The following is a 61619-nucleotide window of genomic DNA, read 5'->3' as shown; positions in this document are numbered from 1 at the left end:
TTGTGCAAAATTCGCTGATATGTTGGGTGCTAGGCGCCTGCCTGAGAAAAACCTCAGGTACGTAGTACTTGGGTTCCAACTTCTTTTACGACTTATGTGTCCGAGTTGCTAACGACCTTGACTCTCACTCAAAAGACCAGGGGTTTAGTCCCGATTAGAGTCAGAAATTTATCTTTGTGAATCACATTCCAGTGTGTTCATTTCAATATATATATATATATATATATATATATATATATATATATATATATATATATATATATATATATATATATATATATATATATATATATATTGAAATATATATATATGTGATATATATATATACTTATATATAAACATATTTGTATGTATGCATTATAGCAACCGGATAATTTTCTTGGAACTCTACCTACCAAGTTTTTTGGAGCTTCTTGCTTTTGTCCAACATATCAAAATTTTGCAGAATTATATTCGTTTGATTCTGACATTTCCTTTATAATTCCCTATTTCTCTTGGCATTATTGGTGTGACTAGACTGAGACGATGTTTATATTGGATGACAGGATATATATCAGTAAACCACATGACTAGACATCTATCTATATATATATTTTCCCAACCCCAACCCTCATCTGTGTGTATATATATATACCGGGTGTTTATAAATTAGATATATATATATCCATAGAACAAATATATATATAGTTATATATCTATATTTTCTGCTATAGCCTATATCATATACATTATTTTAAGTTTCTATATATAGATATATATATTTTCATTTTATATTTCTTGTATTTTCAGACTGAGTGGAGAAGTTGGACATGCCAGGAGAAGAACTTGTGAGGAAATGCTGCATTGATCCAAATCCGGGCTAATAAAACCCCATATAAAGATGGGAAAAGCTGAAGATAAAGAAGAAGAAGATATATATATACATCCTTATACTTACGTTATATATATATATATATAAATACATTAAAAGAGATGAATCCTATGTTATAAAAAACTGGAACAAAAATCCATATGACTGTCATATATATATATAAAATATATATATAATCTTATAAGATATATATAGTCCTTTCTCAGTAGTGCATTAAAGACATCATAATTTTCTGACTCTCCTGCCAAGTTTTGGAGCTTCTTGCTTTTTGTCCATCAAAAGGCAGTCTTTATTGTTTGATTGAGTCCTTTTCAACTAGAAACTTGGCATTTTTGGTGTGACTAGACTGAGACGATGTTTGCTTGGATGACAGGATAAGTCAGTAAACCACATGACTGACATCTTTCATTTTTCCCAACCCCAACCCTCATCTGTGTGAAGATATATACCGGGTGTTTTGAAATTAGAGGGTTCTTCCAAAGAACAAATTGAAATTAAAGTTTTCTGACTTTCTCCAAGTTACATTGCAGTTTCAGATGCTATTTTTCATTTTCATTTCTTTATTTTCAGACTGAGTGGAAGTTGGCCAAATCATATAAAATGACATCATTTATATATATAATATATTGGATGATATATAGTATATATATATATATATATATATATATTATATAAACATATATGTATGTAAATTTGGCAACTGATAATTTTCTGACTCTCCTGCCAAGTTTTGCTTCTTGCTTTTTGTCCATCAAAACGAATTATATTCGTTTGGAGTCCTTTTCATGGCATTTTTGGTGTGACTAGACTGAGACGATGTTTGTGGATGACAGGAATCAGTAAACCACATGACTAGACATCTCTCTCCCGCCTTTTCCCAACCCCAACCCTCATCTGTGTGTGTGTATTACCGGGTGTTTCTTTAGAGGCCCCGATCACAGAACAAATGTGAAGTTATCTGTTGAAGCCTAAGTTACATTTTTTAAGTTTGATTGAGCTATTTTTTCATTTTCATTTCTTGTATTTTCAGACTGAGTGACAGTAGCTGACTTGGAGGAAATCAGATGGATTGACCAAATCAATTTCTAACCTTCAGAGAGGCCAGGAAAACACTGGTAGTATCTTAAACGTTCTGGATGGCTAAATACATTAAAAGAGATGAATCCTTTGTTAAATGAAACTGGAACAAAAATCCATATGACTGTCCTGCGAAAAGAGTGAGAATCTTGGAAGACCAAAGTCCTTTCTCAGTCAAAAGACATCAATGGAGTTTAGACCAAGAAAGTCTTTATGTAAATTGGCGCTTGAACTAGAAACAAAAGGGGAAACAGAGAAGTTATAGGCTGTGGTATCATGCTGATGGCATGATTTCACACAAGCCCAACATTAACTCAGCTCAGAGAAGACCGTAAATGGTTACCTGTTCTTAAAGATTGGGATTACTTTTGTTTTTGCTGCATCAGATGACTTCTTCATTTACACAGTCAGGGGGCCAAATCATAAAAATGACATCATTTGGGAAGCAAAGTTGGATGATATCAGTGATATGCACTATCACCAAGTTGTGAAATTTCCTGAATGTTTGGGAATTTTTCTTTGTTTCACAGCAAAACGTTAATGTGGATCATCAAAGAAAAAGGACAGTCATGGAATGGAAAATACTTCAGAGAAACTGTGCTTACTGGTGGAGTATTTCCTTTCTTTAACGATCCTGAAAATGTGTTATCTGTTGAAGAAGTTACATTTTTATGATGAGGCACCATGTTTATAGGCTCTTCAGACACAGTAGCTGCTTCGAAACAATGGTATCAATTTCTTCTCGTCAATGAATTTCATAGCTCCCCTGACTTTAATGTGTGTGAAAACACTGGTAGTATCTTAAAGGATATAGCACATACAGTGAACTATGATATATAGCCTCGATGACCTATAAGAGGTGATGTATATCAGAGAAATGGAGTTTGAGTCTCAGCTTTTTGCGATTTGCTGAAATCATACCCCTCAAGAATGCAGGCTATGGTATATAGATGGAGGCCACACAAAATATTAAATACTCAGAGAAACTTAAATAAATACCTGTTCTGAATTACTTTTGTTTTTGTCCATATCAATTTTATTTATATATATATATATATATATTAAATATATATATATATATATATATATATATATATATATATATATATATATATATATATATATATATATATATATATTTATATATATATATATATATATATATATATATATATATATATATATATATATATATATATATATAAATATATACACATTTTCCATGATCAGTTATTACCGCAGTATTTTTCCATACCCTTGACAACTCTTCCCTTTTAGGTTACTGCCTTCCACAAAATTATATTAACCCTGTAAATGCTTCTAATCAGGGTGAATACTGAGATTAAATTCTATAGTTTATGCTATAGAGAGATAAAAAATTTTATTTGGTTTCTGCAGATATACGCAGGGAATAATATAGTGCAACAAAAAATAGTCAATAATACTCAATAAAAGCTATCGTTCTTAATCTAAATGACAAAAAATAATCAGAAACATTTCTGTACCTTGGCCATGATCTCCATAGTTCCCGGTTTTCCATGAATTCGCAGGTGTGATATTTCATATTTCTGTTACTTTTTGGATCACTATGGTGACAAATTCGCACATTCAGGCTTTCAAAGGAGAATTTTTAATGAATATACAAGCCTAAATTTAATAAGAGGTTACTGACATACAGGTTTCGTACGAAATGAAAATAAAAAGCAATTATCCTTCAGGAAATTACCTTAAGTTCACTGTCTTATAAAAGCGCAAAGTAACTATCGAGCTGGTTCTAACTCATCGCCTAAATGGTACTAATAATGAACTGAGATGCTCGGGGAAAAATTTAAATTCAACTGGACACTAACTATAACTATGAGAAACATATATCTTAAAACTCACTGTATTCCATAATGTAAGATAATACATACGGCAATATGAAGACAAGGCGTAAATGCAATTAAAAATTGTATTTTTTTATGTTTTTTCCTGTTTAGAGGGTTTTTTTTTTTTTGAAGCCCCATTTGCATTCTGAATGCCTCATGCATACAATAATTTGTCAGCATTATGAAGGCAAATTTGTGACCACGGTTTAAAGTGCCGTTCATTACAGGACGCGTGTAGCCTCTCTCTCTCTCTCTCTCTCTCTCTCTCTCTCTCTCTCTCTCTCTCTTTTTATGAAAACTATTCATATCTTTTCGGTGTTTTGCGAATACAGAGAATATTACGACCGCCAGTGCTCCTTGGATGACAAACTCTTGTCACATCGTGCTGTTCACAATTTTACTCGACTATTTTCAAAGGAAATTTGATTTCGATATTTTACCTTTGGCATTTTGTTTCCATTATGTAATTTGGATGTCATTCCACTTAAGAATTTGATATTTAAGACAGGTTCAGAAATCATATTCTTATAATTCATGCACAAAAAAATGGATATGAATAAAAAAAAGCCACTCTTTTAGGCAATTCCTGTTTATAACTACTGTGTAGGCTAGAACTTACAGGTTCTTGCATACTTGTTATCATCGAATTAGAAATGAGCACATACATGTTCATGCCAAAATATTACATGTAAATTAAAATCAAACGCAAATGTATATCCTCAGTTCTATATGTGAGTACACACATTCACACACATGCACACACACACACGCATGAACACACACACATATATATAATATATGTATGTATGTATGTATGTATGTATGTATGTATGTATGTATGTATGTATGTATATATATATATATATATATATATATATATATATATATATATATATATATATATATATATATATATATATATATATATATATATATATATATATATATATATGACATACACACACTTTTTACCAAACTTGACTCATTTGTAAATATGTACATTACTTAATGTTAATAAACTAGTATTAAGGTTATTTTGCTGGTTTTGTTGTTCCTCTGTCCCCATTGTTGTCTCAGTTTCTATATATATATTTATATATATCCATTTCTATATATATATATGATATGGAATATATATATATAGATAGATAGATATAGACAATATATATATATATATATATATATATATATATATACATATATATATATATATATATATATATATATATATATATATATATATATATATATATATATATATATATATATATTGTCATGAATCAAACCTCTGTTCATCAGGTTCCATCATCAATTACAGAGAAATGGACTGGAAAGACTGGCAGAAGGCGAGACAACAATGGGGAAAGGGGAACAACAAAACCAGTAAAATAACCTTAATACTAGTTCATTAACATTAAGTAATGTACATATTTACAAAATGAGTCAAGTTTAGTAAAAAGTAATTGAGTAAATCATATCAAACATCATACATAATCCATGAGTCAGTCAAAATATACCATAGATGTAGCAAAATTAAAGTTATTTCAAATAAACATTACCATCACAGCAAAAAGTAACAAAATTTCATATAAAAGTGAACAACATTTCAACTATATTCAGACAATAATAAACAATACAGACAGCATAAATAATATCAGACAATCAACGGTAAAACCAGTTATCATAGTATTATACAAATCCCTGAAAAATCAATAAAGCACCAAATATCAAATCAACAATAATCATAATCTAAAGTATCATGAATAATACCAATATAATAATAATCATAATCCTAATACAGTACAAAAACAGAACATCCACCAAGGGACGTCAAGACCAGCATCAAAGGTCACCGAGGATGACTATCAAACTACAGCAGTGAAATCATCGAAACCACTGTTTGGCGGCAAACAGAAATATCTCCACAAAGCACAGATGATCACGACGGAGTCGATACAACAGCCACACTGCTGTCTCAGAGGAATGCCCCCTCTCCACTGGCGACTAAGGTTGAGCCACCAACTCATCCTCGATAACTTGGCTGAAGTTCTCATCATAGAAAACAGTCGAAGACAACAGGTAACTACTACCTGCTATTAAACAAGTCCGAGCTGATATGCTGTCTAGACCCTGACTCGATGGCTACCGAAACTTGACTGACGATCTGAAGCCAAAAGCGACAGATGTCAAAAAAAAAAAAACAAAAATAAGCACTACCCGGTATAGGAGCAGACTCCCTCAACAAGGGAACAACTGATAAACAATTGTTTAAAAAAAAACAAGCATTAAACCTTACACCTCCTCACCTGGAAAAAAAAAAATGTACAAAAAAATTTTTTTTTTACTCTTCCCCCCAACCCCTGGTCCGAAGATTGCAGGTTCGAATCGTGTCACAGTCGCCAATGTAATGAACCTGACTTGGTTCAGCAAGTTCTAAAATTCAAAAAAAAGAATGGGACTGGGATGACTGACAGCAGTTGTGATAAACAAAGGAGGAAGGAGCAGAACAAAACCACAAAATATAGCCTTAAGATTAATTTATTATATACAAATGTACAAGTGAGTCAGGTCCACTTACAAACAAATCAAATAAACATTATATATATAATGAATTAACAATAACAAAGGCAGCAACAGTAAAAACCCAATTAAATAGTTTAAACTCAATAAACAATTCATAAGCAGCATAAACATAACACAATAAAAGCGGCATCATAAATACTACAAAAATAAACAGTATAAATACAAAAGAAGTAACATACATGTTATAGTAAACACAAAACCAGTCAGCATAATACACACAAAACACAGCATCATAAATAATGAAAAAGTCATAAAATATAGGTTACAATAAATGCAAAAACAGGCAGCATAATACACAATACAGTAACAGTAAAATGAATACAAAAAACAGACATCACAGTCACAAACAGACAAACTCTTAAGAGTTGTTGAAAAAGACACAACTGTCACTAAGGATGCGGAAAAAACAACAGACAAACAAGGTCGAGGCATTGAAACAACCAAGGTTGCGGAATCAGGAATACATCCACAGATGACCCCAATCATGTTGTTGAGGCATCCAACTTCTGCCATTAACGAAGAAGTCTCACCAACAGGCTAAGAGGTCTTCCTCCTCCCGCCGAAGGTAACAGGTAGGTACAACCTGTTGTTCATCCAGTCAACTCCTACAGCTCAGCTGCCGAAATACTGCTATTCTCTGCTGCTATTCTGATATTCATACCTGCTGCTGCCCTGGACCTGGCTGACTCTGCTAAAGGGCTGGCGGCAAACGTCGCCTCACACCGGCAAAACAAAAACACAGGAGTGCAGGTAAAGCAAATAAATAAGCCACACAAGGCTGTTACAAAATTAAATAACAGAAATACTGCAATACAATATACAATATATATATATATATATATATATATATATATATATATATATATATATATATATATATATATATATATATATATATATATATATATATATATATATATATATATATTATATATATATATATATATATATTTATATATATATATATATATATATATATATACATGTACATGTATGTATGTATGTATATTTCTCAGTTGTTTCAGAGTTTCAGATGCAAGTGTTTTCTAAGTCCAGTCCTCTTTGCAAAGCTCTTGCGTTAGACCTTACTTCAAACAGATAAGGTTGAAAAGTTATAACAATGATCTCGTAGTTCACAGAATGCTGATTCTTTTTCGCAGTATTTCAAGACCGTAACTCTCCAATATAATTTCCTTTCTTGCTCCCCAATTTCATAATCTATTTTTTCTTACTTTTTCTCACAGAAAATTATAACAAATTTATTGTTTTTCTTCTTCTTGGGTTACTGTGGTTTATATCAATATCAATATATATATATATATATATATATATATATATATATATATATATATATATATATATATATATATATATATATATTATTTATTTATTTATTTATTTATGAAATATTTTATACACTCCCACTTTTCCATATTAAAAAAATCAGCGCAATTTGTATTCTGTTTGAATGCCATTTATTATCTGACGGAAAACTAATGTTAATACAGGTTCAATACGAGACCACGGCCTTATTAAAAGCCTATTATTATGCAAAATGAACTAATCTCTCATTCGCTTGCGTCAGTAAACAACTCGCTCTGCAGGAAATAATACCAATTTACTGGTTATTATTTCGTCATTATATAACGGAAATTCGGTCACGCATCCATGAAGTCAATTCAGTATTACAATACTATTTTTCTTAAGATTTAATACTCATAAATACATGCCCTGACAAAAAAACACCTCTTGATTATCATTATTATTATTATTATTATTATTATTATTATTATTATTATTATTATTATTATTATTATTATTATTATTATTATTATTATTATTCTTTTACATTCATGTAATCAGCCAAAGCGGCAAATGACTTGCATAGCGCTGTTCAAAGAGTACAGTATCCATTGAGGCTCTTTCTTTTCCACATTTGTATGTTGTTGAATTTAAATAAAAAAAAAACTCTTTCAAATGAGAAATTTTTGCTCTGTGTAAAGTTCAAAGGCCTCTAACAGGCCTTTTCACATTTTATCCTCTTTATATAAGAAGTAAGCTTCAATACCACGTTCAACAGTACACTAAGTCCTACGCAAGAACTTGCAATTGTATTCTTACAAAGTGCAACTCATACAGGAACTCGACCCAATGTAAACCAAGAAGAATTTCTGAAGATGAAACGTTCCTCAACCAGGTTTTTTTTACTGATGAGGCAACCTTTCATGTTTCAGGGAATCTGAACACGCATAATGTGAGAATCTGGGGAAGAAAACATCCCCATGTGACTAGGGACCTTCACCGAGACAGTTCTAAGGTGAATGTGTGGTGTGGGATCATGTTCAGTCGAATCATTGGTCCATTTTTCTTCAACGAGACATCAATTAACCTTTTGACTGAATATGTGACACCACAACTAGGTGACCTTCAACCACCCATCATTTTCCAGCAAGATGGTGCACCACCACATTGGCGACTGCATGTGCGTAGGTTCTTAAATCAAATGTTTCCAGACCGGTGAATTGGAAGGGATGGCCCAATTCCCTGGCCACTTCGTTCACAAGATATCACTCACCTGGATTTTATTCTGTGGGTTATGTTAAAGATATTGTGTATCAAACAAAGATACGGGACATCACTGATATCAAGCAAAAGATCATTGATACCATTGCCACCATTGATGAAGCTATGCTACAGCGAACATGGGAAGAAATTGAATTCTGCCTTGATGTGCTCCATGCAACTAATGGTGCCCATATAGAGGTGTGTTAAATAAGGCAAAAACCTTCAATGTCTACTCCTCATCCTGTTAAAATTTCCACGTTTTTGTCATTTGCCTCTGTAATATATTTTTTTTTATTTTAAAGAGACTTTATGGACACCCTGTTATATATTACAGTATATATATATATATATATATATATATATATATATATATATATATATATATATATATATATATATATATATATATATAATATATATATATATATATACATATATATATATATATATATATATATATATATATATATATATATATATATATATATATATATATATATATATATATATATATATATATATATATATATATATATATATATATATAATATATATATATATATATATATATATATATATATATATATATATATATATATACATATATGTAAGTATATATATATATATATACACATATATATATATATATATATATATATATATATATATATATATATATATATATATATATATATTTTTAACTGTCAAGAGACTTTATATATATATATATATATATATATATATATATATATATATATATATATATATATATATATATATATATATATATATATATATGTGTGTGTGTGTGTATATGTATATATAGTATATATATATATATATATATATATATATATATATATATATATATATATATATATATATATATATATATATATATATATATATACATATAACGTGTTTTTCATGTGTGTGTGTGTGTTTTTCTGTGTTTGTGTGTATGGCGTGTGTATGTGTGTATGTCTAATAAGTAAATACAAATTCAGCTTTAAAGTCTTTTTATTTTAACTCAATTGCAGTCAGAACAGAAAATGGCTGATTTGATTTAACTTATTACTTGACAGAGAAAACGGTTTCATCCGGAAAGAATGCACTTTAAAAGTATACCAAAAGGTAACGTTCTCTGACTGGTATATTTAATATGCAAATGAGAAAAATACCAAGAAAGAGAGAGAGAGAGAGAGAGAGAGAGAGAGAGAGAGAGAGAGAGAGAGAGAGGTAAAAAAAATGGAGGAGACATCAGTCTTATCATACCCAAATTTGATATTACATACAAGGCTAGTCTTTAATAACATATTTACTGATTCGCATAAAAATAATATCTTATCAGATTATCTTGGAAAGGATACGGCACATCAAATACATAAATAATTCTGAAAAGAAAAGGTTAATAATTGTAGTCAGATTGGCTGTTGTATTGAAAAGTAAATTAATCTGCCATTCTGTTCGTTCATTGCCACTGAAATTACTGGATGAATCGCCATTTGCGTTATTATATCTTTAAATTGGTTTCTGTAAATGACAACAATTTGTTGGTAAAGAATGAGTTGGTATGAACCCGGTACGTATCCACCTTTGTCAAAGTTCAGGGTAAATCCATGATAAATAAAGAAGACGGCCTCACGAAGATATCGTTTATTAACATAATTTGTCGACCATACAATCTAGAAAAAGTAAGTATAGCTTAGTTTTACCAGACCACTGAGCTGATTAACAGCTCTCCTAGGGCTGGCCCGAAGGATTAGACTTATTTTACGTGGCTAAAACCAATTGGCTTAGCAACGGGACCTACAGCTATTGTGGAATCCGAACCCATTATAGCGAGAAATTAATTTCTATAGAAATAAATTCCTCTAACTCTTCATCAGCCGGCGGCGGGAATCGAACTCCGGCCCATCGAATGACGGTCTGAAGCTCAACCAACTCGGCCAACAAAGGGCTCATACAATCTAGAAATGTGTGTATGTAATACTTTGGTCCCCGAGGGGCTAGTACTAAACATGGCGTCCTAAGGAGCTTCCGCCATGTTTAGTACTAGCACCTCGGAGTAGGTGGATACATACCGGGTTTATACCGAATGAGTGACCCTTATATCACGTTTAAAAAGATGTCTGGTAAATATGATGTCTAGGAAACGTATAGAAAAGGTGACTGGACGTATAAATAAAGCATCGGATAAAAGATACATTTTGTGCCTTGTGAAATTGAAGCGTGGAAATATTTCGGTGAAAATGATTGATATGAAAGGATTTTAAGAGGGATATAATTCGAGCATTTCAAACTCAGGTGTTGGAAATAAAAGTAAATACTTCAGATCTTTTCAAGAATATTTTTTATTGTACATGATACCATTATTAACTATCGATACTAAAGGGAAACTATCGTATTTTACTTCACTATTAGCTCGTGTTCTTGGTATAGCAAACAGGCTAAAGATTAAACACTAGAACATTTGGCATTTTTACTGGAATTTATGAATGACAGCATTCGTTAGTGATTACATTCCATAATTTCTACTTTGAATCATAAAAAAGGAAAAACACAGAACTGGCTTCATCAGGTGTTATAACGTTGCCTATTAACAATATCGCTAAGTTCTCAAATTGATGTGTATAAGCTAAGAATAGGGAGGAATTACTGTACTGAATAAACATATGTAAATTAGATATTAACTGTATGCAATTACGACGTTGAGTGAATTAAACATTAAACGATATTTGTAGCTTAATGCTTGTGATAAACAGGGTGTCCATAAAGTCTCTTTACAATTTAAAAATATATTACAAAAGACATTGATGAGATAACTTAATCAGATTTGTTCCCTGTACTCAGCAGTTATCAAAGTTTTTAATCACATTGCATTTGCGTATTTCAGGTAACCTGTTGATGAAAAGGGTACTGTTAAATGAACCCCCTAAAAAATACCTACGCCTCAGTAAAAGGCTCAATGTGTGTCATGGTTTATTGAAACAAAATCGGATATGCAAACTCAGGGAAACTACAGAACTACTGTAAGTATGGAAGAGATCCAATGTCACGTCCGCCAATTTGTGCATGGCACAAGAAATTTATGGAGACAGGGACAGTGTTGGATAAAGGGTGGAGTGGACGTTCAAGAACATCTGAGGAACACATCGATCGTGTAAGACAAGCCTTTCATCGTTCTCTTACAGAGTCCATCCGTACTGCTGCCAGACACTTACAGCTATCACGTTCAACAATGCACAAAGTCCTGCACAAGAACTTGTTATTATGCGCTTACAAAGTGCAATTCATACAGGCACTCGAGCTAAATGATAAACCAAGACGAAAAGAGTTTGCAGTTAACATGCTGGAACGAATTTACTGATGAGGCAACCTTTCATGTTTCAGGGAAATTGAACACACATAAGGTGAGAATCTGGGGAACAAAACATCCCCATGTGACTAGGGAACTTCACCAAAATAGTCCAAAGGTGAATGTGTGGTGTGGGATCATGTGCAATCGATTCATTGGTCCATATTTCTTCAACGAGACATCAGTTACTGCAGATGTTAACCTTGACCTTTTGACTGAATATATGGCAACACAACTAGATGACCTTATAGCAACCATCATTTTCCAGCAAGATGATGCACCACCACATTGGGGACTGCAAGTTCATGGGTTCTTAAATCAAACATTTCCAGACCGGTGAATTGGAATGGATAATCCAATTCCTTGGCCACCTTGTTCACCAAATATCACTCTCCTGGACTTCTTTCGATGGGGTTATGTTATAAGATATCGTGTATTGAATAAAGATACAGGACATCACTGATCTCAAGCAAAAGATCACTGATGCCATTGCCACCATTGATGAAGCTATGCTACAGCGAACATGGCAAGAAATCGAGTACCGTCTTGATGTGCTTTGTGCAACTAATGATGCCCATATAGAGGCGTATTAAATGAGGCAAAAAAAAAAAATTCAATATCTGTTCCTCATTTTGTAATAATTTCCACATATTTGTCTGTTCATTTGCTTTTTGTAATATATTTTTAAATGGTAAAGAGACCTTATGGACACCCTGTACAGTATATGTATATATATATATATATATATATATATATATATATATATATATATATATATATATATATATATATATATATATATATATATATATATATTTATATATATATATCATAGACAGATAGACAGCTATATACACATAACTTCGGGTGTAAGCATTTATTTGTATTCAAGCAAGAGTATTTCATAAGCTATTGCGCTACGATGAAAAATAACTTATTGTTCCTGAAATAAGTAAATAAACCTACTACTCTAATCCTCTTGGTTCCGCTTTCCTCTTCCCGTTTTCTTTCTTTTCTTTTTTTGCATATTTGTTTTCATTCCAGCTATTTCATATTTCTGCAGTTTAACAGATCTATCCTATCTTGATCCATTTTACCTTTCCGATGTTAGCCAACAGCCTACCCAGTGCGCCCCCATTTAAATCTTCCTTTTTATTGACGATGCCCATTTTTTATCAAGTACAGCACTGCAACGAATTCGAAAATATACCCCAAAAAGATTTCGTCACTCCCGTGTGAGAAGCCACCAGGTGCAATTAGAGAAAATACTTTCGTCGACAGCTGGGCGCTTTGTCAAAATCTTTCACAAGCACTGATGATATCGCTTTTTCTTCCTTCTTTCTTGACAGTCCGTGTTGCCACCAGTTCAGTGTGTCTGTGACGGCGTCGTCAAAAGTGCAAGGATATTTCTATGTACTTAAAAAAAAAAAAAAAAAAAAAAAGAAGGCACCAGATAATAAGCCCGTGCGTATCGATATGTATAAGTTTACTTGCCTTAAAAGGAACACGAGGATATTTCCTTCCCTGGTATGTATGTACGTATATACAGTATATATATATATATATATATATATATATATATATATATATATATATATATATATATATATATATATATATATATATATATATATATATATATATATATATATACATATATATATATAATATATATATAATTATATATATTTTGTTTTACCTTGATATATATATATATATATATATATATATATATATATATATATATATATATATATATATACACATATATATTTATATATACATATACACATATATATATATTTATACATACATGTATATATATATATATATATATATATATATATATATATATATATATATATATATGTATATACACACACACACACACACACACACACACACACATATATATATATATATATATATATATATATATATATATATATATATATATATATATATATATACATACACGTGTGTGATGAAAGTGCAAATTTTGCTTGTGAAAACTATCACACACGTACAGCTGAGTATCTAGTATGAGTTAAAAATGACGCAATAACTCGGAAATAGCTACAGTAGGTGTAGATAACAACAAAAACTGAATGAAAAAACATCGGACTTTATCTTGACCACTGTGATGCTTATATAAACACAACGCGAAGGACGCCCCAGTCTGTTTTGAGGTTCTCTCCTTATCAGCAGGACGCTCTCCGTTATCTACAAGACTTCGACCAGTAACTCCAGTTTTTCAAGATGCATCGTCCCTTGCTTTTACTGCTTGTTGTTGGTGTAGTTTTCGGTAGGTTACTCTTTTTAAAAGTGTTTTCCTTCACTGTCTCAATGATTATTCTTATTATTCCATTATACTTAGGTTCATATGACCAGAGACAAATTTGATGAAAGATGCTTCTTATCCAGATGTATCATTTCGGTTTTATTTGAAATATAGCTTGCATAAAGTCAATTGCACAAACCGTTGGGCCAGAAGATGAATTCTGATGTCAGATATTTACCATAACCTGCGTGAAAACAAATGAAATGTTGCTAAAGACAAACGTAATTAAAGAAACGATATTAATTTCCTGCACTCTGGCAGTTTTCTCGCTGAATAAGTCATTGCTCTGACAATTATTTTCCAGTGCATTAAGGCGACCTTTTTCATGGCAAGAAGTTACAGGGATTAAGAGACTTGGTATGAACCTTCCGACTTAAGTCAAAGCACCGAGATGATGCAAAACCACTAGCGGATCCGGGGGGGTCACCTGGGCACGTCCCCCCCATGAAAAATAATAAAATAATAATATTGAAGATTTAGATAATAATAACATAAATAAATAAAAAGAAAAATAAAAAATCATTTAAAGAAATATAAAAATGTGGAAAATATATAAAAATCATTTATAAGAAATATATATATATATATATATATATATATATATATATATATATATATATATATATATATATATATATATATATATATATATATATATATATATATATATATATATATATATATAATATATATATATATATATACAGTATATATATATAGGTATAATATGAAAATTGGTGGCCCACTGGAATTTTTCTGGATCCGCCAGTGTGCAAAACAAACAATTGTTATGTTACTAGTTAATGAAATATGGACGGAAAAGTAACATTATTTATAGCACGTTACCTCTTTGGTCGACAGATCACATCAGGTCTCTGTCACTGTACTGATAGTGATTTAGGAAAATCACTAACAGTTTTTCTTTAATGCTAACACCTTATGAGAGGCGGCCCCCCCCCCTTTTTTTTTGGATAATTTTTATACTACACCGGCACTGGTTGCTAGGATGTGCTCAGCGAACAGTTTTCAAAGTTCATAACTGATTAAACGTATTTGCCATCCTTCTGCGCAGGGAACCATCCCAGAACTAACTTCTGTAACTACATCGAGGAGGTAGTTCTTCAAGAGAGGTAGCCATTATTAAGGTGTTTTTGTTTTTATCCATTTCATCTTTTCTACTTATCTCACTTGATCGATTTATTAATTTATTGTTTTCTCTTTTTTAATTAGTGAGATCTCTTCTTTCTGTATTTCCCTTTACTTCCTCTTACTTCTTCCTAATGGACACCATATTCTTCGGAAGCTTGAATTTCAAGTCAGTGGGCCCCGTGGGCTTGTTCCACATGAACAGGGTTCAACTACTGAATAATAATAATAATTAACCAAAAAAGTACATGGAGATAATTTACATAAATCGTGGAATAAATAATGAATAGTTATCAAAATTCAAAGAATAGCTGTTCCTGAAAATTTAGTAAAAAAAAAAAACAGAAAACTGGGTTTTTATGATTACGAAAAAGAAAAGTAAAGATGGGAGACTTTTACGCACGGTGTTTTTTATGTCAACAAACTGGTACAAGTTCCAAACCTTATTACGTAAATGCTTCATGCGGACACAGATCGATCGCACTTATTCTGAAATCGGAATGAAACTGTTCTTTCAAAGTCATGATTTTAGGCTCTTCTCAACGCGAGGTTAGTGACATTAAGGTTAGAACTGAACGGAATATAGAATTTACGCCAAAGTCCAAGCACTGAGACCTATGAGGTCACTCAGCGCTGAAATGGAAATTGACAGTAAGTAGGTTTGAAAGGTGTAACAGGAGGAAAATCTCGCAGTTGCACTATAAATCAATTGTTAGGAGAGGGTGGAAAGTAAGATGGAAGAAAGAGAATAAGAAAAGAGGCACAGTAAAAAGAACGATAGGAGTTGCAGCTAGGGGCCGAAGGCACGCTGGATAAAAGTTTAAGTAATGTGCCCAGAGTGCACCGCATGAGGTGCAGTTACGGCACTAGCCCCTACGGGTAGACGTTAAGGTTGGGTTTTCAAATTAGTTTTTGTTTTCAGTTTTTATGTGGTAATTATACAATTACAAATATTGTCTACTTCAGATTTATATACATTAAAAAGGCAATGAAATAATAAGTTTTGTTACTCTGTTGATGGACATTGATTTTCATACTCTTGACACAATATTCAGCAATATCTCACTGTTTTTTCTTATATTCTTTGAGTTTAGACTTATTTCTTCTTCATGTAAATGGCCATAAATCGAGCTTTATGATTTACTTACCTATAAAGGAGCATTGATTGAATACCTTAATGTAATTGTACTAAGAAGAGCAAATATTTTTGTTCATTACATAGCTGTCTTACAAAGACTTTGTTGCTTTAAAAATAACATAGTGGTTAGTGTCGTACCATGCCACTCAGATGTCACTGGTTCGCGTCTCTCCCAGGGCGATTAAAAATCACTGGCTCTGTATCATGATCAGTTACTGCTGCATCATGGGGTTTGTGGTAGGAGGTTGAAACCAATATTCCTTGGAAGCCTGTACTTCAAGTCAATGGCCCCTTTGTTCTTGTTCCATGTGAATGTGTTTTATCTACTAAAATAATAATAATAATAATAATAATAATAATAATAATAATAATAATAATAATAATAATAATAATAAATGGGCACCGTGGCAGAGTGGTTTAGCTCATCGATGGACTGGTTAAGCAACATTGGGGCTGGTCAGTCGTTGGATGGGTGACTGCTCTCCTCGGCGTTGATTCCTTCAGAAAGGATCTTTACCACAATTTCCTCAGTTTACTCAGCTGTAAATGAGTACCTATTCCCGTTGGGGTAGGGTCCAGCTATGGGTTAAACAGCAAAACTCAGCAATGATGGAAAGAAATTAAAGCTTAAATGACAACGACATAAATGGAACCTCTGGCAACAGAGGAGCTTCGTCCGGCAGCCAGGTATGCCACCCAATTGACGGGGAGGACGGTCAGGTACTTGAAGGTCACCATCCAGCAACTGACCATCACAACAGCAGTAACCAGCAACCAGAGACTGGAGTTACAGAGACAAACCAGAAGAAGTGGACTAGAGATGAAAATAAGGAAATATGGAGATGCTACATCAGAAGTAACCCGACAGAAAGAGGATACAAAAGAAGATTGGTCATCATCTGGAATGAGAGAATAACACCCCTCAGACAGAACAGAGGCTGGCAAACCAAGTAAGGAACATAAAGAAAAACAATTGGCTCTCTGCAACAGAAAGAGAGGAACTGGACAGAGAAACAATGTCCAGCAATGAAGGACGAGAAGACGAACTAAGAGATGGTGCCACAGAAGACGACAGGAATGATGAGCTACCAAACAACTGCACACGTGGAAACACTGAAGATGTAACAGAGAGGTCGGAATGGGTGGAAAAGATCAGACAATGGATGAAGCCAGATACAGAAAGAACAAAGATCCCCTCCATGAAAGCCTACAACACATAGAAACTAAACATGAAAACAAGTGAAGTTAATGAAATAATAAGACTAATACACACCACCAGCATCACAGAGACAAATAACCTGGCATATGCAGGAGCAAGACTAGTAGTAGAACTCATGGGGATACAAACACCAACACCACCATCACAACCAACCCAAAGGAAACCAAAACAGCGACTGTCTTGGAAAAGACACCTGGAAAAACAAATTATGGCAATGAGATCTGACTTGAGTAAACTGAAAGAGATGGCAGAAAAGAGGCTGAGAAGCAAGAAAACAAGAGAGGAACTGAATGAGAAATACAAAGTACAGGAGAAGGGACTAAAGAATACAATAGAAGATATAAAACAGAGGCTTAAAGCCAAAGCACATAAGATCCAAAGGTAAATGAACATGGATTAAAGGATACCAACAGAACAAACTCTTCAGAACCAACCAGAAAAGACTATACAGCCAAACCAAGTAAGAGACTCTGGGAAAACATATGGAGCAATCCGGTATCACACAACAAACATGCAACATGGCTCCAGAAAGTCAAGGCAGAAGAAATGGGGAGAATAAAATAAAGATTCACCGAGATCACGACAGACACAGTCAGACACCAACTAAAGAAAATTCCCAACCAGAAAGCCCCAGGTCCCCGGAGAAGTCCATGGATACTGGATGTCAAGCTCTCCACGGGTGTTGGAGGGCCTGGCTGCCCACTGGCATAGCCACAGGTAAATAATTATCAACAATTTTCTTTATTTTTAACTTCTTTGTGTTTACAAATTGTTGGTTATGCCCTTCAGAACACTTGCAAATATACACAATGGAATGTTTTTCTGTGTTTGTTTTGTTTTCTACTTTATACAAAGTGAACAACACCAAAATGGCGTGGGGAGAAAAGGTTGAAAACCCTGCCCTACACCCATGAATAGCAGAACAACACCAGCATTGTCTCACAAATCACTGTCTGCCCAAATGGATGACCACTGGGAGAACATCCTTAGTACAGAAAGACAAAAACAAGGGAAATTATAGCAAGTAACTACAGGCCTATCACCTGCCTACCAGTAATGTGGAAGTTACTGACAGGTATCATCAGTGAAAGGCTATACAGCTACCTAGAGGATACAAACACCATCCCCTACCAACAGAAAGGCTGCAGAAGGAAGTGTAGGGGCACAAAAGACCAGCTCTTGATAGACAAAATGGCAATGAACAATAGTAAGAAAAGGAGAACCAACCTAAGCATGGCATGGATTGACTACATAGAATGCCTGAAAGTATATGGGGCAGAGGAAAAATACAATGTGCAACTGGAATACAGTACTTACAATCTCTGGGATAAGACTATCAGAGGTTAACATCAGAAGAGGGATCTTTCAAGGTGACTCACTGTCCCCACTACTCTTCGTAGTAGCCATGATTCCCACAACAAAAGTACTGCAGAAGATGGATGCTGGGTACCAACTCAAGAAAGGAGGGAACAGAATTAACCATCTGATGTTCATTGACGACATCAAGCTGTATGGAGTTTGGAATAGAAAATGCACCTTGGTCAAAATACAAAAAGGCAAAGTGACAAGGACTGAAGGGATAAAGCTACCAGATGGGAATAGCATCAAACATACTGTAGATGAGACAGGATACAAATACCTGGGAATAATAGGAGAGGATATAAAACACCAAGAGATGAAGGACATGATCAGAAAAGAATATATGCAGAGACTTAAGATGATACTCAAGTCGAAACTCAACGCCAGAAACATGATGAAAGCCATAAACACATAGGCAGTACCAATGGAGAGGAGTGGACAAAGGCTGAACTCTGCAGCATAGACCAGAAAACTAGGAAAAACATGACAATACACAAGCACTACATCCAAGAGCAAATACAGACAGATTATACATAACACAAAAGGAAGGGGGGAGAGGGCTACTAAGCATATAGGACTATGTCAATATCAAGAGCAGAGCACTGGGGCAATATCTGAAAACCAGTGAAGACAAATGGCTAAGGAGTGCATGGGAAGGACTGATAAAAGCAGACAAAGATCCAGAAATATACAGAGACAGGAGAATGAAAAACAGAACAGAGGAATGGCACAGCAAACCAATGCACAGACTAAAGAACTGGCCAACAGTGAAACATGGCAATGGCTACAGAGGGGAGAACTCAAGAAGGAAACAGAAGAAATGCTAACAGTGGCACAAGATCATGTCCTAAGAACCAGATATGTCCAAAGAACAGTAGATGGAAATAACATTTCATCCATATGCAGAAAGTGCAATATGAAAGACAAGACCATAAACCACATAGCAAGCGAATGTCCGGCACTTGCACAGAACCAGTACAAAAAGAGGCATGATTCAGTAGCAAAAGTCCTCCACTGGAGCCTGTGCAAGAAACACCAGCTAGCTTGCAGTAACAAGTGGTACGAACACCAACCTGAGGGAGTGATAGAAAATGATCAGGCAAAGATCTGACGTGACATTGATTGACAAAATCAAGAAGAAAGTATCACTCACAGAGTAGATGAGAAAGAAAGAGAAAAACTGATAAGTATCAAGACCTGAAAATAGAAATAAGAAGGATATGGGATATGCCAGTGGAAATTGTACCCATAATCATAGGAACACTAGGCACAATCCCAAGATCCCTGAAAAGGAATCTGGAAAAACTAGATGTCGAAGTAGCTCCAGGACTCATGCAGAAGAGTGTGCAACTAGAAACAGTGCACATAGTGAGCAAAGTGGACTCCTAGGAGGCAGGGTGCAACCCAGAACCCCACACTATAAAAACCACCCAGTCGAATACGATGGAAAAAATAAAATAATAATAATAATAATAATAATAAAAATAATAATAATTCCCTAATTATAGACAAGTTTACGTTCATGCGCTGCATGAATTATCCAAGAATTAACAAGTACGATTTTAAGCTCACGGACGGGGACAGAGTAATACTACCCCTCGTTTCCTCCTCCCAGAGGAGAGCAGTCAAAACCGCCACAGTTACTGAGTTATTTCCTGAAAACTCATTCTTGTTTCGTTGGATTCTCTAATCACTTTTTTCAGAAATATTAAATTTATAGAAATATTAAATTTGACTAGATTAGGATCTGAATAATTTTGATAAAAAGCAGGCTTTTAGTGATCTGAAGTTGAGGAGTGATATTGGGCTAAAAGTTTTATCTAATTTAAATAAAATGTCCCATTTTTAACTTCATAGAAGTGGAAAAATTAACTTAAGGATGAAAGTGATTTCAGTTTTTACAGAGTAAAAAGTTATGACGATAAAAAGCAGGCTTTCGTAGTTTTGATGAAGTTAATTTGGGCTAAAGTTTTATCTAATTTAAAAATGTCAATGTCCCAATTTTCAACTAAGCATAGAAGTGGAAAAATTAACTTAAGGCCACGGAAAGCATATGCCAGATTTCAGTTTTTACAGAGTAAAAAATTACCTTATATATATATATATATATATATATATATATATATATATATATATATATATATATATATATATATATATATATATATATATATATATATATATATATATATATATATATATATATATATATATATATATATATATATATATATATATATATGTATATATATGTATATATGTATATATATATATATATATATATATATATATATATATATATATATATATATATATATATATATATATATATATATATATATATATATATATATATACATATATAAACTATATATATATATATATATATATTATATATATATATATATACCAGCTGAGCAACCTGGCTCTGCCTAGAAAACTCTGAATGACAAACTCTCTTAACTCTCTCTCTCTCTCTCTCTCTCTTGTACCTCCTCTCCCTCTCACTCCCTCTTTCTCTCACTCTCCCTTTCCTGTTAAGATAGTTGCTTCAATTACATTGTCCATTATTTTTGACATTTTATATTTCACCCCCTTCTCACTCCCTGTTCCTACTGGGGCTGAAATTGGACTTATAGGGCATTGGGAGTGTCACAATTCATCTCAGCAACCTCGAAAACTATGGATTAGACCCTAATATCTGTTATTTTTAACATTTTATTTTTCACCCGTTCTCACCCCCCTTCCTATCAGGGTTGAACTTGGACTTAAAGGGTGTTGGGAGTTTCAATATTCATCTCAATGACCCCAAAAACTGTGGATTAGACACTAACATCTGTCTTTTCATTTATTTTTATGTATCACCCCCTTCCCACCCTTTCTCAGCCCCCCTTCCTATTGGGGCTGAGTTTGGACTTGAAGGGCATCAGAGTTCTCACTATTCATCTCAATGACATCAAAAACTATGGATTAGACACTAATATCTGTTGTTTTCAGTTATTTTTACATGTCACCCCCTTCTCACCCCTTCTCACCACCCCCTTCCTATTGGGGCTGATCTTGGACTTGAAGAGAATTGGGAGTATCACTATTCATCTCAGTGACCTCGAAAACTATGGATTAGACACTAATATCTGTCGTTTTCGGTTATTTTTTTATGTCACCCCCATCCCATCCCCACCTGCTTTGGTGCTAGTGATGTCTTACCCCATGGCATTCTTTCCCAGATAGTAAATCATATGTAAATCAGGTTTTGTTGAAATTGCTCAATGTGCTTCAGAGTTATGCTCAAAATACACACACATTCATATGCTACCTTTGCTCGTCTGCACTTTTTTCTATTCGCACTTTTTCTGTCTGCCCTCAGATCTTAAAAACTACTAAGGCTAGAGGGCTGCAAATTGGTATGTTGATCATCCACCGTCCGATCATCAAACATACCAAATTGTAGGCCTCTAGCCGCATTAGTTTTTACTTTATTTAAGGTTAAATTTAGCCATAATTGTGCTTCTGGCTACGGTATAGGATAGGACACCGCTGGCCCGTGGTTAAAGTTGCATCGGCCGCGTCTCATACAGCATTATACTGAGACCACCGAAAGATAGATGTATTTTCGGTGACTTTGATTATACACTGTAGCGGCTGTACAGAAAACTCGATTGCGTTGAAGAAACTTCGACGCATGTTTTACTTGTTTTTTCTAAACAACAATCAGACGTCTCCTTAAACGGAGAATTCTTTTGTGGAATTCCTGGAATCTTTAGCGATCTGTTGGTAAAATTCAAAATAAGGATAAGCAAAAGAATTCTTATATCAGTATCACTGACTTTAGCTCAAGCTCAAAAGCCGCAGATTATAACTGGGACTCTTCTGAGAGAAATGTGGCATTTCTAAAATACTTGTATTGAGTTAAAAAGATACGAAAACTGAAAATTTTCAAAACAGATGGTGTATTTATATCATAAGAGATCAACAACTTGAAAGCAATATCATAGAAATTTATATATATATATATATATATATATATATATATATATATATATATATATATATATATATATATATATATATATATATATACATATATATAATATATATATATATACATATACATATACACATATATATGCATATATACTGTATATACAGATATATAAATATATATATATATATATATATATATATATATATATATATATATATATATATATATATATATATATATATGTATATATATATATCTTTAGCGATCTGTTGGTAAAATTCAAAATAAGGATAAGCAAAAGAATTCTTATATCAGTATCACTGACTTTAGCTCAAGCTCAAAAGCCGCAGATTATAACTGGGACTCTTCTGAGAGAAATGTGGCATTTCTAAAATACTTGTATTGAGTTAAAAAAGATACGAAAACTGAAAATTTTCAAAACAGATGGTGTATTTATATCATAAGAGATCAACAACTTGAAAGCAATATCATAGAAATTATATATATATATATATATATATATATATATATATATATATATATATATATATATATATATATATATATATATATATATATATATACATATATATAATATATATATATATATACATATACATATACACATATATATGCATATATACTGTATATACAGATATATAAATATATATATATATATATATATATATATATATATATATATATATATATATATATATGTATATATATATACATATGTATACATATATACACATATATATAACATATACATATATATTCATATATATATATAATATATATATATATAATAATAATATATACATATATATTCATATATATATATATATATATATATATATATATATTTACGAGCGTGGACGAGGAACGTATATCTAGCTCTAATCACAATTTGAATGACATCTGACCAATTTGGCCACACACATAAAAAGAAGTAAGTTAACAGTAAATGTAAATGGAATTTAAGGAAAAAGCAGGTTTTCACTAATTAGCTTATAATTACATAGATCAGGATATTACACAGGAGCTCCTCACCAGTTCCTTGGCACTGCTCTTACGTCAGTTCACAAATCAACTAGTGCCAATAGCAAAATAAGTTACAATCAATGATGAAACTTCTCAGATACAGAATTAATCTTACTTTGAAAATAATCACACCAAGGTGTAGAACCTCTAAAATTAATCAAATATACAGGAACTCTTGCTGTGGCAGCATATAAATCTTCAGATATTAATCTTGAAGGAATCTTCCACATCGGAAGATCAGGAATTGGCACTGTGGAAAAGCAGGTAGGCACACAGCATCACAATCGCCAATTCTGCAAGACAAACTCACTGTCACTTGGTTCACAAGGAAAACACTTTCACTTTGGGAACGCTGAAAGCTGAGAGGGAAGCAATTAAGAATAGTAAACTGCATGAGTATGCTTATGTTACTTGAATGAAAACATTAACCACTTCACTTATTTGTCTCAGGAATCCAAGGGGCATGCATATTAGAGAGCATGAAAATTATAGTGGAAGATTGGGCGTCGTAACAAACTCCAAATCCAATTGTACCTTTTCCCGCAGGATGTGTTGTCTTGATGTGTAGACAAGACTTTGTAATTAAGCAAAGGGATTTTTGGTGGGACTATGTTAGCACAACAAAGATGGACTACACAGTGGGGGTTAGTCGGGGACCGACCTACCAACGATTCTGCTCTGAGTCTGGCTGGTAATGAACTAACAACTGCATGACCCCTGACCTGTCATTTATATAGTTTTTCATTCCTGCCTTCCAGTCTTAGTCCCATGTGGATGAATGTCCATTAATGTGCCGACTTTTCACCCCACGTCTTGTTGACATCCACAAATGCAGGCGCTGTAGATGGAACGACAGTACCCAAGGGAAATTAAAGGCAGACAAAAGCGGGATAATAGGCAAATTGAGAGGAGGTGAAGTTTCTTCATCGAGACTGCGAGGATTTAGCTAGCGTTAATGTCTAGGGGTGTTTTTACTGCTTCCCTGTTCCTCAATCTGGGTGGTCTTGTTTTGTCTCACCGTATTTTATATTATGTTTTAATTTAGAGTTAGTTTTAAGCACATGGAGCTTTCACGTGCTGTTGTAAATAACAATGACATGTTACAATATATATACATGCACACACACATACACACACACACACACACACACATATATATATATATATATATATATATATATATATATATATATATATATATATATATATATATATATATATATATATATATATATATATATATATATATATATATATATATATATATATATATATATATATATATATATATATATATATATATATATATATATATATATATATATATATATATATATATATATATATATATATATATATATATATATATATATATATATATATATATATATATATATATATATATATATATATATATATATATATATATATATATATATATATATATATATATATATGACTATTTATCACATCACCATGATTCATATACAATCAGAAAGCTACAAACGTCCCTTTAATATCCAATTCACTCTACACTCTTGAAATAATATATTTTCATATATGTTAACGAAGAATTTTAGTTGATAATAAGTCCACCGTCCCGTGGGTCGAACCAGCGACAGACAGGAATCAGGACTACAGTGACGCACTACGAAATCGGCCACAAAGAGGTATAAGTGAATAACATCTCCCATCAACCCACCCGTCGAACTCAGGTGTTTTGCGTTTGGAGCGATATTCACCCACCTCTGCCATGTTGACGTGTAGTGCGTTTGTCGCACGTAGCCATATTATGACTATTTATCACATCACCGTGATTCATATACAATCAGAAAGCTACAAACGTCCTTTAATATCCAATTCACTCTACCACGGGACGGTGGACTTATTATCAACTAAAAATTCCCCTTCGGTAACATATATGAAAATATATTATTTCCGAGGTAGAGTGAATTGGATATTAAAGGCGTTTGTAGCTTTCTAATTGTATATGAATCACGGTGATGTGATAAATAGTCATAATATGGCTACGTGCGACAAACGCACTACACGGTCAACATGGCAGAGGTGGGTGGATATCGTCTCCAAACCAAACACCTGAGTTCGACGGGTGGGTTGATGGGAGATGTTATTCACTTATACCTCTCTTGTGGCCGATTTCGTTAGTGCGTCACTGTAGTCCTGATTCCTCGTCTGTCGCTGGTTCGACCCCACGGGACGGTGGACTTATTATCAACTAAAAATTCCCCTTCGTTAACATATATATGAAAATATATTATTTCCGAGGTAGAGTGAATTGGATATTAAAGGACGTTTGTAGCTTTATGATTGTATATGAATCACGGTGATGTCATAAATAGTCATAATATGGCTACGCGACAAACGCACTGCACGGTCAACATGGCAGAGGTGGGTGGATATCGTCTCCAAAACGCAAAACACCTGAGTTCGACGGGTGGGTTGATGGGAGATGTTATTCACTTATACCTCTCTTGTGGCCGATTTCGTTAGTGCGTCACTGTAGTCCTGATTCCTCGTCTGTCGCTGGTTCGACCCCACGGGACGGTGGACTTATTATCAACTAAAAATTCCCCTTCGTTAACATATATGAAAATATATTATTTCCGAGGTAGAGTGAATTGGATATTAAAGGACGTTTGTAGCTTTCTGATTGTATATGAATCACGGTGATGTGATAAATAGTCATAATATGGCTACGTGCGACAAACGCACTACACGGTCAACATGGCAGAGGTGGGTGGATATCGTCTCCAAACGCAAAACACCTGAGTTCGACGGGTGGGTTGATGGGAGATGTTATTCACTTATACCTCTCTTGTGGCCGATTTAGTTAGTGCGTCACTGTAGTCCTGATTCCTCGTCTGTCGCTGGTTCGACCCCACGGGACGGTGGACTTGTTATCAACTAAAAATTCCCCTTCGTTAACATATATGAAAATATATTATTTCCGAGGTAGAGTGAATTGGATATTAAAGGACGTTTGTAGCTTTCTGATTGTATATGAATCACGGTGATGTGATAAATAGTCATAATATGGCTACGTCGACAAACGCACTACACGGTCAACATGGCAGAGGTGGGTGGATATCGTCTCCAAACGCAAAACACCTGAGTTCGACGGGTGGGTTGATGGGAGATGTTATTCACTTATACTCTCTTGTGGCCGATTTCGTTAGTGCGTCACTGTAGTCCTGATTCCTCGTCTGTCGCTGGTTCGACCCCACGGGACGGTGGACTTATTATCAACTAAAATTCCCCTTCGTTAACATATATGAAAATATATTATTTCCGAGGTAGAGTGAATTGATATTAAAGGACGTTTGTAGCTTTCTGATTGTATATGAATCACGGTGATGTGATAAATAGTCATAATATGGCTATAAAAACAAACGCACTACACGGTCAACATGGCAGAGGTGGGTGGATATCGTCTCCAAACGCAAAACACCTGAGTTCGACGGGTGGATTGATGGGAGATGTTATTCACTTATACCTCTTGTGGCCGATTTCGTTAGTGCGTCACTGTAGTCCTGATTCCTCGTCTGTCGCTGGTTCGACCCCACGGGACGGTGGACTTATTATCAACTAAAAATTCCCCTTCGTTAACATATATGAAAATATATTATTTCCGAGGTAGAGTGAATTGGATATTAAAGGACGTTTGTAGCTTTCTGATTGTATATGAATCACGGTGATGTGATAAATAGTCATAATATGGCTACGTGCGACAAACGCACTACACGGTCAACATGGCAGAGGTGGGTGGATATCGCCTCCAAACGCAAAACACCTGAGTTCGACGGGTGGGTTGATGGGAGATGTTATTCACTTATACCTCTCTTGTGGCCGATTTCGTTAGTGCGTCACTGTAGTCCTGATTCCTCGTCTGTCGCTGGTTCGACCCCACGGGACGGTGGACTTATTATCAACTAAAAATTCCCCTTCGTTAACATATATGAAAATATATTATTTCCGAGGTAGAGTGAATTGGATATTAAAGGACGTTTGTAGCTTTCTGATTATATATATATATATATATATATATATATATATATATATATATATATATATATATATATATATATATATATATACATACATACATATGAATTCAAATCCGGCTTGGAAGCTGAAGTTATATTACACTATTTAATATAAACACACACACACACACACACATATATATATATATATATATATATATATATATATATATATATATATATATATATATATATATATATATATACTGTATATATATGCATTGTCCATGTGGTCTCTGGTGTTTTTGCATGTCCCCTTTTCTATTATTGTGTACATGGTTTTTCTGGAAAGGCTATCCTCAAATCCACTTCCAGTATTGCCTACCATTACTGTACATTGTTTGTGCATGTTATGAAGGCATTTCCTACAATCAGTCTGGCCGTTTTGTTTGTGTTCTTGTATAGGAAGTTCATATTCTGCCATTTTATTGTGTAATCTTTTTCCCAACAGTGCTTGGCAACTGCTGACAACTGATTGTAGTGCCTAATGTTTTGTTTGTGTTGTTTTCCTCGTCTTTGCAGGATTTGCCACTTTCACCGAAGTAACGCTCTTCACAATCTAGACACGCTGCCATGTATAAACCCCCTTCTTACCTCTTCCCCCTCTGCCGACTTTTTGTTTCTAACTATTTAATTCCTAATCGTGTTTTTGTAGCTGCCAAAATTCAGTCCACGAAGAATGCGTTTTCGTACTTCGGGCTTGCGACGAAAGGACTTGTTTAATGCTCGCCAATTCTGTTGTTTAGAGCCCATAAACTTTCCATTCATCCTGAGGCCAGTAATGTTAACTTTTGCGTTGGTGTTTCTTTGCAGCTCGACCTTGGCCTCAAGTTCTGAGTCTAATTACTTGATCCTTCCTGACAGTGAAGACAGAGATGTAGAGTCGTCGGTATAAAGACATAAAAACTTAATCAACAACACTAATTCTCTGAATAATTTTCGCGTCTCCTTGAAAATAATTTCCTGGATATTTTTCTGTTTTTGAACTAGTATTTTCACATTATAAAAATCTTCCAGACCTTTTGCTATTGATTACATTGTATTCTATTCCTTTTATGTTGGTAATTTTTTTTAAAGGATTGTGGCGCTTAAAAGTATTTGAATTATTTTTGTAAACGCTATTTATACAAAACTTGTTAGAACTGTACCAGAAAGTTGACCAACAAAAGTGTCTGAAAATTAACGTTTGGGAGAAGAAGCGATATTAATTGTCCTGAAGTAATCAAGGTCTGACATACAAGAAAGCCCGCTGTCGACCTGTTATGTCGCTTAAATTAGTCATTAACTTATTCACCGGTCCGGACAACATCGCAACTAATTAGCCTGACGCTTGCTTCCTAGCAACGGTGGATCACGCGGTAAATGAGCCATGAGTTAGCTTGATGTATCACATAATAGTTGAGGGTTTAAGAATATGTTTAATAATTTATTCTTTGTGGCTCTAAGGCATAACGGCTGCAGATCCCACCAACCCTTTATGATATTCTCTCATCCGGAGAAGTCCGTTTCGTGTTTTCAGTTTTCATAATGACATCCATGTTTGCTGAGTTAAACAAATTATAGTCTTCAAGATAAATGTTGTTAACAATGCCAGTTGGAGTTTTAGGGTCAAATAATTAGGATCATATTTTTCGGTTTTCTGTTTTTAACGTAAATGTTGGTGCAACGCCAGGCACTATGTCCTTATCTAACACGGGTAGACGATTATATTGATAGGGTATGGAAGGGGGAAGGTATGGATTAACTCTGTGAAGGCACAGAGATACGGTGTCGCCGGAAGAAAGATATGCGAGTGGCAAGATTAGTTCCCTGAACATTTTCTGCATAAATACATTTCTGGATTTTTTAGTTTTCTGTGAAAGAAAACTATTGTGCCGGCTTTGTCTGTCCGTCCGTCCTCAGATCTAAAGTTACCGAGGCTAGAGAGCTGCAAATTGGTTTGATGATCATCCACCCTCCAATCATCAAACATACCAAATTGCAGTCTCTAGCCTCAGTAGTTTTTATTTTATTTAAGGTTAAAGTTAGCCATAATCGTGCATCTGGCAACGATATAGGATAAGCCACTACCGGACTGTGATTAAAGTTTCATGGGCCGGGGCTTATACAGTATTGTACCGAGACCACCGAAAGATAGATCTATTTTCGGTGGCCTTAATTATACGCTGTAGCCGCTGCACAGAGAACTTGACTGCGCCGAAGAAACTTCGGCGCATTTTTTACTTGTTATATATAGATATATAATCGTGTGTGTACGTGTATGATTTTAGTCATTTTAACACGTGATTCGTTTATCACGCATTAACACAGGTGAAAATTTAAGAGATGGGTATAGGTCCCGACTGTTAGACTTTATTTCCAAGCCACTGACGAAAGACTGTTACATGGTGTTAGAAATCACAATATACTGTATGTACTACAGAGACAGTACTGATGAACATACAAAATCATTTGAGACTTCAGATCTACCAATGACAAGTGCAAGGAGGGAGGGGCGAAAAAACTGATTAGTACTACTGGCCCCATACTGTGTTTACAAATATGATAATCATTTTTCCATGCAACTTTACTGCCTCCCTTAAAATTAAAATATTTTACACATTTCTTCTGAAATTTTAGGATCAAAGTTAAACATGCCTTGACTGATATTCATATCATGGCCTTAACTTTCTTCTATAAAGCTAGGATCAGTGGAGTGGCAAAAGAATATAGCGTATTCTAATAACACACTGAAATGAATATCACTGAATCAAACTTATATATATATATATATATATATATATATATATATATATATATATATATATATATATATATATATATATATATATAACTGTGAGCATCACTATATTGTGATCGAAAATAATGATTAAAAGCCACAATAATATAATTGATAAATTGCATATTTTAAGACATAAAAATATACAAGAAAGGGGATAAAAACGAGGAGCTTTCGACCGTTTGCTGTCAACGGTCCTCTTCAGCCAAGTTGGCTGAAGAGACCGTTGCGCAAACGGTCGAAAGCTCCTCGTTTTTATCCCTTTCTTGTATATTTTTATGTCTTAAAATATACAATTTATCAATTATATTATTGTGGCTTTTTAATCATATATATATATATATATATATATATATATATATATATATATATATATATATATATATATATATATATATATATATATATATATATATATATATATATATATATATATATATATATATATATATATATATATATATATATATAATATATATATATATATATATATATATATATATATATATATATATATATATATATATATATATATATATATATATATATATATATATAATAATTACGGCTTTTAAGGAATCTGCACCATTATCGTTTATGCTGGTCTTTATGAGCATACAGGCTGAACTTTAAAAAAATTACAATTTGTTTTGAACTTATCAACATTCTTATTAATCTCTAAAAAAAACTGGCATTTCAAATGCATTCTTTATATTGAGAAAAAAACTTGAATTCGTTTAACTTGTTAGAATTCCTGCACGTATCTATTTATTGATTTGCCGTCATCGTCATTTATGTTTCGTCATTTCTGATTATTTTCTTGCCCTGCTGTCGGAGAAAGGTATTGGAAGCCGGAGAATCGTGGTGGTAAAATGGGCGGTTCTTCACAAGAACGTGAGAAGTGGGAAATGTGTCGGTCCTATCTGCGTTATGTGTCTACATCAATTTGTTAATTTTCATTTTAGTAAAGTCTTTTAGGTAATTCTCAGTATTAGCTCAGCGCCTGTTTTTACTTTGGAAACTGGTTTTTTCTACACTTTTAGGGCTTCTGATACTGGCGGTACGTTGGTTTGTTGTCGGCCAAATGGAATGTCCCTTCGCCGATTTTAGTAGTGGCCCGGGCGGCGGGGGGGATATGAACCGTTCCAAACAGACGTACCCCAGCTCTGTCTTGTGAAGATCTCGTATGGAAACCCCTTGTTGAATGGGCTTCAGGGGTTAATTACAGGTTAATTACATTCGTGCGACAAAAATTGAAGGTAAATCCATAATTAGCAACCAAAAAACTGTAGAAAAAGTCAAGTTAGAAGGAAATCGCCGCCGCGGAGCTACTACTTAGATCTATCAGTCTTTCAATCATACTCATTGAAACATAGATGTCTCGTGCAGGTTAGAATGAACTGAACGACTAAATTAACGAAGACTTTTTTTTTTTTATTTAAACAGAGATAAGAGTTGAGAAACGCGTCGCATCTGCTGCCAGTCAAGGTTATTATCTCAGGCAGCAGCTGAGGTCAGCAGTAAAACTCTCGTCTCCAAAGAGAAAAACGTAATTTTTAAAAATGGTCCTCGCAGAACTGGCGTCTTTAGATGATAATCTAATCAACTGATTAAAATGCAGCGTCACTGTTAACAAACTGAAATGAGAGTACAAGCACTTTGGGAAACTGCGCGCATACTCTATTTTGTTGGATTTTTTCAAAAGTCGGGATTACAAGGACGGGAAAAAGGTAGAGGGAGGAAAAAAAAGCTAATAAAGAAAAAATGAAATTTACAATGGAACACTAATTTTATGAAGTAGAGAGATAGACAGATAGACTGACCCCCTTACAGTGTTAAAATTTGTTATAATATAATATTAGCAGGTCATAGGATCCCACCTCTCTCTCTCTCTCTCTCTCTCTCTCTCTCTCTCTCTCTCTCTCTCTCTCTCTCGCTCACTTTAGTACATAAAGAGATAACGTTTCATTGAAAGATATGTAAATTAAGCTCAAAGAAAACTTCAGTAATTCCTTCAGAAACATATTAAAAACATATATTAACCGCCTATTCCGCACTTATCTCCAAGTGAACTATTTTAGCCGTTAAAAAAGGCTATGAAAAAAACATAAAAGCCTACTGAAGAAAACTGTTACATTTTTCTCTTGACCTGAGAGTTGCATCCATTGTGTATCAGGAAATAAATGTTTAAATGGATTATTTATAATATATATATATATATATATATATATATATATATATATATATATATATATATATATATATATATATATATTCAGGTACAGGTATACTTAGGTTCCAATTTCTTTAATGACTTTTGTAGGTCCATCGCTACCGACTTGGTCTACCACTCAGGAGACCGAGGTTCGTTCCTGGTGTGAGTCAGAAATTCATTTCTGTAAAACATGTGCTCATGCATTCATTGTTTCCACCCACCCACACACACACACACATTATTATATATATATATATATATATATATATATATATATATATATATATATATATATATATATATATATATATGTGTGTGTGTGTGTGTGTGTGTGTGTGTGTGTAAAACATGGTATACTTAGGATAAAAGCTCATGTAATGTTTCAATATAATCATCATACTATAAAGATATTTATATCAAGAAATACACCTAACAATTTCTAGCAAAGCAACAAGAAGAAGTTGGCCTAAAGACCTGTCCCACCGGCTATTACGAATGCAAGGAGGAGTTTGCATCCCAGATGCGAGGCTTTGTGACGGAGTCCCAGACTGCATTATGGGAGATGACGAAGCAGATTGCGGTGAGTAAAAGTCTTTCCTTTAAAAGTCTGATATGTTACCTTGATTTAGAAAAATCTGATGCTTCAGATAATACCAATAAAATTTCATAAACACTGGTATTACTGTCAGAACCTCAAAGATCTGCTACAACATTTAATACTCACAGTAAGGTAAGGGATACTGTGCGATGCACTGAAATTCTAGCTTATAGTTGTTGCGGTTCATAACATTTGCAGTGATTATACTGATTCATAATTTCCTTTCCAATTTCTGAACAGGATATCTGCTCAAATATCTTTCTTTTAGAGGAGTGGATATTGCAATACACACACACACACACACACACACACACACACACACACACACACATATATATATATATATATATATATATATATATATATATATATATATATATATATATATATATATATATACAGTATATATACAGTATATATATATGTATGTATGTATAGTATTCCTCAATAGGACGTATAAAAACGAAGCATCATGAAATTATCGAAAATATTCAATGAAAAAGTATGTAATCTCGTTGATGTTTTATGGCTGGATCATTGATAACGAGAAAGCGTGATTCAACAATAACCTATACCCGCCAATGTTTTTGTTTTCCTTTTTCCATTTTTGTCAGGAAGTTAAAGTATAAATTCAAGTTTTTCTTTGCCGAATAGCAGTTAATGTCATCCGAACGGTTTTTCCCATTTGCGACATTTAGTTTAATCTTTGTCTTATTATAAGATGACGACGCCGTTGAAATGAAAACAATTTCGGGAGGCTTTTCAACTGTCAATCTTGTAAATTTATAACAAGAGCGCTTGATATTAATATTATATACAGCACCGCTACTAATCTTGTAATGTCAAGTAATTTTGATTCCGTTCAGCTAAAAAATACGTTGTTACCAGAGTCCGTTTTCTTTGAACTGAGAGAATGTAATAAAATAAGCTAAGTTGCAATGAGACGAAACGATAAACACTTCGTTATTAGAAAATGACATGGAATCAAGAAATAATGAAAACTGGGAATAGGTTTTACCTCGGAAAGTGTTTGAAAACAAGAATATTGACAAAGGTACTCGATAAGAGAGACCTTTGCTCTTGATTGCACTGTACACTTGGAAACCACAATCTCTGACCCACCTAGGTCGTGCTCCGAGTTTATGAGCGGGGCCTTTCTGGACAGATTCTACCCTTCCCTCCCCCTCCCCCCTTTCCTAACTACAACCCGGCAGTTTCAGCATTTTTTCTTCGTTTCGATATTATATAGGTTGTGTTCAGCACAGTGTTCTCTATATAATCATACCATGACTGCTTTGCATTATATGCAGCAAAATCATTAAAAAAAAAAAAAAAAAAAAAAAAAAAACAGCCAAAGCAAAATCCGGAAGAGTTCAAAAGGCGTTCGAGTGTGTTTCAATCCATGATAGTTGGCGTTGCCCGCTGTCCAGAAAGGCACCACTCATAAACTCGGAGCACGACCTAGGTGGGTCGGAAATTATGGTTTCCGAGTGTACATGCGCCCACACGTTTTCGTTGGCCAAAAGCCCTTAAGAACAAAGGGGTCATGACTAATGCTGTCTTAAAATGAAGGACGAAATATTTGCTAAAGAAAAGAAGCTTCAAAATGGGTCTTGAAATTTGTAGCATTCATTGTAGGACTAAAAATAGAATGAGTCCCTTTACCTGTGACAAAGCTATGGCAACTGTTACAAAAGAGAGAGACTTTCATGGTAATCGAGCGGCTCTGAAATAACTTTTTGACCCAAGTTACAACTTCGTCACAAAGGTGTCCCTACATTTTGACTTTCGTTTTAAGGTGCCTAATTTCAAAGTATGCAACTCCTCTAAGAAGCCGTATCAAACAATACTTTATTAATTTAGCGGCGTACTACGAGAATGCCAATAAGACATCCATCCATTACTCCACAGCAAAGCTAGAGGTGACAACAGTGAATTGCCCTAGTGGTTATTATCAGTGTGATGGAGGAGTCTGCGTTCCAACCCAATATCTCTGCGATGGAATTCAGGACTGTATTATGGGAGATGACGAGAAGGCCTGCGGTGAATAGACACAGAGCGCGTATGTATATTTACCGACAAAAGCAATAATCTAAATGAGTTACAGCTTTCAAATGTAAACAGAACCATTTTATGCATATATATATATATATATATATATATATATATATATATATATATATATATATATATATATATATATGTGTGTGTGTGTGTGTGTGTGTGTGTGTGTGTGTGTGTGTGTGTGTGTGTGTGTGTGTCACACATTGCCACAGGTGAAAAATAAGACTGGTTTCTGACTTTATTTCCAAGCCACTGACGAAGGATCTACACCCTGTCTCTTATTTTTCACCTGTGGTAAGTGTGATAAATGAATCACGTGCAAATGTGATAACATATATATATATATATATATATATATATATATATATATATATATATATATATATATATATAATATATATGTATATGTATATATATGTGTGTGTATGTATGTGTGTGTGTGCGTTTGATAACAAAAACATTTAAGTCCAAAACTGTGAGGAAGATATCCTTCGTACAATAACCAGAATTCATCTACCCTAATTACAATACCAGGCAGGGATACAATTCCTGAAGTCCATTTTCTCTTTGCTTCTAGGTTCCCAAGGAGGACACTGATTGCCCCTGAGGACATGACTGAAAGTTCTAAACTGGTTTTCAATATAACATACATTGCACTGATTGCCTGACTGCGCTTTGCACCGCACCAGTTGCTTAAGAAGTAAAATTCATTATTTTAATTTCGTGAAGTTTTCTTAACCTATTTGTGATTCATTACGCATAAGATATCAAAAAGCAAAAGGTTTCGTATCACCAACGGTAATTATGTTCAGTTACTATGTTAAATATCTAATGACATAAGATTTTGGGGAATTAACCAGACCTTCTTCGAAATATCTTAGTAGGGAATTCTAAAAGCTTGTGCTAGTAACTGGTTTAAAAAATCTGTGAATATGGCCAAAGAAAATCTGGAAAATATAGTCATATATAACACAATGTAAATCCATTATTATATATATATAACCGAATGGCAGATCACAATAAGAACTTAAATCAAGTTGGGAAACAAATGAAGAACCTCAGGGAAGAAGAGATTCTCCACTCATTTCCCCTCTGGTTTCAACGCCTATATTGTGTGAGGAAATCGAGAATTTAAGATATCAATATGGCTAATAAAATGCGTGTATATGTGTTGACAGTGGGCGGGAGAGTCTGTACGTGGCCCTGCGTGACAACGATTATCTACGGGTAATAAAATGTGGGTATTAACCCGGTATGTATCCACCTACGCGTCACCTCCGAAGTGCTAGTACTAAACTTGGCGGAAGCTCAATGGGACGCCGTGTTTAGTACTAGCCCCTTGGCGATCAAAGCATTAAATACACCCATTTCTATATATTTCTATATTATAATAAACGATATCTTTGATCCCCGATGGGCTAGTACTAAACACGGCGTCCCATTGAGCTTCCGCCATGTTTAGTACTAGCAACTCGGAGGTGACGCGTAGGTAAAGTATACCTTAATCAGATTTACCAGACCACTGAGCTGATTAAGGTCTCCTAGGGCTGGCCCGAAGGATTAGACTTATTTTTTCGTGGCTAAGAACCAACTGGTTACCTAGCAACGGGACCTACAGCTAATTGTGGAACCCGAACCACATTATAGCGAGAAATGAATTTCTATCACCAGAAACAAATTCCTCTAATTCTTCATTAGCCGGCCGGAGACTCGAACTCGGGCCTAGAGATTGCTAGCCGACAACTCTACCGACTTCCCAACGAGGACGCGTAGGTACATACATGCCGGGTTAATACCTAAAATGTGTTTGAACCTACCGTCATCTGATAGCGTTAACCTCTCTCACCACTGGCTTCTGTATAAGGTACCTTGGTCTGAGGGTGAAGATAGTACGCAACATCTCTAGGGCAGGGGCGTGCCCATTCCGGTCTTTCTTATACCACCGACATTTTTGACAGCATTGATACAGAAATTATATCATAAGGCGTCACTTAGAATGACTGCCATGAAGTCCAAAACATCAAAAACTAAAGTCCCAACTTAGGCACCCATTTCAAGCGCCCCTTCCCCTTCCTCCTCTCGAATAAAATCATATCCTAAAATTTCAGCCACAGAAGAAAAGGGAAAATAATATTTCACACGATCTCTTAAGTAAGGATGAAGACTACGACATATGAAGTCAACAAAAGGACAAAGCAAGAGTGAAAGGATAACAAAGGAAAATAATTCATGTGTAAAAGAGACATCTGCGAGTGACGAAAGTTTAAGCTACAATTTTTGCTTCAAGAGTAACAAAGCATGTACAAACAAATTAAAAGAAATCAACAGTAATTATTCCTCATTTCCTAATGTTACGCTCACTACAGGTCAAGAAAGTGAGGAAAACGAAAGGAGGTTAATCACAGAGCTATACAGCCAGGGATAATTTCTTGCAAATATGCGTGCTTCGTTAAAAAAAAAAAAAAATCAGATTACCCATATATTCCAATCGGTATTTATGAACAAACTGTGTGAGATTAGTCTCTTTACTGTAAGGACCTTTTACTTTATTTAGCCTTTGTAATTTAGGTTTTTTGGAGTGAATGTGGAAAGGAAACCTTAAACATTAAGTAGGAATAAGTAAGAAATATCCTTGGGAATGCTACGTTGGATGTGCGGAGTGACAAGAAGAGACAGGATAAGGAATGACTTCACAAGAGGGACGGTGAAAGTTACAGAAATATCAAAGAAGCTGCAACAGAGACGATTACAGTGGTTTGGACATGTTATGAGAAGAGAGGAGGATTCTGTATGTAAAAGAACCATGAATATAGAAGTGCCTGGAACAAGGAGGAGAGGTAGACCAAGAATGAGATGGAAAGACACAGTTAACAGGGACATGAAGGAGAAGAACGTGAGTGAGGTAATGGTGCATGATCGCAGAAGATGGAGAAGACTAATAACAAACACCGACCCCATATAAAGATGGGAAAAGCTGAAGATACAAAAGAAGTAGTAAGAAATATCCTTTATTATAATTTGAGCACATTTTTCTCCAACAAATGGATGATTATAATAATAGTACCAATTGACGTTCCCGATATTAATAATAACAGTAATAACTAAAAATTCATGACAGAAATCCATAAAGGATCAAGATTAACTCAGTGTCTTATCATTAATCTAATCTGCATCTCACTAAAGTGATTCCCAAAACATCCTCTTTTGTCTTGTGTGTCGATATAAGAAATAAAAACTGAATTTCGAAGAGCAGCATTATTCAGTTATTAATTCTTCTATTGCAGCTTTTATATAAGCAAAAAATGAGACAAGAGCTTCAAGCGTATCTTAAATATGTCCAATACTTTTTCACAAAGAAAGAGAGAGAAAGAGGTACAAGAAGACATCTTCCTCAGTTAAAGAATTATTACCACAAAATATTATCTGCTTCATCATACACAAAAAACTGAAATTTATCTTGAATACATTTCTGTTATTCTGTGCATGAGATGTGAGCTTATTGTCTCCTAATCCTTATTGTCCGAGTCCTCTGTAAAATAATCCATTTAGGCCTTTTTGCCCCAGGAAGAATCTCAACACACACCGAGTAGATTCTTCAAGAACTAACAATTTAGAGTAAACTGTTCAACAACTTTTCAGCATTAATTACGGCTAATATCTGAGCCTATCCGGTCACTAATGCACTTCAGGATACGGCTGAGAGAGAGAGAGAGAGAGAGAGAGAGAGAGAGAGAGAGAGAGAGAGAGAGAGAAAATGATGGTGGTCAAGTGTGTTTGCGTACGTTTCTCCCAAAACTTCCCTCAACTGTTTTGACAAGAGTTCTTTAACGAAATTGGAAAACAATTTTCTCTCTTCCCTGACTAAATTTGATAAAGGCGTAGTAGCAAGGCTTGTCCAGTGTTCTAACTTTTATCACTAACTATATAAAGTGAGTAAAGTAACAAGTTTTACTCCAAGTCCCTTTTTAAAAGCGCCTCTGCTCACTTACTTAGCCCTCTGCTTAGTATTGCACCGAGGAACCACTAGAGGACAATTCAAACTTTTTCCCTCTGATCCTTTTATCCATTCTCTGCTTACCCAGTCACCATTTCACCATTTAAACATGATAACGTTAGTTGAATTATGCATGCTGAATATCCACTTATAGAGAAAATATAGTCAACATGAAAAGTAAATGTTGAAAGTTAGATAAGGTGAGCAAATTACGTTGGAACAAATTATAGTTTCTGGTATCTCGAATCACCTTAGTCTCTGTAATTCTTAATTGGCTGGCAGAAAATCTTTCCGGTAACGAACTCGGATTCTTGTCGAGTTAAAAATCGTGAAGCTAAATCAACGGAAAATAACTAGAAGGAAGATTATAAGCCTTTCCTCTCTTGTTGGTGTTGGTAAACAAACTCAGAGAGATTGTCTGGACGGCTGAAGTTCCTAACCAACGTGCGTGTCACCCTAGACGTTGGAATGGAATGGAATATAGAGTTTAGGCCAAAGGCCAAGCACTCGGTCCTATGAGGTCATTTAGCGCTGGAAAGGAAATTGAGAGTAGGTAGGTTTTAAAGGTGTAACAGGAGGAAAACCTTGCAGTGGCACTTTGAAATAATAGTTAGGAGAGGGTGGATAGCAAGATGGAAGAAAGATGATATGAATAGAGGTACAGTAAAAAGAATGAAAGTGGTTGCAACTCGTGGCCGAGGGGACTCCTCAAAGAACCTTTAGCAATGACTACAGTGCACCCCGTGAGGTGCACTGATGGCACTGCCCCCCTACGGCGCCCAAGACGTTGGCTGTCATAAATATCATTCGCATCAGTCTCGTGCCACTTGCATTAGTCGTGCTGTTTTCTCTCCCCGCGGTATTAGCTCTGTTCGAGCCAAGCACTTCATCTGTCTCCTTCTCGCCCTCATCTGGAAATTTTCCTTGCCAAGTAGAAACTCACATAACCCTCCCTTCGTAACCCACGACGATTGCATGATCTGCTTCTAAATTGCTTGTGATGGCAAATCAGAGAGCTTCGAAAATTTCTTCCTTATACCTGTTTTTTTCTGCTTAGCTAAATGCAGATTTACTTATTATTTGCCTTAAGTATTTAAATATTATCCGTGTAAATACAACTCACTAGATATTCCATTCTTAAAATTTAAGCAAAGCAAGTTCGTTGTAAATTTATAGAAGCATTTAATTACATAAAAATTAAGGTGTGCTGTTTGTACATCAAAAATTTGACAAAGTTCGAAAAGGGTGTCATTTTTTTAATGGTCAATATATAAGTGAGTATCTACACAAGTCACCTGGACAGTTTTCCTTAAAACTTAAAACTCATTAGGCCATTTTGAATTCATACTAAGTATTATTCGCTCCTCGTTACTATTAATTCCCTTTCACCAGGACAAAGTACCTTCTTTTATTACTTTTGTTAATTAAATGGGAATATAGCTATAGCTCTCTTGATCAAGCAGATAATAAACCGTAATGGACAACGCAATGCAAGTATAAATATAACTTCGGACATCAGACTTATATTATTTTCTTGCAGTCGGCTATTATCTATGCTTAATTTTGGCTTCCTCTGCTGTAGATATATACTTTGTTCCTGCAACCATTGATAATCTATAAAACAATCTAAATGTAACTGGGAGTTTCACGAAATTAAAAAAAAAACAAAATTTGATAAAAGGGGCATTTACATTTTATATCAGAAGAAAAATCCATGCGGTGCTTCAGGCAACATCAGAATTACATTTGTTGTTCGACCAAAGACGCATTAAAAAATTAAAAGTTGCAAAGGTGTGAGTAAAATTTTAAATAAAAAAAAGCTTTCATTCGTAAACCTACCACGTAAAAAAAAATTGACGTACCGATCAATAAATAACGTCTGTTCTTTTCGTTTTGCTTCGCCTGGCAAAATAAAATTTTAATGCGACATCCGCTGCTGCTGTAAAATGCGAGCGAGCGGAAGTTAAAGGATTCTTTTTAATATTTACAGCCTCGTTTTAGACCAGTAACAAAGCTTTCGGACGTAAAACTTTCAGTATAGCATTGACAGAGAATTTAGAGAGCGATTAAGACCAGTAAATGCGTGAAGTATACGTTTCACGGTGCAATTCTTGGCATCTTAGGTAGTAGACCAATGCACTGTATATATATATATATATATATATATATATATATATATATATATATATATATATATATATATATATATATATATATATATATATACATATATATATATATATATATATATATATATATATATATATATATATATATATATAATCAACACACAATCACCTGTGGAACAGAAATAAATTTCTGAATCACATCAGGATCGAACCCAGGTCTTTCAATTGAAAGGCAAGAGCGCTGCCCACTAGGCCATACAATCCTAATGTGAGTCAGAAATTATATATATATATATATATATATATATATATATATATATATATATATATATATATATATATATATATATATATATATATATAATTTATATATATATATATATATATATATATATATATATATATATATATATATATATATATATATATATATATATGTATGTGTGTGTGTATGTATGTATGTATGTATGTATAACTGAATCACAAAACGAAATTTTCCTCGCCCTGCAAACCAAGATTACACGTAGAATCCGTCACTTGAAGCCAAAAGTTAACCTCAAAGACAGACGTTAATTACTAAAGGTCGCCAGTTAAGGGTTATTAACCTTAACAAAGAATATTTGAGATGAATTTGATTTTAAACGCAACGGTTCTTCCAAACATTCGGACGCGAGGCATACAAAAGCATCGAGATTTAACCGGATTTTGCTTACCCTAAATCCTAGGTATTTTACTGGAATAATGCCAGCTAACAATAAAATAATTTGATCGCAATCTAGACTTTCGTGAACATATACCGTAAGTGGCAGGCGAAGGGGAACAAAGGAAATTTGAAATACAGAAAACAAAGGATAAAAGAATGGGCGAAGTTTTGAACAAAAGGATCACTTTAGGACGAACGCGTTGCGATGCATCAACGACCGACGGGAGTTCGCAATTGTTTCTCACTTCAATTAATAGAATAATAGACAAAGAAAGGGGAAGAGGTCCAACTGACGTGTTATCTCTCCCGAAAGCTTGGTTCTTCTCTTCAGTCGTTCCCGACCGAGCCTAGGTCAGAACAGAAGTCCCACCAGGTGTCCATGTTCTGTTTTCAAAACATTCGCCATGAGACAGGTGAGCGAAAAGGGCCGTAGGACCACCTATTTTAAGGTTGATATGGGAATTTTCCCATAGGGGAAAAATGGCTAAATGCTACCTATCCTTCCTCCAACTGACGGTAAGGTTTTGAAACTGAAGATGCACCTATATAGACAATGTCTTTTCCCCCGGGTCTCAGTCAGGGCTGATATTTTACAATCAAAAGCCACGAGGGCTTAACAGCAGTAATATTTGTAAAGCTCCTCTTAAGAGGGCCTTACTCCCTTTCTGGGCGTGAAGGTCTATACTACAAGCTGTTCGCCTCCGTAGGTTACTCTCCTTCCCTGAGCAGATTAGTCCTGGTTAGCCTACCTTAGCTACAGAACTATTCTAACTCCTGAGCAGGATATGAGCTATAATCACTACTTAACCTAATTCTAATAGTACTAGAAGGTGCTTACGGTTATTATATAGGCTACCTCTACAATCATGATGTGTTTTAGACCTAGCCTAGGGTACATTCTATGATATTCCTAGCCTAACCTATCCCAACCCGATCAGAGCACCAACATAAGAGTTACACATTCTAACTAAATTACAACATGGTTTATGTTTAATACAATTAAAATTTACTAGTTAATTCAGCGAGGGCGTCTCTATATGATAAAATGGGTGCCTCACTGAGGTCTTAGGGCTGATGCGTGTCACGAGCATCGTGGCTCGTTTCACAATAGTTGAGATTACTGAAATTAGTTAGGCTACTTGTTATGATTACTGCAGCTCGGTGGTAAGTGGAAAGAACAAGGTTACTAAATCTGATGTACTGTACTTTAAGGTGTCAGGCTAGGTACAATAAAAGGAAGAGATCACACTACACTTCTCAGCAAGTGTCAGGATCACCTTTAGATGTTAGGCACTGTGCCGAGAGGGCACTAGTGCCAGGATGAGCGTGATAGCTCGGCAACTACTGGGTTTCCCTTCCGCTTCCTCTTCTCTTCTTCTTCTTCGGCTCTCCAAGGCCTATCAGTAGCTGGCCTAGCAGGTGATGAGAGCACCAACCTGGGACAGGCCAGAAGGGCCAGCGGGCGCGGTCAGGGGCACCGCAAAGCTGCGTGGATTACCCGCCGCTGCGATAACCGAGCGAGCCATCTCGACTCTGCGTCCGAGGATGCCAGTTCCTGGTTCTGCCGGAAGGGGTACTATTTCGATCCTCCAGGGTTCATCCCTGGAATCAAATTCTGTGAAGAAGAAGCTGGGCGCTGGAGGCCTCCAGTCGCGAATATCAACTGCATGGGGAACCCTAAATCTCCCGGAGGAGGATTCGCCTCATGATTTAGACCTCGGCATAGAGGCCTTTCCATTATAGCCCAACGTCCGTGGGCGATCGGAGTCTGGCACTGCTCAGTGCTCGCAAAGTGGCACTGGCAGCAGTTGAGGGTCAGCATGCTCGATAAGGTCCGGAGGTGCAATACCTCTCGGACGACTTGGGTTTGGCTGGTGGCAGAGATTCCCTGCCCCAGCAGGGAGATCAGCCTCTCCTAGAGTTTTAGCCTGGGGGCGTCCGCTGGGCGTTGTTTGCCTGGGCAGCCCTCCCACCGGAGGGTCTGCCCGCTTGCACGTCCTGCAGCGGTACTGCCCTCCGAATCTCTCTTCGCGGAGGGGAGGACCTTCTTGGTGGGCCAGTCATGCATTGGAGGGCTAGGCCTGAAATAGGTTGGGTGGCGCTCCTTCCGCGGACCACTTTGGTGGGCGGAAGGTGGAGGGTTGTCATTTTTGAGAGTTTTAGATGGGGCCTCCGTGGAGGAGGTAACGCGGCTGCGGAGTGGCGTTGGTGACGGGCTTCCGCAGAGAAGATCCCGACCCAACAAGAAGGCCACTCCGGGCCGAATTCCACCTACCACGCCGAGGCGGTGGGGTATCGTGCCCCAAGGTGTCATAACCTGGAGTTGGACAGTAGGAACGGTGATGGTGTGGCCCTCTATCCACTTCATTTCCCACCGCGTTTCTTCGTCAACCATGGCACCGGCTGGCACTTGGGCCCTAGTGATCAGGCACGTTCGCCGTAGTGTCTACTGTGACCGAAGGGTCACGGCAGGCTAGTGTTTGAAGAGGCCACCAGATGAACTGGCTTCCAGTCCTCGGCAAGGATCCGCGTGACCAGCAGCAGAAAATGAAGTGCTGATTAGGGGTTGGAATTGGTGGCGGGATACGATGTGGACAGGCCGGAGATCCAGCATTGTAGTGGCTGGCAGCCCCATTACAGGATTTGAAAATGGGCCTTTGATGGGCCTGCGCCTGCAGTAACTGTTGGAGGAGAGGCTGAGCGGATGAATCGGGAGCGGAGTTCTGGCTGGTAGGGTTAGGCTGCTTATTAGTGCCGAGTTTGTACCGGCACTCAGCTTCAGCGTGGCCCCCCTTCTTGCAATAGTTGCATATGGTCGTCCTACTAGGCAGTCCATTCTTCCTCAAGTAGTGGAGTTCGAGAGGTAGGCCGGAGGGATGATTCGCTTGAGAGGTGCTGCGCGACTGATTGAAGGTTTCCTACGACCAGCCACATGGCTGCTTCCATAAGTGTGGAGGGCTGTTTATCGTTAAGATATACCGGCAAGGGGCCCTGGTACACATTGAAAAGGTCTTCTAGCATGGTCCGATTGAAGAGATCCTCAAACGTCGTGCAGGCCAAGGAGTCGACCCAGGCGCTGTACCGGACTGGGGTTTGTGACATGCCCATTCCGTTCAAGACCAGCTGACTTTTGGCAAGACTCGAAACCGTTGTCTCCATTTTTCTGGGTTATTTCAGGCCTTTTGTAATGACTCACGAACTTCCGCCATGTTGCCTCTCTGGCTCTTTCTCCAGTGAGCGTAAGCGCTGCCTGGCTTTTCCCTCCATATGCTTGGCTAGTATTAAGGCCTGCTTTCCGTGGTGCTGTAGTTATCGAAAAGAGCCTCTGATTTCTCCAGCCATGCTTCCTGGCTCCTCGTCCTCAGTCCACTTGGGACTAGGAGAATTGATGTCGAAATTGGAGCACGATGCAGCAGGTGTAGGACTGAGGCTTGATGGCTAGCCATAGCTTCGGCATTCTCCATTTTCGCCTTCTCTGCTCGAGCCCTTCTCTTTAGGCTGTTCAGTTTCCTTTGCAGGCTAACTCATGCTGTCTCCTTCTTCTTCTCTTCCTCTCTCATACTGCCTTTGCTCGGCTTCATACACCCTTCGTTCCTTCTCTTCATACTTCCTCTGCTCACTCATACTTCCTCTGCTCGAGTCTTTCTTCCTTCTCCCGCTTGGCCAAGTCGTCCACTTGCTCCTTAACCCAGGTGGTAAGTTCCGAGCCGGTGAGACCTGCCGCCGTCCCCAGCCCCAGAAAGGTTTTATAATGCTCTGCTGCCATGGTTCTGGTGGGGAAGGGCGTCTAACCGGGTCGACGGGCGTACTTGGGCAGCGAGGAAGTGTCTCTTCAATAATGACGGCACCCTTTCAAAAGGTGGCACTGTAGTTTGGGTGTGCGTGTACAGGTTTACACTGTGCACCAGTATCCCTTTAGGCACTGGTGCAGGTTAGGTTCCAGAAGAACCTTCTCTTCTGTGTTCCTTTGGTTTTGTTTTATTTATTTTCTGGATTCTGCTTGGTGGCACTTATGTTAATGTGTTCTAGGGACCCTTACTGGAGTCCAACTCAGGCTATATAAGGAAAGGCACTTCTACACTCCCGCAGAGTGCAACAAATGAATGAGAGAGAAAGGGAAGGTAAAAGAGAGGAGAGAGAGAGAGATAGAGAAGCAAGCGCTATTCCAGTGATGAGTGCCAAAATTATTGGCACTGTGGAATAAAGTGAATATGGGTTTTTTTTTTTCTTAAAGATCCCCGTGAGTGGCTGGTCCCAGTACCGCAACGGCTGGCCCTCTTTTCAGAGGGTGAAAACTACTGCTTGCTTCGGTCTGGATAGCAGGCCTCACTCGTGACCTACAGTTTATCATCATATCGTGTAATTACCTAACTTGTCCTCATCTATTGTGGGAGAGGTGTTTCTTTTGTTTGGTTTATTGTATTCGACGACTAGCCTAGTGTCGGCCGTGCTCTTTCTTTGAAGAGGGTCAATATTAATTTAGGTTAGGATGCTTATTTGAATGATTTAGAGAGAGAGAGAGAGAGATTTTTCAATCAGCGAATTTCTTGCTGCTTGAGAACATGTAAACAAAGATTTTATACATGCACAATGGCATGGATCTTAATAAATGATATAGATGCGTCGTCTTGGCTTCCTTAGGATTACTTTATTATCTTAATTCTCCCGGGAGCCGACACACAAAGTTTATCAAAATTTTAAATTTTCTTTATATGATTTTATAGTAGGTATTCGTATAGGAACTTGTTATTACTCCTAACTAAGGCCTAACTTTCTCACAAAAGGCCTAAATTATCTTTTGGTTTTTTCCTAGCTAAGATATTAGGAGGTGGGTTGCTACGAAAAAGCAAAAATATATGCCCCAAGAGTGGGCGGGAGCAGAGTCGAGGTCACAATAACAAGGTCGCTGGAGATGGCGCTGCTGGGTCCCTGCTAGGCCTAAATTTCAAAAACAACCTCGGCTGGCGAAGGAAACTCAAAATGGCTGTTCTTCACACAAACAGTTCGGAATAATTTCAAACAACCGCTGGGCGGTATTTTTAGCACAAATTCAAACAACGAACGAAACAAATGCAGGTATCCGTATTTTACTTTTAAATATACAACAATCATGCATAGTGTTTGATATATGATGGAAAACGAAATTAATAAACAACTTGTGTCTTGTTATCGTGATTCTCAATTCGACATTACACAAAAGAATGAAAAGAGAAATGCTCGCTTGTTCGCGTAAATTTACGTTGTTGAACGGTACCTTTATTGTAAATTACTATTTCAGTTCGCTTGCTACCACCGACACGGTTTTGGAATGATTCTCGCTATATGCAAACAATAACGATCGGAATTGCCGACGCGATTTCTAAATTACTTTGTGTACATGAAACAGGCTCCGCTTTTCTCGGCCTTAGGATTCGTTACTTGAACGACTTCTCTCACGGTCCGAACACGGTAAAATGCCCTTTCTTAAACGACACAAATTGTGATTCGCTTCTGCCTCGAGTTGCACCTCTTCCTTACGCTAATTCTCGCTACACTTTGTTATAACTATTCTCTTACTGCTTATTATTATGCCTCGTCCTTGTTTGGAAGAATGAAATGGAGTTCGATATCTGACTTTTATTTTTTGGAATTAATGTAATTTTAATTTCCTTTTCTCCAGATTCTTTCTCTAAAATGTACTTTAGATTCTACGCAAGGTCGCCAATGTTACGTGTGAGGAGTCTTGAAGGATCATACATTCAATTTACGTAAATCTTCCGCCCTGCAAACCAAGATTACACGAATCCTGTCACTTGAAGCCAAAAGCTAACCTCAAAGACAGACGTTAATTAGCCAAAGGTCGCCAGTTAAGGGTTATTAACCTTAACAAAGAATATTTGAGATGAATTTGATTTTAAACGCAACGGTTCTCCCAAACATTCGGACGAGGCATACAAAAGTTATCGAGATTTAACCGATTTGCTTACCCTAAATCCTAGGTATTTTACTGGAATAATGGGGTTGAAGCTAACAATAAAATAATTTGACTTAATCTAGACTTCGCAACACATATACCGTAAGTGGTGGCTGAAGGGGAACAAAGGAAATTTGAAATACAGAAAACAAAGGATAAAAGAATGGGCTAAGTTTTGGAACAAAAGCGACTTTGATTTTAGGACGAACGTTGTGCGATCAACGCACTGACGGAAGCTCTCGCAATTGTTTCTTCACTTCACTAATAGAATAATATTAGACAAAGAAAGGGGGAAGAGGTCCAACTGACGTGTTATCTCTCCGAAAGCTTGGTTCTCTCTCTGTCGTTTCCTGGACTGAGCTTAGGTCAGAACAGTCCCACAGGTGTCCACGTTCTTGTTTTCAAACATTCATGAGACAGGTAGAAAGGAAAAGTGGCCGTAGGACCACCTATTTAAGGCTGATATGGGAATTTTCCTATAGGAAAATGGCTAAATGCTACTATCCTCCAACGGACGGTAAGGTTTTGAACTGAAGATGCACCTATATAGACAATGTCTTTTTCCCCGGTCTCAGTCAGGCTGATATTTTTACAATCAAAAGTTACTTATATGCAATACAGCAGATTTGGTGGAAATATATATGTGCGTGTGTGTATGTACATGTATATATGTATTAACTGAATCACAAAAATATGGAAAAAAGAAAGTATACCTTAGTTTTACCAGACCACTGAGCTGATTAACAACTCTCCTAGGGCTGGCCCGAAGGATAGACTTATTGAACGTGGCTAACAACCAATTGGTTACTTAGCAACAGGACCTACAGCTTATTGTGGAATCCGAACCACATTGTGGCGAGAAATGAATTTCTATCACCAGAAATAAATTCATCTAACTCTTCATTAGCCGGCCGGAGAGTCGAACTCGGGCCTAACGAGTGCAAGGCCACAACTCTACCAACTCGCCCAAGGAAGAGCTTACGAAAATATGGAATGTGATGAATATATAAATAAAGATAAAATCCACGAAGGAAAGGGAAACAATGGAGTGCTGCACGGCCTTTCGACTGTCTGCTAATTAAAGGACGACAGACAGTCGAAAGGCCTGCAGCACTCCACTGTTTCCTTCCTTCAATGAATTTTATTTTCATTATATATATATATATATATATATGTATATATATATATATATATGTATATATATATATATATATATATATATATATATATATATATATATATATATATATAAGTGAATGTTTGTATGTTGGGTAGTATGTTGGTGAGCTATGGAAATACGAACCGATTGACCGACCTAGACAAAATTTGGCAGGTGGCCATCATTTGATCCAACTTACATAATAGGGTGGGTTTCAAACCCATACCCCCACCTCGTTCCCCTTCCCCTATCCCTTTTCCCCATTCCCTGTGTAATTTATGTGGTAAATAAATTCTACGGGTTTATCGTACCCCATTTCATGTACTTGAGACCATAGAAATATACTGTTAAAAGTGCTTTTCAGTCACCACAATAATACCTGGATAAAAAGGACAGCCACCACAGTAATATCTGGATAAAAGGGACAGACATCATAGTAATACCTGGTTAAAGGTGACAGACAGTACAGTAATACCTGGTTGAAGGTGACAGACAGTACAGTAATACCTGATTAAAGGTGACAGTCAGCACAGTAATACCTGGATAAAAGAGACAGTCACCACAGTAATACCCGGATAAAAGGGACAGTCACAACAGTAATATCTGGATAAAAAGGACAGTTGCCACAGTAATACACGGATAAAAGGGACAGACAGCACAGTAATACCTAGTTAAAGGGGACAGACAGTGCAGTAATACCTGGTTAAACGGGACAGACAGCATAGCAATACCTGGTTAGCTGTAGGTCCCGTTGCTTGGTAACCAATTGGTTCTTAGCCACGTAAAAACAAATCTAATCCTTCAGGCCAGCCCTAGGAGACCTGTTAATCAGCTCAGTGGTCTGGTTAAACTAAGATATGCTTAACTTTTAACCTGGTTAAAGGGACAGTTACTACAATAATGCCTGGATAAAATGGGCAGACAGTACAGTAGTACCTGGTTAAAGATGTCAGCCAGAGCAGTAATATCTAGATAGAAGGGACAGTCACCACAGTAATACATGGATAAAAATGACATTCAGCACAGTAATATCTGGATAAAATGGACAGTCACCACAGTAATATCTGATTAAAGGTGACAGTCACCACAGTAATATCTGATTAAAGGTGACAGACAGTACAATAACACTTGGTTAAAGATGTCAGACAGAACAGTAATACCTGGATAAAAGGGACAGTCACTGCAGTAATACCTGGATAAAAGTGACAGACAGAACAGCAATACCTGGATGAATGGGACAATCACCACAGTAATACTTGGATAAAATGAACAGACAGCAGAGTAATACCTACCTAGTTAAAGGGGACTGACAGATATTCTAGTCTTATCCTTGGACAAACAGCAATGATACAATTAAATGAAAATCATACAAGATATATATTTGCTCTTTAATGGTAATGTTTTTTCTTGACAAGCATCATGCAGCTTATGGCTAATTAATGAGTATTTCCTTGGTTCTGTATATGCAGCATGCCACTATGTAGTAATTGGTATTTGCCCTCTTTGTCAATTTTTTTCTGTGTTAACTATAAATTCTCGGAAAATAAGGTATCTTATGTTTTGATCATGTGTGACTCAAACTTCACTGCTGCGCTTTGGTCCATCAGGAGCCACCCTCGCCACCATGTGTTCATGAGTCACCAGCATCACTTGTAGCGTGTAGCGTGTGGCAGAGATTGCCCACTTTATCAAAGTAGATCAAATCTCGACAAAAAAGCAGCATACTTTGAATTTCTGTGTATGAGTTAACCTTTTCATTGGTGACCCTGCAGTGGCCTGGTAGATAACATGAGGAACTCTCACTACCGTGTGTTTGAGAGTCACCATCATCACCTGCAGCATGTGGTACAGATTGCCCAGAGCATTGTTACTGTTACTGATTGCACACTGTATCAAAAGTGGATCAAATCTCGACAATAAAGCAGTATATTCTAGTTTTCTGTGTGTATGAGTTAACCTTTTTATTGGTGACTCTGCAGTAACCAGGTAGGTAACATGGCTCCAGCCATGTCCTACTTAGAAACAATCAGCAACTAACAAACTAATTTCATTGTTTAGCTCTGGCTTACTTTCTCTTACAAGGCCTCAGTTGTCCTTCACTTGGTAGACAAGGCACGGTACTTGCATAAAACCGGTGGTTACTAATAATCTAAATACAGCACCTTAGCTCTGGCTAGCTTTCACTTTAGGGATATGTCAGTTAAGAGTATGAACATAAATGCTGTAAATCTTCATCTGCCCTCTCCTTTACAGTTACACCTCAGAAATGTCTCAAGCTTGACGGAAAAGGCTGACTACATCCTCGAGGTAATCCCATGAACTCTCTTCTCTCATACCACATTATGTGATGCATGGGGAAAAGGATCAACTATGAAGAACTCCACTAATTCCTAATCTAGGAATTCTCCTTGCCACTGTCTGCCTGAGTCAGATAAGACCTCAATCTACTGAACATGGCACTGGGGAACTCACCAGAAGAGGGCATTCTGTAATAAACTTGAGTCCCTATTCACACTTCCAGAGCTCCACAAAGATAGCAAGCTACAGAATACTGACCTTGCCAGGTGATTTGGCTGTACCATCTCCCAGCCAACATCCATGCTGCCCTACTCAATATTGAAGGTAGTCCATGGCAGACTTTCTAAAGAAGGTAGACAACTGCTAGACTAGACCAGTGAGGTCAACCACAAAAAGACAACGAAGCAATGCCGTTCATAGACAACAATATAGGCAGCAGTAAGGGGTGCACTCCCATTCGTCCACAAATTCCCAGCTACCCATATGTCAAAAATTCAGAAAAGCAGTCAGGAACCAAGCCCCTAGTTACAGCTGGTAAAAAAACGACCGAGGTAGCCATCCAAAGAAGTAATGGTGGCCACCATGACACCTCCAGATGCTTGCTCCGCCTGATGTTACGTCGATGACATAGCCTCCAGCAGGATATTCCTGGTGGATATGGGAGCCTTCAGTTTGATAATACCAGTATATAAAATCGATCATCAACGAGCGTTCGACTATCAACTGTTACTTCTGGCTGCTAATAACAGCCCGATAGCATCCTTTGTGCACCGAAGCTTTATCATCCGTCTGATGGGAAGGAAATACAGGAGTGAGTTCTTATCGGTATTAGTATACCTATAAAAATTGGGATCACGATGGGATTTACCAGTGACAGTCAACCAGATTTGGGAATTTACTGAATTATGTATTAATGATTATAAGTTCATTTTAAAAGGAAGATTCAGTAAAGAAATAATTGATATGGCAACTAATACCCTATTTAACCAATATTCTGATATGGGCATATGATGTGTTTGATTTTTATTAATCATTATATTCCTGATATTATTCTAATACCTGTACCACGGCTTCAGTATGCAATCATTTATGATATTATACATAAAGTCGGTGATATCAATAACCTTTTAGTAAAACTGAATACTTCCCGCCTATTAAATTCATTTTAGAAATACAAAAAGATGGTCACTTGTCCTTATTATAAGACGAAGTTTTTAGGCTAAGTTTCGAATATATGGAAAAGTAGCAAGTCATTAAAATTACGTATTATCTTTCAGGACATTATATTGTAATAAAATTCTCTGTGCTCTTTTCAGTGTTCCTATGAGCATTACGTATTGTCAGTCCTGAATTCCTGAACAACAAACTGCAGAACATAAGAAAATGGATAAACGAATTATGTTATCCTGGCCAAATTTCAAATACATGCTACAATAAAAAATGAAGACTTTCATGATCGAAGTGACAGGTGGGAAGAATTACCAAGGAAACACCCTTTGCTTTTTACTCCAACTAATCATTGTTGAAAATTTTCATTTCAGTTATAACTGACCAAAAGAATAATGGTCATTTTGTGCTGTTAAATTTAAAATCACTTACAACTGATTGTCCTCTTAGTAGTATAATATCAAGACGTAATAATATTGTCTCTAGATACATCATATAATCTGCATTATAACAATTAACATCACACAAATCATATATATGAAATAAAACGCTTAACATTATACAAATCAAATTAATTTTAGTCTAGGTCTATATACTCTTATCACATGCCTTATCAGATGCCCAAAGTATATTCAAAAGTGAAACTAAATATTATCAGTAATTAGTCTCAACTTCCTCACCTTCTTGGTTAATCAGGTACTGACTTAATCTAGGACACCTTTTCCTCTTCAGATGAAAAGCTTCAGATACAATAACCTTGGGATATACTCCAATGAAATGGTTGCATGTTCCTTTAATTTTGTTGCTCTTTTGGAAAATCGATTCTTCGCAATCTGATTTTCTGTTGTAGGTCATTGGTTATTTGCTTAAAAACCACAATTTTAAAAGAAAGACCAAGCACTCCGTTGTTTTACTTTCTTTATGGCCACACACACACACACACACACACACACACACACACATATATACACATATATTTCATATACACATATACACATATACACATACACATATCACATAAAACACATATACACATATATATACATATACATATTACATTATACATATACACATATACACATATACACATATAATATATATATGATATAACAATTATATATATATATATATATATATGTATATATTATATAATATCTTATATATGTATATATGTATATATATATATTATATGTATATGTGTATATGTGTAATATTAATTTTAGCTTGCATAATCCGTATCATGTGTATATATAGATATATATATATATATATATATATATATATATATATATATATATTATTTATATATATAATTTTAGGATACATTCAAAGTATATAACAAACAGACGATATCTCATTCTGCAGCTTTCCATAAGGCAATCTACTCTTTAACCATATATATATAATTCTAGTCATATGCCCACCCTCCCATATATATGATATATATATACAATATTCATGGCATGGGGATTTGTTTATATATATATATATATCTAAGCAATAAGTCTCATATATTGCTGTATATATATTTCGTTTATATATAATCTAAGATAATATATATATAAAGTACATTTATATATATAATTTTTCCCCTAGTAACTTTATCACATACAAGTTGTTGGATAGATTGAATAAGATTTATCTCAAATGGACTGGATTTATTTACAAAAGTTAAACTTTTTTGCAGAATAAATATTTCATTACCATACAAGATCCAGTTTGGCAATGAAATTCCTGTTAGTAATATACATATATATATTACAAACCAATCTTTGATATTATATATATAAAGGTTTTATGCCAAAAATATATATATATAATATTTTCTATATTTCCTGTTTTTATATATATATATATATATATAAATATAATAATATATATATATATATATATATATATAAACTAATTAAAAACATCTAGCATTATTCGTAAAGTCCTTTCTTCCTTCAATTGTATTCCTCAAAGACTAATCTTACTCTTCATGCGCGCGCTTGCAGTTCCCGTCTCCAAAATACCGTCTCCCAAAATATTTGCTCAGGGAATGGAAGGGGAAAATGAATTCAGATATTTGCCTGATACGATATGGCTTTTATCGGTAATGGCTTTAAGAGATTCTCGGCGTTAGTCATGAATAAAATGGCTTGGTCAGCTTCTCTGGGAAGGACATTTTACGTGACCTCGTTAATGAAATCGAGATAAGCCTGTTTTCGGGTCTAGGGGTGGGCGAAGGGGGCTGGGTTCTGGGATACTTCGTAGTAGTTTCGAGCTTATGATGTTTCGATTAGGAACTAGGGTACGGAAAAATTAAATTAAGAAAAATTATAAGTACGAGCTATCATGCATGTATTCATGTAGGAAAAAAATAACACTTAGGAACTTTCTTAAAATCCATCAATTGACCTTTCAACTTTTTTTCCTGAATTTAAACACAGTTTCTAGAAAGTCCCACAAAAGGTAATATCAAATTTTCATTTCGATTAACATGATAAAAATTAACAACTGTTCCATATGCTAATAATGCCATATCACTTATATCGGTCATATGAGAGAAATATATTATTTAGACACCTGAAAAAGCTCATGAGGTAGAGTCTACCTTTTATTTTGTCGTATAAGAGAAGCAGAAATTTATGCTAAACTATACTGTTTTAAAATAACGCCAATATTACAGTATTTATTCTTAAACTGAACATACAAGCATCTGTCCTGGAAAGGAAAAAAAATCCCAGGTGAAGGGGTTAAATTGGGTAGTCACTGATGGCATTTACTTAACCTCCAATATTTTTCTTAGGTCTTCGAAATATTGAACAATTCAGAAGATAGAAGTCGCTATATTCATCTTTTAACTCAAACTTCAGGGGGCAAGAATCACCCTCCTACTTCTCAAAAAGGCCACGCTTAGGCCTACATTTCGGTGCAGCAATTAAACCTAGACGTGCTTATAACTTTCATCTTATGAAATCATAAAAATGACAAGAACGTCAGTCTTTATTCACAGAACTTTCGCTAATTCACTCTGGTCAAGCCTCTCCATGGCCACTGACTTGAAAAGGCACAATTTGCATATCTTATGTCAGAATTCATATTCAATGAAATTTTTCAGAAACAAGTCACAGTTATTTAAAAAGATGAAGCAATGAAATGAAGAGATAAAACTACTGACATAATTTTGAGAATGAATGCTGTTAGATTTGTCTTGGTATTCTGAAAGCACGCAAAAAACATAGTTTTACTCAATATTCTCCATCCAGATCTTTCGTCTTAGCACATTTTACCTTACCTATTAAGATTTTTAGCGTCTTCTGTGTATTATTTAGGTTTTTTTCAAGACATTTCATTGTAATGGCAAATACTACTGCATGCATGAAATTGAGTCCCGCGCACCAATAAAACTGTCAAACATTTAATCGCCGGGTCATCTCACCTCATAAGCTTTATATTTCTTCTATAACTTGGCTTAAAAAAAGGAACATTCTTGTAGAAGAGCAATAGAATAAAACTTAATAGTATTATTCAAATTTCCTCCAAGTCAGAAAAGCAAAAAACAAGTAAAAAATGCGCCGAAGTTTCTTCAGCGCTATCGAGTTTTTTGCACAGCTTATAATCAAAGCCACCGAAAGTAGAGCTACCTTTTGGTGGTCTCGGTATAATGCTGTGAGCCGCGGCCCAAGAATCTTTAACCACGGTCCGTAGGTGGCATGTCCTATATCGATGCACGATTATGGCTAGCTTTAACCTTAAATTTAAAAACTATCATAAACCCGGCTGCAATTTGGTAAGTTTGATGATTGGAGGGTGGATGATCAACACTACAATTTGCAGCCCTCTAGCCTCAGTAGTTTTTAAGATCTGAGGGCGGACGGGCGGACAAAGCCGGCACAATAGTTTTCCTTTACAGAAAACTAAAAACCAATAACAATATATTTAATTTTTAAAAGGCTCGCAATTTACCTTTTTATTTAAATTTTCACTGAGGAAGAACGCTTCTTTTGCCTTGAGGAAAAGCGCCGCCGAGAAACAATACTGGATTGCATAGCATCAAAGCAAATAGGCGTCATAAAACTCAGTTGGAAGGCCCGCTAAAAGCAGCGAGTTATGTCAGGGTCTGTCTGGCACTGCGAAAGTTATGCTCGTCATTTCTTATCCATTATTCAGGTAGAAAATGCCGTGCTTTCCTTTCTTGCAAATGCTGGGCGAAGAAAAAATCTGGTCGATGAGAGGCGCCCTGGCGGGAAATGTGGGAAGAACTAGGTTCCTTCATTTAACATCGGCATAAATTACCCATTTTAATTTTTTTTTTTTCTATTCTCATACTAACTGTGAATTTGTTTCTGCAGCGACAATGACCTGCTAAATCATTTACTCTTACCAATGGGTTTTAGATTTATTTTTGTTCCAAAATAAATGATAGAATATATGGTTTTTAATAACTATCTTCTGATTAATTTAATAACAAAATGCATTTTAAGATAATATCAAGGAAGATTTAGTTTTCCTTAGACTACTGAATACAGAAATTGATTATAATATCCTATATATATTTTGAATTTTGAACAAAATATCATACATATATATATATATATATATATATATATATATATATATATATATATATATATATATATATATATATATATATATATATATATACATATATATATATATATATATATTTATATATATATATATATATATATATATATATATATATATATATATATATATATATAAAATATATATATATATATACTGTATATATATATATATATATATACATATATATATATATTTTATATATATATATACTTTATCATATAAACTTTCTTATTTTCTTACAAAAGATGTAAATCAGATGAATGACTGAATGAATGACTGAGTTCATTATTTCCTTTAAATTTTTTCCACCTGAATACTTTAATATTTCACTCAGCAGTCCAACAACGGAGAAGACAAACGAATGTAGTCTACTTATGATCTGGGGCTGCCATTTAAATCGCCTCACTTCAAATCTTTGTCTCCCTGCTTTCTGTCTAGATTTTGAAAATCTTTCTCTCACCAATTTTAGGATCATGTTCTGTGTCAGCAAGTGACATCACGGCAAGAGGGTGTTAAATCTATGATCATTTCATGGAGTTTCATTTTCATTTTAAAATATTTAATTTATTTTCATCACTTATTTTTCTATCTTATTTCTTAAATCCTTTCTGAACGTTCATGGGCAATTCTTGATCCACGCACATAAGATATGAGGATGTTATTCCAATATGAACCACTGATCTTTGTCTAAGTAATGGACTTTGTCTTCATTCAATGGGCGATCTCACCGCCTCCACTACCTTTGTCCAATACTAAAAATGCTGACTGCTGCTGACGTCCAGCAGTGCAATGCTAAATATTAAAGCTGAACTGGTTACATTCTTTCTCAAATTTATTTTACCGAACATAAAATTCACGTTTTCTGGTGGTAGTGTTACTCTGGAAAAACACACATATAAGTATGGCCCTTATACAGCTAACATTGAGTGATAAATATGATGATATATATATATATCTAATAGCATATATATATATATGGACAGTAGTTGCTAGACCTGTTTCTGAAAAATATTGCCTAGGAACTCGAAGAAAATAAAATATGGTGCTAGTAACGTGAACAAACACAAAACAAAATTACAGAAGCATTACTTCTGTTTGCAGAAAGTCCTTGAGATGATACCAGAACTTACTTCTGTACAAGAAGTATGATAAATTAGTGCTCAACATTTGAATAAACTGAGGATCTTGATAGAGTCCACGGTACAGTTCCTCAAGACAGATGTATTGAAAATACTTTGCTTTAAAAGAATCACTGATATTTGGAGAGGTTAGAAAATAACGTCAGGCTAAATCTTGTCAACAAAATTCAAAATGACATTTCAACGCTATGGATGACAATGCATATGAAAAAAATTGTAAAGTGGTGAAACAAGTCAATAATTCATATCTCAATGAATGACTGAAATCGCTATGTTTAAAAATTGTAACGAAGATAAATTCTATCCACCTCAAAAAGTTCAAAAGATTTATCTAATCATAGGTCGTGCAAGAAATCAGGAATTAGTTCATTTCATCATGTATATGACTCTCCCACTACCATTTGCTGTAAGTGTTATTAATGCCATTGAGTATGGAATAACTGAGACAAAGTTTTGAGGAATATCACTGAACTCCTAAAATGAATAACATCAGCTATAATCATCCCAAACAACCATTCATTTCAGCGACAATGAAACATCTTTGAAATATCTGTGGATATTCATGTATGTCGACTACGAATTGTTAAACCATTTTTTCATGAATAAAATATCCAACAACGTAAAATCTCGTCAGTGTTACCAATTCTGGATAATCCCCTCCGCTGGTCATTTTTATCCAAAACTGCCAAAACATATCATTTTTATCCTGGTCTGGAACAAATACACATCTGCCCCTTTTTTTGAAATGCAAAATAATTGGCTTTTGGTGCAGTTACCTGAAGTTACAGAGAGGCTAGATATAAATAAATTTTTTTGCTGTCTGTATTTTATCCGTAATCATATAAAAAGGTTTCAAATGGAAAAGATATCTGACTTTGTCATTATACATACATACATACATACATACATACATACACACATATATACACACATATATATATATATATATATATATATATATATATATATATATATATATATATATATATATAATACATATATGTATGTATGTATGTATATAATATATGCAAAATATATATATGCAATAAAATATAATAATGAAGAAAAACTATATTGAAGTTTTATATCTAAAGAAATATATTTCATGATGTATTGTTTCTGACTTAGCATCATTTTACTGTGGTTGCAATATTTTTCTGATAACATCTACTCGTTTTATCTCTCTTTGTGTGAAATAACATTTATGTCAATCATATACGAAGGAATTATTTAATAATCAAATCAAAGTTAGACTCAAATGACACTACCCCATTAAAAATGGGAAAAGTTTCATTAAAACACTTATGTTAAAGAAGATACTTGTGAAAATAAAAAATTTTAGAGTTATATATACAATATATATATATATATATATATATATATATATATATATATATATATATATATATATATATATATATATATATATATATATATATATACACATACATATATATATATATATATATATATATATATATATATATATATATATATACATATATATATATATATATATATATATATATATATATATATAATAATATAATATAGAGAGTTAATAATATAATATAATAATGTGTGTCTTATATCTGAATGGTTGCTTAAGTAAATTTTGAAACTAGGCAATAATACGTCATTGATCTAATTCCCAGTTAACTCAAAGACAGATGTTAATTAATCAAATGTTATTCCCAATAAAGCCAAATACAAGTCGATTTTATAAAAAATATTCAAGGAATAAAGACTTTATGATAAAGTCGTCCAACACATCCATCATGAAATATATTTTGTTAATAATGGTTTTTCTTCATTATTCCCTAAACCTTTTCTTTGCCCCAATGAGCACTCATTATTATTTAAAAAACTTATTCATCCCCGTTATTTAAAATGACTTCCATTTTAAATTTGGAGACTTTCCAAACGGCGAAAATCAAATTGGAATTTTGGCTGTTTTTAAAGGGATCAAAATTTCCTTTGACTTAATCTAGATTATGCAAAACCTATAATACCAAAATGGTGGCTGGAGAATGAAACAAAGAAAGATTGGGAAACACAGAAAGAAGATAAAAATAATGGGCGAAAAAAAAGACAGACTTTACTCGTAGGAAACGAAGTCTCAGTATTTCAACGGACGACTTGTGAAGTTTGAATGAAGAATCTTTAAAACACAAATTGTAATAATCTTAATAGACAAAAGCGCCAGA

General features: G+C 35.1%; 1 long non-coding RNA gene across 1 annotated transcript; it reads left to right on the top strand.

Moving 5' to 3' along the window:
* The first annotated feature begins 14468 nt into the window (after window positions 1-14468).
* LOC136849990 (uncharacterized) lies at window positions 14469-36993 on the top strand. The gene is made up of 4 exons (XR_010856499.1): window positions 14469-14627; window positions 34056-34192; window positions 36122-36272; window positions 36852-36993. It is a non-coding gene; the product is annotated as an uncharacterized lncRNA (long non-coding RNA).
* The last annotated feature ends 24626 nt before the right edge of the window (window positions 36994-61619 follow it).

This window comes from Macrobrachium rosenbergii, chromosome 2, assembly GCF_040412425.1.
Source record: "Macrobrachium rosenbergii isolate ZJJX-2024 chromosome 2, ASM4041242v1, whole genome shotgun sequence".
NCBI classification, from domain to species: domain Eukaryota; kingdom Metazoa; phylum Arthropoda; class Malacostraca; order Decapoda; family Palaemonidae; genus Macrobrachium; species Macrobrachium rosenbergii.
Note: the sequence above shows the minus strand (reverse complement) of the source record. Positions and strands in the feature narration are given on the sequence as shown.